General features: G+C 41.6%; 1 protein-coding gene across 1 annotated transcript; it reads right to left on the bottom strand.

The window, feature by feature from the left end:
* Positions 1-1,636: 1,636 nt before the first annotated feature.
* On the bottom strand, positions 1,637-46,519 carry LOC309569006 (sialic acid-binding Ig-like lectin 12; the record flags this gene model as incomplete). The annotated part of the gene is made up of 12 exons (XM_082274767.1): positions 46,468-46,519; positions 44,453-44,560; positions 41,248-41,610; positions 33,784-34,146; positions 30,957-31,310; positions 30,342-30,638; positions 25,311-25,571; positions 14,549-14,645; positions 11,126-11,177; positions 9,612-9,697; positions 5,818-5,875; positions 1,637-1,759 (listed from the first exon to the last, which is right to left on the bottom strand). Exons 2-12 carry the CDS (start codon positions 44,508-44,510, stop codon positions 1,637-1,639), a joined length of 2,112 nt encoding a protein of 703 aa, XP_082130893.1. The 5' UTR covers positions 44,511-44,560; positions 46,468-46,519.
* Positions 46,520-58,635: the final 12,116 nt, after the last annotated feature.

The following is a 58,635-nucleotide window of genomic DNA, read 5'->3' as shown; positions in this document are numbered from 1 at the left end:
CCTTCCCCTGTCACAGAACGGGGATCTGCCTTGTTTACCCATTCTGCCTGTGTTCCAAACGATCGGTGGGTCCCAGTGGGCATCGGGTCCACTGGAGTCGCTGATTGGCTCCCACTCTGTCCAATAACAGGGGGAGCAGTTGCCAGTGGAGCACGTGCGCACCCCAGACCTGGGAGTGCAGAATGACGTACAGGTATGGGATTCTGCCCAGATGACCGCCACCCCGCAGTAAATGTACGTGGGGTGGTCGGCAAGAGGTTAAAGTGTTTCTTGTTGGGATTTTCTGCTTCCTTGTAACGTCCTCCATGAGCAACCAAGCCGCTTCTTTTCCCCCTCACTTTAATTCTTTTGAAATGAGCAATACACGTTATCTGTGGCCATGTACACTGCTCTATGCACACTACACATCTCATAGTCCAGTGATGGCAAACCTTGGCGCCCCAGATGTTTTGGAACTACATTTCCCATGATGCTCACCTGCACTGCAGGGTGCATGAGCATCATGGGAAATGAAGTTCCAAAACATCGGGGTTATCAAGGTTCGCCATCAAATGCACATAGTCCATCTCAGAGAGACAACAGGAGAGGGTGGTTAGGTTCCTACATGCAGTGGGTCCATGTAGAATGAACATAACCACCCACCAACAGGAAGTCAGATCCCAGCAGCAAAAGAAAAGGAATTTGGAGATTTGGAGGAGTAGAAGGGACTTTTTTACATTAAGAATGCATACTTAAATTTAATTAGTTTTTTTTTTTTTTTAACCAGAGTTTAGTGTCACTGTAACCAAAACTACAGCTCACCGCCAGTAGCACTCGTCCCTTAACAGGGTTTTTAGGTCCCCACCTGTTCCAGGCAAGAGCCTAGCAGGGTCTCAGGAGATCAACAGCCTGCGGTCGTCTCACAATTTTGCTTTTCCACACCACACATCATAAACCCCTGCTGAATGCTTCCTGCCCTTTTTCAGCCCTCTCTAACAGGCTGGTTAACACTTTTAGGACCACAGTGACCACATTTAGGCCTAGTATACACAATGAGGTTATAAGGCAAATGATCTTCTTTTTTTTTTTTTTTTTTTTTTGCATGCTAGTCTCCGTATCGAAATGAAGAGGTTACTAAAGTTACAAAAATTCCCATACAACAAAATAAAAATTTGGAAGTGATGTAAATTTGTTGTATTTTCGGACGAGAAATGTACTAAATAAATGAAAATCATACGATCTGATATCGTACAAGCGATTGTCCCTTCGGATAATTTCGGACGAAAGCTGTAACATAGTAAAATGTTGAAAAAGTGAAGCGCTGTACATACTTTCCGGATGCACTGTACACAAGATCAGAACATTATATGAAAAATACCGCTTTCAAAGGCATCTTACGATAATGTGATCGCAAGATGCGTTTGAAAGCGGTATTTTTCATACAATTTTTCTGATCATATATATATATATATATATATATATATACATAATAAATACAAAACAAAAGTATGTGAGAAACAAATAAAAAATAAATATCACTATACTGATCTAATAATGCTTTAAAAAAAATATTGGCATCTAATAGTAAACAGGGTATCTGAAATGTACATTCGATCATTAGGTCTGCCACGTGTTTTCATCCAGATTTTAATAGTCCCTAAAATTTTACAGTTGCATATTCTGTTTCCAAAGATGCTCTTGGTTGTTGCTGGCCTTCTTCTGGAGCTGGTAACTCAAGTAAAGTGTATATAACACCATCAGAGTCCGCAGTCTGTCCTTCCTAAAATGAATATAACATCAGCAAATCAAACAAGTATGGATTTGGCATTCACTATAGGGAGATCGTTGCTTTACATGGAAGATACTTTTCAAACATATATATATATTTTTTTTTTGGGGGGGGGAGGGGAGATATTATTGTTGCTTGCTATATAGAACCACATAGAGAGTTGTAGGAGATTCGAACCCACAACGCCAGTGTTGTAAGGCAGAATTTCTAACCACTTAGCCACTTGTTGCTCATGACGGAAGATCATTTTCATAGGGTTCCCTAACTTTTTTTTTTCAGTCAAGACATCCCCTTTAAAAATATATTCAGTCTTGAGGTACCCCTTTCTATGAAAAGTAATCTAATCATTTTCATAATGCAGCAGCATCCACACGCCTAGGACACCCAACATTGAGGATGATCTTTTTTTATTTTGCAATGCAAATATACCACACTGCACACTGGTACTGACTAGTATTCCAGTATTTTTCTTCTCCTTCAGATTATCTCCGTCATTCAGTGCTGACAGAGAGGGGCAAACATGGATGCTTTTCACAGATGTAAAAACATAGCTCCTGTCTCCAGTTTGTCTTTTTGTCGGTTCTCCTCCCACAGTGGGTGCAAGCCCTTCTAGGAGCACATTCACATTGCAGAGGTCTATGACTAAGCCTAATCAAGGTGGAAAAACATCAGCGGGCTGTGCCCAAGATGCAGGGACTGTAGCTGACGCCTCTGTTGGCTTACCAGGGCATGCGGTTAATTTATGTGGTGTGCAGCCCCTAATTTTGCTATTGTGATGGATGCTATACAAGCACCCAACTGGTTCCTTATCATCCATATGATGACATCGGTTACTAGGATGCCAGCAGTTGGCCCACTGGTACCCAAGGTTGTAATGCGGCACAATAAAAACCTGTGGTTTATGTAACAAAAAAAGGCAGTCTTAATCCATCCACACGCTTCTTGTTAAATGTGGGGTAATTTTTAACTATTCTGCTAAGGAACACACAAAGAACACAGATGGAACCCAAGGGTGTTGTGGCACACTGGTTGAAAAAACCTGATCTAAGGCTTGCAGACTGTGGGAGAACAGTTACTGAACCATCTAATGACTGTCTATATTTGGGCATGTCTCATTTTCTTTGTAGAAAAGGGGGGAATGGGGAGAGAGATCATCCTACAAAATTTCTGCTAATTTACAATTTTTTTTATTTACCCTATTCACCAAGATTCAACATTTCTCTGTTATTTCCCCACCATATAAAATGGTAAGGTCTTTCTAAGCCTTACATTATGTAGACGGTTTTCAATTCACACATACATCCAATCAAAGTCAAAAATCTGTTGACAACCATGATAGATAGATAGATAGATAGATAGATAGATAGATAGATAGATAGATAGATAGATAGATAGATAGATAGATAGATAGATAGATAGATAGATAGATAGATAGATAGATAGATAGATAGATAGATAGATAGATAGATAGATAGATAGATAGATAGATAGATAGATAGATAGACAGGTGCATCTCATAAAATTAGAATATCACCAAAAAGTTAATTTATTTCAGTTATTCAATTCGAAAATTAAAACTTTAGCTGTATATAGATTTGAATTTCCTGGTAGAGGGCTGCGCTGACTTTGGATTTGATAAAACACAGTGGACCAACACCAGGAGATGACACGGCTCCCCAAATCATTACTGACTGTGGAAACTTCACACTGGACCTCATGCAACTTAAATTCTGTGCCTCTCCACTCTTCCTTAAGACTCTGTGACCTTGACTTCCAAATGAAATACAACATTTTCCACAGTCAGGGATGATTTGGGGAGCCATGTCATCTGCTGGTGTTGGTCAACTGTGTTTTATCAAGTCCAAAGTCAGTCCAGCCCTCTACCAGGGAATTCTAGAGCACTTCATGCTTCCCTCTGCTGACCAGCTTTATGGAGATGCTGATTTCATTTTCCAGCAGGACTTGGCACCGCCCACACTGCCAAAACTACCATTACCTGGTTTAAGGATCATGGTATCATTTTGCTTGATTGGCCAGCAAACTCACCTGACCTAAACCCTATAGAGAATCTGTAGGATATTGTGAAGAGGAAGATGAGAGACACCTGACCCAACAATGCAGATGAGCTGTATGCCACTATCAAAGCACCCTGGGCTTCCATAACACCTCAGCAGTGCCACAGGCTGATCGCCTCCATGCCACGCCGCATTGATGCAGTAATTTATGCAAAAGGAGCCCCGACCAAGTATTGAGTTCATAGTATACTCTACATGGACATACTTTTCAGTAAGCCAACATTTCTGTATTAAAAATCCTTTTTTTATTGGTCTTATATAATATTCTGATTTTCTGAGATACTGAATTTTGGGCTTTCACTAACTGTAAGCCATAATCATCGAAATAAAAGAAAGACATTCTTTAAATATATCACTCTGTGTGTAACGCATCTATATAAAATATATGAGTTTCACTTTTTCAATTGAATTACTGAAATAAATTAACTTTTTGATGATAACCTAGTTTTATGAGATGCACCTGTATATATATATATATATATATATATTAACCACATTGCCTTTTCATTTATGTTATTCATGAGTGTATAGGGCATGTATGTGAGCATCATTCAATATTATTTGTAAGGTGCTGTTTGTTTTATTTATGCACATTTTATTTTATATTTAATTATGTGCTAACATCCAGTACTCCTGACCAGTGATGGAAGTAACTGCGTTTAAGTAAACGGCGTTACTTAAAGCGGAGTTCCACCCTGAAATACTTTTTTTTAATAAAAATACCCCCGGGACAGTCAGGGCTAGTACATTCCACAATGGATAGCCTCTGATCTGTCCCGGGTTGCACTTACCTTTTAGGACAAATACTTACCTTGAAAAAGTATTGTCCAGCGCTGCCATCTCAGATGTGGGCAGCTTGAAGCCAGCGCGATCCTTTTCTGCGTCCTCTTCCGTCTTCTTCGGTCCCACGATGCACTGCACCGGCCCCGCCGTCACTTCCGGTGCGCGCGCGTCATCCCTCCACAGCTTCTGGGCATGCCCAGAAGCTGTTTAGAAGGGAATGACGCGCGCGCACCGGAACTGACGTCGGGGCCGGTGCAGGCGCAATGATTCCTGGGAGCGATGACGTTCAGCTCCCAGGAATCATCGCAGAGCCAGGAAGTGACGACGGGCCGTGGCCGCCGAGGGGAGGAAGAGGAAGTAAGGTAAGTATATTTTCTTCTCTACGAGGTAAGTAAAAAAAAAAAATGCGATTATCCATTTGTTTTTCAGGTGACCCGGAGCGAGAAGATGGAGGTAAGTATAATTTTAGGGTGGAACTCCACTTTAACGCAGTTACTTTAGAGGGTAACGAGTAATCTAACTGATTACTCGTCCCCTCATGGTAATGCCGTTGAAATTACATTCGGCCGCGTTACCACAATTACATCTAAGGCTCCATGTACACGGGACGCTGGAAATGGCCGTTTAGGAGCAGTTGGGCGTTTTTTTCAGAAGCCCCTGAACCCATCTACATTTTATCTTATCTGTCCATGTACACATGGTCGTTTACAGTCATTTGCAGGCAGTTGCGTTCAGGGACTTTTTTTAGAACGCAATTATTTGCGTTCGAACGTGTGTTTCCCGCGTCTGAACGCGATGACCCGCGTTTAGCGTTCGCGTTTTTCATTTTAAAGGGGAATAATTTTTTTGACCTCTAGGAACGCTTTTAAACGCAAACGCCCGCTAAACGCCCGCTAAACGCGGGTACAAACGCGACCGAACGGACGTTTCAAACGTCCTAAAAATTCCAGCATTCAAAGGGACTTTTAACAACGTCCCGTGTACATGGAGCCTAAAGTTCTCCAGTTTTAGTAAATGTCTTCCTATGTCCTTTAGGTAGCCCTGCACTGTAGTATAAAAATGTATCCAGGAAAACCTACCAAATTATAGCATATTAATAAAATGACAATCTAATAAATGTTACTGATAATTTTAATTCAAATAATAATAATGTGAAGTCATTGAGTTTGAAAGAAAGTTACAATAACTTACCTTTTTTCTAATTTTGCTTTGTTCTGAATCGGTATTATCGTATATATGGAAAGAATCCCTGAAATATAAAAACAAGAAAAATGTTCACTATAAAAGATAACAAAAGTGCTTGGTGCACTGTTAACCACTTAACCCCTTGCTACCCGCCCGCCGTCAAATGACGGCCGAGCAGTGTAGCTATTGTTCTGGGACGCTGTCATATAGGCACTGATGGGCACTGACTGGCAGCACTATGGGCACTGATTGTGGGCACTGATGGTGCTGCCCATCAGTGTCCATCAGTGCCGCCCGTCAGTGCTCATCAGTGCCACCCATCAGTGCCACCCGTCAGTGTCCATCAGTGCCACCTGTCAGTGCCCACCAGTGCCGCTGGTCAGTGCCGCCTCTCAGTGCCCATCAGTGCCACCTCTCAGTGCCCATCAGTGCCACCTATCAGTGCCCATCAGTGCGGCATATTAGTACCTCCTCATCAGTGCCACCTCATCAGTGCCCATAAGTCGCAGACATAACCACAACTCAAGAAGCGCAAATTTCCCTTATCACTAAAGTGCAACCGTGATACCATAAATAATATCAAAAAATATTAAAAATAAATATATATATATATTGTGCATGAAAAATGGAAAATTCATATAAAGCCACTAAAGTGCATATGTGCGAACATAAATTAATATAAATATTATTTCCTGTGCAATATATCACAAATCTTGTTAAAATAAAATAATATTTATATTAATTTATGTTAGCACATATGCACTTTAGTGGCTTTATATGAATTTTCCATTTTTCATGCACAATATATATATATATTTTTAATATTTTTTGATATTATTTATGGTATCATGGTTGTACTTTAGTGATACGGGAAATTTGCGCTGCTTGAGTTGTGGTTATGTCTGCGATTCTTAGTTCTTGATTTTCTCTCTTTGTGCAGCAATTTCCTCATATTGAAAAAATTTCTCCTTGACGCGAGTGTTTACACCTAATATAGTGTGTACTTGTCTCAATACAGAGCACTGAGTGCAATTTCTGTCTGCTGCCTCCTTCCCCTGCTATCAACATGATTCACTTCTGACAAGTTTTCCTGACACCAAGAGAAAAATAGAGACAGGTGACAGGGGGAGGGACCTGCAGCTGATTGGCAGCCTCAGCTCTCTTCCTGTGTGCTGTGTGAAGAGGGGGAGGGGTGTGTCCCTTCTCCTCCAGTCAGCTCTCAGAGCTCTCCTCACTGAGCCCTGCAGCGTGTAATTTCAGTTCTCCGCCCCGTTTTGTGAACTCTCAGACTAGCTTTATAACATCGGCTCTAAACAGAGACAGAGAAGACAAGACTGCAGATAAACAGGTACAATATATGTAGGAGGATTTGTTTAATTTCTGTGTATCACCTGAGGCCAGGTATTTCCCTGGGTATATGAAAGGGTTTAGAATCACTTTAAAGTGGAGTTTTAGTCATTTCTGTATTTATTAACCAGAAGATTTTCCCCCTTAATGACCAGGCCATATTTTGTGATTCGGCACTGCGTTATTTTAATGGACAATTGCGCGGTCGTACCCAAATAAAATTGATGGCCTTTTTTTCCCCACAAACAGAGCTTTCTTTTGGTGGTATTTGATCACCTGTGCGATTTTTATTTTTTGCGCTATAAACAAAAAACTTAGCGACAATTATGAAAAAAAAAAATATATATATATATTTTTCACATTCTGCTATATGACATTCTCAAAAAAAAAAATGAAAAAAATCGAAATTTTTTAACATTTTTGGCCAATTTGTTTTCTGTTACATATTTTTGGTTAAAAAAAAAATTGCAATAAGCGTATTTTGATTGGTTTGCGCAAAAGTTATCACGTCTACAAACTACGGGAAATATTTATGTTATTTTTATTGTTTTTTTTTTTCCCCCTACAGTAGTAATGACGGCAATCTGTGATTTTTAGCGGGACTGCGACAATGCGGCAGACAGATCGGATCCCTAACTGATATTTTTGACACTTTTGGGCGGGACCAGTGACATTACTACAGTAATCAGTGCTAAAATTATGCACTGTTACTGTAATAATGACACTGGCAGGGAAGGGGTTAACATTGTGGGTGATTAAGGGGTTAAATGTGAGCGTAGGGGAGTGATTCTAACTGTGGGGGGGGTGTGGCTTGTGAAATGACCATAGAGACCTGTGATCCTATATAGAAGGATCACAGGAGCTCTGTGATCATTCCAGGGAGAAGAACGGTCGGCTGTGTTTACAACAGCTGACCGTCCTTCTCTCTCAGTGGGGAGCAATCGCGGGTGGCTGGCGGCAATCGGAGCCGCCTGCCCCATGCATTGGGGTCCCCGCTGCAGAGTGGGGGCGGGAGCGCGTCGGTGGCAGCGCGCGCTCGCCCCCTAGCTGCAGGCATGGGACCGTATACCTACGGCAGTTTGGGCAGGAGGGCCAGCCTGCTGCAGTAAATAGGTGGCGGGCGGAAAGAAGTTAAAAGCCAGCAGCTACAGAAAGTAATTAATAATCACACACTCACCTGTCCCAGGATCCAGCGATGTGGCCCCCCGAAGCCTTGGTTCTCTCCCTTGGCTCTCCCCGGTGCCGGCATCTCTAGTGTGGGCACCTGGCTGTGACAGCTTGCAGCTTCACAGCCGGGTGGCCACTGCGCATGCGCAAGATGCACTGCGCGTTGTGAATGGCGGGCAATATTCTGGGACCTGTGACGTGTCCTAGAAGGTTGTAGGGAGGGACGGGGAGAGGAGAACTTCCACTTGAGCCACCTAGGCGTCCCGAGTAGAAGTGGGAGCGGGTACCCTTCAAAAATAGGTACCTGCCCCCAGTGGTGTATTTTGGTTTTGTGCTGCCCTAGGCAAGACTAAAATTGGGCGCCCCCTCCTATGTAAATTTGCCCCACTCCTTTTTTAACGGATTTGACTCCCTCAAAAATTGAAGGACTACAAGTCCCAGCATGTACCCCTGAAATCTCACGAGAGAGAGAGAGGGAGGGATGATAGAGAGGGGGGATGAGAGAGAGGATGAGAGAGAGAGAAAGAGAGGAGGGGGGGGTGAGAAAGAGGGGGATAAAAGAGAGAGAGAGGGGGATGAGAGAGAGAGAGGGTGGGGATGAGAGAGGGGGATGAGATAGATAGCGAGCGAGAGAGAGGGGGGATGAGAGAGAGAGGGGGATGACAGAGGGGGATGAGAGAGAGAGGGGGGAGAGAGGATGGGTGAGAGAGAGAGGGGTGATAAGGGGATGAGAGAGAGGGGGGTAAGAGAGAGTGAGAGAGTGGAGGATGAGAGAGAGGGGGGATGAGAGCGAGAGAGGGAATGATAGAGAGAGGGGGGATGAGAGAGAGAGAGAGAGGGAGAGAGAGGGGGGTGGGTGAGAGGCAGTGAGTGAGAGAGAGAGAGAGGGGGGGTGAGAGAGCAACCAGTGGCTAATAGAGTCTCAGGTGGAGGGGGGCAGCTTTTCTGCTGCCCCCCTGCATAGTGCCGCCCTAGGCCTGGGCCTTGTTGGCCTAGGCCAAAATACAGCACTGCCTGCCCCCCCCCCCCAAAAAAAAAATGACATGTCAGGGGGTTGGGAATCCTTAAAGCGGAACTTCCACTTTTGGGTGGAACTCCGCTTTGAGTCCCTCACAGAAGTAAAATATGTTATACCCAAATCTAGTCAAGGAGCTTAGATGGGGTAATTATTCTTTTGTATGGCCTCCTGAAGAGTCAGTTCAGCCTAACAGAAAACAATACCCTCTAAAGATCAATATTCACTTTTAGTTAGCATTTATATAGACATTATAATTAGAGGAACTCACTGTAATTCTGAAGAACCTTGTCTGGGTATAGCCGGCTGTTCCTGATCAATATTTCCATACAGATGATCATCCATTGGTATCGCCTCCTTTTATTAGGCAAAAACACGAAGGTTTAATAAATTCTACAATATAAACTTCACCCAAAAATAAATAAATAAACAAACACACACACATATATACAGTATATATGCATCTTTTTCTTTCCTATAACTTTCTAACTTGTAAAGTGGAGATATAGGGTATGGCAGATGTTGTGTGTACCACTGTACACTGTGGTTGCTCCTGCTATTTGCTGCATCACTGTGGGTACACAATAGGGACATCATAAGCAGTAGGTGAATCCATGGCACTTAGACGAGGACAAAGCATGCAACACACCCAGTAATGTTGTATAGCAGCGGTGACCATAGCTTGACAGGTATACACAACATCCTTTTTCTCTGTGTTTAGGGACAGGGTCACTAAACACACATATACAGTATCTCACAAAAGTATCTCACATTTTTGTAAATATTTTATTCTATCTTTTCATGTGACAGCACTGAAGAAATGACACTTTTGTACAATGTAAAGTAGTGAGTGTACAGCTTGTATAACAGTGTAAATTTGCTGTCCCCTCAAAGTAACTCAACACACAGCCATTAATGTCTAAACCGCTGGCAACAAAAGTAAGTACACCCCTAAGTGAAAATGTCAAAATTGGCAATTCATAGATTGCCAATTTTGAGATTTTCACTTAGGGGTGTACTTACTTTTGTTGCCAGCGGTTTAGACATTAATGGCTGTGTGTCGAGTTACTTTAAGGGGACAGCAAATTTACACTGTTATACAAGCTGTACACTCTCTACTTTACATTGTAGCAAAGTGTTATTTCTTCAGTGTTGTCACATGAAAAGATAGAATAAAATGTTTACAAAAATGTGAGGGGTGTACTCACTTTTGTGAGATACTACATATATCTATGTGTGGATATACTGTACATACAGTATATTTATTTTTTATAAATTGGATTATTAAATATGTACATGAGTTTTTTTTTTCTTTTTCTATGAAATTAAGTTTAACATTAATAAAAAATATTAATTAATTAATTAATTAATTAAAAAGAAGTATATTTATTTTTTAAACATATACAAATAAAACACTTCATTAAATTACACCAAAGCATTTATAGTTTCCCTTTCATGAATTAAATAAAAGAGTAAATAAGCAAACAGAAATACATTCTAATATATTTCAAGCAATATCGTCTAACACCACCAATTTTCCAAGGGATTTAACCACCGACAATTTACAGCAATAAACAGTATGTTTAAAATGTTTTAAACTTTTCCAACAAACTGTATTAAAATAGAAATCACAATCATTAAATTGATCTAGGTTTTGTCTTTTATTTGGTTTTGTAGGTAATCTAGGCTTTGTCACCTCTAAAAAAATACTACAGCCAACTAAGATTTGCTAAACAATAAAATAATTATACATTTAACATTTTTTAAATGGGAATCAAACGATACCTGTTGAGTCTTCTCTAAACTCTTCACTTTTAAAACAGAACTCTTTCTTTTTCTTTAAAAATAAAAGAACAAAATATTTTATTGCTTGTTATGTGTTATGGTTCAGCAAAAAAATAAATAAAAAAAAAAAAAAAAAAAATTGTATATATATATATATATATATATATATATATATATATATATATATATATATATACCATATTAATTGAAAAATAAAAAAAAATATATACAAATATAGATATTTGAAAGTTCCAGGTACAACAGTTTCGGGCTATAAAAAAATGTTCACGCCCTTCCTCAGGTAGGAACAATCATAAATGATCCACATCATTTCAAAAGCCTTCTATAATTATCTTACACCGGGAATGGGAATCAATCAGGTATTTAACACTTTCTACTACACAATGATTCTTTTCATTTGTTATGAAAAGGGATAGCGAATGAAAAGAATCATTGTGTAGTAGAAAATGTTAAATACCTGATTGATTCCCATTCCCGGTGTAAGATATATATATATACACATATATATATCTATATATATATATATATATATATATATATATGTGTGTGTATATATATATATATATATATATATATATATATATACATACATATATATATCTATATATATATATATAGATATATAGATAGATAGATAGATAGATAGATAGATAGATAGATAGATAGATAGATAGATAGATAGATAGATAGAGATAGATGTGTGTATATATATATATATGTAGATAGATACTTTTTTTTATTATTATTATTATTTCTAAATGCTATTTTTCAAAATGTTGCACTTTTTAACAAATACAAACTCTTGACAGTGCTTTTGCACACATCACAGGCTAGGGATGGTAGCTACAATCCAAAGTTCACTCACAGCACCATCTGTTGGTGAAGTTTTGTGTTGCAGTGAACCAAAAGAAACTAAGAAGATTGAGTGATAACTATGGGTACCACACCAAATATCAATTCAGGATCATAAAGTCTATTAACAATGGGACTTCTATATGTCGGATATATATCCCACATTAATATTTTCATTAAAAAATATACTTTTATTAACGCATTGACAAATATTTGGCTTTTACAAAATCCACATAGCATCAAAATGTATTTTGCTGAAAACAGAAAAAAAGGAAAAAATTCCAGCAATAACAGCTGATAGTGTGTCTCCTGGTACATAGCACAACGTTTTGTGTGTGCACATACAGGGTTATTTTTTAAATTATTTTGGATTTGCACAACTTTAGCCAATATTTGCCCATTTTTTTGGCCAGTATTTTATTTTCAATGTATTTGCTGTGGTTTTTGCTCAAGAAGCGACAGTTTATTAAGATTCACCCAATGAAAACTGCATAAGACAAGCTTTACCCATGTGAATATTTTATCAAAAAAACTTTGTCTAGGTGTGGGATCCATGGATCTCCAACTATTTGGGGGAGGGGGCGTGGGGGGATTTTGAAAACTGTATTAAATAAGCTTTGCCCATGTGATAATTTCATCAAAAAAAAAAAGATTTGTTTAGGTGTAGGATCCATGGATCTCCAACTATTTGGGGGTAAATTGTAAAAAATCTTAACGAACACAAACTTTCTGAAGCTAATTTGTGAGTGGGGGCCCAACCTGCCACATCCCTGACGTAACTTCTCCCTACCTCTGTCCTTAACTCCTCTATCTTTCTCAAAAATCTTTTTCTTTCTAATAGAATTCCAAGTTTTATCCGGTTGCCGACCGCCGCACGACTATATCCAGCCCCGGCCAGGCAGAGTGACGTAGGGGTACGTCACTCGCCTGTCACTGACTTGCGAGCCAATTGACCGGCTCGTTCACTGACAAGTCAGTGCGTGTGACTGGCGGACCCGATCGTCCGCCGGTCACTCACGATCGCTCCGGTGAAGGGTGAAAGGCGGAGCGGCTTATGTAAACAAGCCGTCTGTCATTCTCCCCGGTGTAAAAATGAAGATCAGACGGTTCTACTATGTAGGACCGTTGATCTTTGTTTTTACACCAATAGCCATGTCCCTTTACAGTTAGAAACACGCCCCTAGGGACACACTTAACTCCTCCCTCCCCAATACAGTTAACCCCTTCCCTGCCAGTGTCATTTTTGCAGTAACAGTGCATATGTATAGCACTGATTACTGCAGTAATGTCACTGGTAACCCCAAAAGTGTCAAAAATGTCAGTCAAGGGTCCGATCTGTCCGCCGCAATGTCGCAGTACCGCAAAAAAAATCCCAGATCGCTGCCATTACGCGTTAAAAAAAAAACAACACCAAAAATGACAAAAATCTTTCCCTTTGTTAGTAAACGCGATAACTTTTGCGCAAACCAATCAAAATACGCTTTTTGCGATTTTTTTTACCAAACATATGTAGCATAAAACAAATTGACCGAAAATGTTAAAAAATTTTGATTTTTACATTTTTTTGGGGGGGAATTTCATATAAAAAATGTGAAAAATATTGTTATTTTTGCAAAATTGACGCTCTTTTTTTGTTTATAGCGCATGATCAAAAAATCGCACAGATGATCAAATACCACCAAAAGAAAGCTCTGTTTGTGGGAAAAAAAGGACGTCAAATTAGTTTAGGTACAGCGTCGCACGACCGCGCAATTGTCCGTTAAAGTCACGCAGTAAAAAATCGCAAAAAAGAAACCCCTGGTCTTTTAGCAGCCAAATCCTCTGGGGCTTAAGTGGTTAATTGGTACTCCAATAGTATGGCTATTTTTTAATAGCACCTTGAAGGCAAAAAGGCGCTCACCCTCATGAAGAATTTTTTTTTTTTTTTTTTTGCACCACTTAACCATTCAGGATGAAAAAAAATCCTATGTGTTAAGGTCTGCCTATTGGGTACACATAATATCCCCTTGCACCACTTTGTAAGGAAGAATTTCATTATGTACACTCAAATGGGACACTCAGTTGATTGATCTTGGTCATTTCCCAATTAATACCCATATGCTTTTAATATATTATTGTTGCAAGTAAAGCTTGTGAAACCAAAATGATATAATACAGCTATAACAGTATTTTTATACAAATTGTTTAATAACAACTGTATTAAAACTGAACAAAAGATTTATCTAACACCTTCTTCTTCAATGGAAAAGTGCATTACTGAACTATTCACCCTATTTATCACTAATGCCCCGTACACACGTGCAGATTATCTGAAGACTTTTGTCTGCAGATTTACCTTTTCTATGTAGTGCAAGGGCCTGCCGGATTGCATACAAATTGAAAGTGTTTAGGTTTGACCTCATATTATATGGTTTTGGTAAGTCTACAGACAAAAGTCTTCAGATAATCTGCACGTGTGTACGGGGCATTAGTGAATGTATTTTCATTTTACATATGCTCTGGCACATACTATAAATATTATCTTCCAACAATTTTTCAGTAATTACATACCTTCTAAATATGCAGAAAATGACAATCAATACAATTATAAATACAAGTCCCGCTCCAGTTCCGATCCCGGCATACAGGATTCTTCTTTCCTGTTCCCCTGTGATTTAAAAACACATTTTTTGTACGTATTGCCAATGTAAAGTTAAAAATAGAGACACGGGGTGACAAAATCACTGCTGAGAAAATCCACAATTTCATGAAGGATCCGTTGAATTACCCAATCATGTTTTTGTAACTCTTGTAGGCTCCACAAGTGAGATATAAATATCTGAGTTCCCATCTCCACCCATGTGCCCTAATCGTTCTGATCTTTCTGCTGAATTTTATTTAAAGAACATTGATGGAGTCAATAAACCAACGCCCTACCAATAGTTATCATAAATGTGTGAAAAAAAAAATGTGAATAGCAATAGCAGCCAATTAATGTAGTGTCCCACATTTCTTTGCTATGGTAAGGACTAAAAAAAGAAAATATATAAAATAAACGAATAAGAGAAGTCTGGGCGCTTGACTCCTTTTCAAACATAGCATTTGTTTTTTAGTGAAATATCTTCTGTTTTCCCCCATGGCCAGTATAGAAGAACCCATGTGGCATTGTAGGATGACAGAGAGGGGTGTGCCTGAACTTGATTAATAATGGTAAAGTAACCTCTGGCACCAATGATCATTGTAGTTATCTGTAAGGAGAGGAGGAATCCTGCCACTGACCACAAATGGTAGGGGCATTTTTTCCAAAGACCATCACTCTAATGTGCTTTAACCTGTAGATATACTCATTTTTAGCAGGCGTTCCATGAGTCTGGGAAGTTATTTTAAGGGTTCTTCCATGTTAAAATGGAGACATGGCTGGTCCAAATCCTGGTATTCATAGGTAGGTAAAATCAAGCTTTGTATTCTTATATCTTTTTGGGGCTGCAGTGATAAGATCTAATCAACGGAGAATTCATTTTTAATCCATCATCATGTTTTAGTCTCAGTAGTAATGTTCTTTAAAGAGGTTGTAAACCCTCGAAAGTTTTTTTTTTTTTCTGCAACCTGAAAGAGAAACCCATAATGAGCTAGTATGCATCGCATACTGGCTCATTATGAAATACTTACCTAAGAACGAGCCTCCGCCGTGCTGCCCGCTCACCTGTATGATGGGCGACATGTCCAGTCGCCCGTCTTCCGGGATCGCGGCATCCGGCCATCTGATTGGCCGGAGCCGCGGTGACGTCACTCCCGCGCACGCGCGCCGGAGCCAACGGTCACGGCACGGGGCTCTGAAGAAACGGCACCAGCGGCCGTTCCTTCAGAGTGCATGTGCCAGTGACGTCACTGGCTGCATGTAAGGTAAATATCTCCTAAACGATACATGTTTAGGAGATATTTACAGTACCTATAGGTAAGCCTTAATATAGGCTTACCTATAGGTAAAAGTGTCAAAGGAGGGTTTACTTCCTCTTTAAATTGATAACAAAGAAGTCTAACCTCACAAACTATGTAACTATATTAGATGGGCACCTTAAGAGTCAGTTCACACTGATCCGACACGACTTTGGGCGACTAATGCAGTCCCCCGTGCACCGCGACTTCGGCGCGGCTTGCAACGACTTCACATAATGGAAGTCAATGCAAGTCGCTCCGACTTTGAAAAAAAAAGGTGCAGTAACCTTTTTCTAAGTCGGAGCGACTTGAGTCACTCCTATTAGAACGGTTCCCATTGCACAGCACGGTCCGCTACTTGTCAGGCGACCAAGTCGTCTGACAAGTCGGAACAGTGTGAACCGGCGGTAAAGACCACAACATAAAGGGGTATACAATGTACGGTTAACAGCAAACACACACACACATCATAGGTTGAACTGGATGGACTGATGTCTTTTTTCAACCTCACAAACTATGTAACTATGTAACTAAATCAGCGCTTAAGCAAGGTACAATAAGTGTTAAATAAATTATAATGATTGGTGTTGGCGCTACCTATAAAATTCTTAGAAAATGCCCAAAGCGGCGTGAAAGGGAATGTGGGGTGTGATGACCCAACTACTAGTGAAATTGTGCCGAAATAATATAAGTGAAAATAAAAAAATACAAGGTGTATATACACATAAATCAAAATAAATACCAAACAGTGGAAATGAATAAATATCGTGAGTGTAATCAACCCACTACCATAAGCATGTAAACCAAGTTGCTGATATGTGAAAATAAATGAATAAATAAACGTGCCACATAAACTGTGAAAAAATAATAATAAAAGGACGTTAGGGTGTAAAGTCCATAAGTGGCCACTAGGTGGCGTTTAGCTGATACGACCTGTATATCGGGTTGTAGGGGGTTCCTCTTCGTTGTGGGGAGCAGACGTGGGCCAGGTGGCAAATGGCCTAGATGCTCACATAGAAGGAAGAAAGCCCCATGGTGAATAAATGCAATATACAGATGATACACAAGGTGTATCATCTGTATGTCGGTTGTCGGCCGTGGAACGCGGAAGCATCCCGGCGCGCACTGTGGTTTCTGATCTCGATCATCTATACGAGTGAGTTATCTACACCTTGTGTATCATCTGTATATTGCATTTATTCACCATGGGGCTTTCTTCCTTCTATGTGAGCATCTAGGTATATAGGTAGCGCCAACACCAATCATTATAATTTATTTAACACTCTTTACCTTCACCTAAGGTCTGATTGGGGCAGCTTACACCTTTTCATCCCCCCCCCCACCATATATTATAGTCCGTAGCGCTGGTCACTTCTCTCTATCAAGGTACAATAAGGACATGAAAATGTATATGAAGTGCTTGAATCCACAAAAGTGCAATCAATAATAATGTGCAAAACATGCTGAGATTAATAATAGATATCTACACAGAGGTAGTATAAGAAAAATTTGTGTAAAAAGGTCCATAAAAATTCATGTGACCAATATAGTGAAAAATATATATTAAAAATCCATAAATATAAAGTAACAAAATTGCCATAATAAATGGTGACTTCTGTGCAGAGTCTCAAAACTTCATGCGACCAACAAAGCAAAAAATTTACAATTCCACGAATAAAAGTGTCAAAATTGCAGTAATAGTGGCTCCGGTGCAAAAATCCAAATGTGAACCAACACCAATCCAACCAGTGAGTGCAACGTCCGTTCACCTCAATAAGTATGTTATAAAATGCATTCACAAAGGCACTCTCAAAGATCCTTTGTATTAGAATTGCAGTAGAGCAGGGATAGGGCTTCGCTACTTTCACACCTGGCCGTTTTTGTTGCAGGCGTTTATTGGGCTTTTTTGTGGACGTCTTTGGAAGCAGGCATGACATCTGAACTTCTGTGTAGGGGTATATATACACACACACACATGTATGTATATATACACATACACATATATAGGTGTGAAAGTAGCAGAACCCTATGCCTGCACTAATGAAATAATTTGCAGGCATAGGGCTTCACTCCTATCACACCTATATGTGTGTATGTGTATAAATACATATATGTGTGTGTGTGTATATATACCCCTATACAGAAGTTCAGATGTTATGCCTGCCTCCAAAGACGCCCAAAAAATGCCCAAAAAAAAACGCCTGCAACAACACACCTGGGCGTTTTTGTTGCTGGCGTTTTTTTGGGCATTTTTTGGGCGTCTTTGGAGGCAGGCATAACATCTGAACTTCTGTGTAGGGGTATATATACACACAGATGTTATGCCTGCCTCCAAAGATGCCCAAAAAATGCCCAAAAAAACACCTGCAAAAAAAAAAAGATTCTTATTTTTTCCTTTACTTAGATTAAAATGTAAGTTTCCCTTTAAGTTCATCCCGCTCACATCCGGCTCTAATTTATCCCAAAGGTATTCTATCAGGTTGAGGTCAGGACTCTCTGCAGGTCAGTCAAGTTCATCCACCCAAAACCCACTCATCCATGTCTTTATGGACCTTGCTTTGTGCACTGGTGTGCAGTCAGAGGGTTGGGTTGGTGAAAGGAAGTTAAAGTGTGCTTCTGGGGAGGACATATTAAAGTGATTCCACAAGCATTCAGGTTTATAGTACACCTGTGTCCAGACCATGGACATTAACATTAATATTACTAACGGTAAAATAGCTTTAAAATAAGTCCTCGGTGACCTCTATAGCTGCATGTACTGTGAAGTAATTCATCTACAAAGATCACAATAGGGACTCTAAATTTGGGTTTAGTCAGTTTAGAACAGTCTTTTCCAACCTACCCTGGAGGAACCCCTTAAAATAAATTTCAGGTCTCAGAGAACCCTTACTAAAACCAATTCACTTGGGAAGTAAATAGAAAAATGTCCCTTACAATGGTGGTCGGTAGGAACATTTCAACCATCCCAGACAGTGAAAATGATCATTGGTGTCATGCTGATGATATTGCCAAGTGGTGTTTGGCCTAGAACTATCCAAGCACCACCAAATAGGTGGTCAACTTGCCACAGCTCAGGGAATGCCTAGCAACCTCTGGAGGCACCTTAGTTGAGGACAGCTGGTTTAAAAACACCTGATGTGTGTTTACAATAGAGGGCTGCCAAGATTATGCTACAATAGAAAATGTTAGGAAATTAACTAAGATTTCAGTGCCTCAGTTATGAAATATGAAGTTGAATTTCTCCACAATGCTTATGGCTTCAGAGGTGAATGGGTCTTATTTTAAAGTGTTTTTACTGCTTGTTCAGAATTCATACCTACTTTAGTGTGGATAGTCTGGGCACAGGTTCACTTTAACCACTTCTCGTCCCGAAAGATGGCTGCAGCATGGACCTTAATTGCCTGGAAGGCGTCCATGTACGTCCTCCCGTGCATTAGCTGCCAGCACGCTCCCTGCGGAGCGCACGCAGCTTGCTCTCTGATTAGCGAGTCCATGAGACTCAGCTGATCACAGATCGGAGTAGGGTACGGTCCCGACCCCTTACCACATAATCAGCTGTAAGCCAATGACAGCTGATCACGTGATGTAAACAGCAGCTGGCGATCAGCTTTTTTTTTCTCCTAGGCTGCCAGCTTGAGGAGAAAAAAAAGCCGATCGCCGGCTGCTGTTTACATCACGTGATCAGCTGTCATTGGCTTACAGCTGATTATGTGGTAAGGGGTCGGGAAATTGGTCCTGAAGAGGAGCATCTGTGCCTACCAGTGCACCCTACCAGTGCCCACCAGAGCCACCTACCAGTGCCCACCAGTGCCACCTACCAATGCCCACCAGTGCCACCTATCAGTGCCAATCAGTAACCCCATCATCAGTGCTGCCTATCAGTGTCACCTACCAGTGCCTATCATTGCACATCAATGCCACCCATCAGTGCCCATAAGTGCCACCTATCACTACCACCTATCAGTGCCAGCTATTTGTGCCCTTCAGTGCCACCTACCATTTCCCTTCAGTGCCTATCGGTGCCACCCATCAGTGCCATCTATCAGTGCACACCAGTGCTGCCTTATCAATGCTGCCTTATCAGTGCCCATCAGTGCCGCCGTATCAGTGCCCATCAGTGCAGCCTATTGGTGCCCATCAGTGCAGCCTATAAGTGCCAATCAGTGCAACCTATCAGTGCCCATCAGTGCAGCCTATCGGTGCCTTTCAGGGCCTCATCTGCACACATCAATGAAGGAGAAAAATTACCTGTTTGCAAAATGTTAAAACTATAAAATTATTATTTTTTTTTTCAAATTTTTGGTCTTTTTTTTTTGTTCAGCAAAAAATAAAAACCCCAGTAGTGATTAAATACCACCAAAAGAAAGTTATATTTGTTTGAAAAAACTGATACAAATGTAATTTGGGTACAGCACTGCATGACCGCGCAACTGTCATTCAGAGTGCGACAGCTCTGAAAGCTGAGAATTGGCCTGGGCAGGAAGGGGGTTTAAGTGCCCAGTAGGCAAGTGGTTAAAGGATACGTGGAAAGAGAAAATAGATGTGTTATTAAATTTAGTGGAAAGAGGACATAGGCAATGAGGAAGTATTGAAGCACATCCGGACTTACACTATCAGATATCTCTGGTATCTTGTGAAGAACTCATTGCTAGTTCCCTTTTTCACCCAATAAAACATTACCGTCCACTCTATACACTTCTTCTTCTTGCATTATTTATATCAGTTCATTAGCATAGGATCTAAAACTTCTACTTCTTTGTATGATGCCTTCATATATTAAGTGATCATCTCCTCTTGATAATTACATCAAGCCTTTAGAGTCTCCATGAAAGATACGTGTCCTAACATTAACAGCCGTACAATTAGAAGCCACACAGGAAGCAGCTCTTCATTCCTGATAACTTGGTGGTTTTTTGCAAGTTTCCTTGAGGTTTGAGCCATCAACTTTGTTTCTACTTTATCAACCCAAACCAAAGGGCGGAGGTATCTCTATTAACATTAATGTGCTGTGAAATTACCTTTAGGTAATCTACATTGTATCCTAAATGCCATGTACTGTACAGTATCAATAAAATTGATTAAGTATTTAATTGAATATAAGATTTAAGGAACTGTTTTATTCAAAAACGTATCTGCTCTGTGTAATGGTTTTGCACAGAGCAGCCCCAATCCACCTCTTCTCAGGTCCCCTGCCAGCACTCCTGGCCCCTCCCTCCTGCCAAGTGCCCCCAGAGCAAACAGCTGGCTGTGGGGGCACCCAAGCAGGCTTGCTCCTGAGCCTCTGCTCTGCATGTCAATTCAGACACAGAGCCATGGCTTGGCCCTGCCTCTTCTCTCTTCTTATTGGTTCGGTGGCTGTGATTGACAGCAGCAGGAGCCAATGACTCCCACTGCTGTCTCAGCCAATGAGGTGGGAGAGTCCCTGGAGAGCCGAGGCCCTTGTGCACATTGCCTGATCATGATAGAGTATTAGGGGGGCTGGGGGAGACGCTGCGCAAAGAAGGTTTTTTACCTTCATGCATAGCCCAGGGTTGTCGGGAAGAGGCCCTTGGGAGGGAGTGGGTGCCCCAAAGCACCCACTCCCCCCCATGTTGATGCATATGGTTCAGGAGGGGGGGTTTGCTCCCCTCCCCCCCTTTCCTGACCTGCCAGGCTGCCCTATTGCACATTGCTGGATCAAGATAGGGTATTAGGGGGGCTGGGGGAGATGCTGCGCAAAGAAGGTTTTTTACCTTCATGCATAGCCCAGGGTTGTCGGGAAGAGGCCCTTGGCCCTTGGGAGGGAGTGGGTGTCCCAAAGCACCCACCCCCCCCCCCCCATGTTGATGCATATGGTTCAGGAGGGGGGGGGGCTCCCCTCCCCCCCTTTCCTGACCTGCCAGGCTGCATGCTCGAATTAGGGTTCGATATAGATTTGGGGGGGGACCCCACGCAGGTTTTTTCTTTATTTTTTCAATAGCTGGGTGCCGGCAATTGTAACTGTGAGTCATTTTAAATGTGATTTGACTTGTTTTATTTATTGTCAGTTTTGCTGTAGCATGTTCTATATATGCCACAGATGCTCCACTTTACAGGCAGACTAAGGGGGTCCCTCAGGCACAAGTGACAAGCTGCTTCTGGTGCCAGGTGACGTAGCAAGTGACAGGCTCAGGGCTTCCACTGATTCTGTTTTATGGTGAGTTTAAATATTTTATTCTATATTACAATGTAATAATAGGAATAATGCTCTTCAATCATCCTTACAGCATATCAACCATGGTGCCGTAATGATTGAAGCGCCAACACCAGCCATTTCCCCGACAAATTGCCTGCAAAAAACTGCAGTGCCCCTCCCAAGACTAGACTCTGGATCCGCCCCTGGTCCAGCGAGGCGATGACTTTAGTGCCAGGGTTATCATATGGCAGAGAGAGATTCAGAAAAAGGCGCCATACATTCAATGGCATAACTACAGGGGTTGCAGGGGTCGCAAATGCAACCTGGCCCCATGCTCCAGGGGGCCTGTGCAGCACCCCTGTACACTGGGATAGGAGGGTGGCGGGGGTAGTATGTAGAGAAATCTCTGTCCTCCTTTTTTCTCCTGTAGCTGCAGGAGGAAAATGGCGGAGATCGGTTCCTCTGTATGCTGCCCCCGCCACTCCTCCTATCCAGTTCACTTGTGTTCTGCTGTCCCTGGGCCTCTGTGTGCTCCCCTGATCCCCCCTACTGTGCTGCCAGCTTCCTCCCTCCCCTCTCCTGCTGGCTGCTGCAGGGGATGTGTCAGAATAGAAAACCAGGAAGGGGTCGGTAAATATGTAATTTACCAGCTCCTTCCTTTTCTGAATGGTCAGAGTCATAGTCAGTGACATTGGAAAAAAATAAAATAAAATGATAAAAAATAATACAATTAAAATACCAAAAAATAAAAACTACTGACACCAATGGGTGAACTTCCAGGATCACAAAGGTCACACTTGTGACCGGGCCCTGGCATTCCACCACCGTGGGGAGGCCCCAAGAGGGCAGGGAGGGGGCCCACTGCAGAACTTGTGAAAAGGTGGGACCGTAATAAAGGGCCCCGCAACGAGAGGAAAGGGCCCCGGGATCAGTGGGAAGAGCCCCAGGCTTTAAGGGAAGAGGTCGGGGGGGGGGGGGCCTTTATGGTTCCTGGCACTGGGGCCCTGAAGGTTCTAGTTACTCCTGTTTGGTCGACATGGATCAATCCCTACAACCACTTCAAACCTAAATCCCAGGCAGATATAAAAGACAGGATTGAATTAATTTTGTATTAAATAGTACGTCATTGTATTATATTTTTATTTGAGTGGTCATTCAACATGGAAAATTGAGGAAATCTAGTGATGGAAAAAAAAAAATACTCCAGGGGACAGCTGTGGTTTGAAGGTAAGTATTACAGCAAACACTTTTTTTTAATCTATCATTTTACAGTTTCTTTTTTTTTTTTACTTTTTTTTTGGCTTTGCTTTAACTACTACAGATATATAGACGTGAAATAGAAATAAATACACATAGTATACATGTATTTGTAGTACTCCCATTGCTTACTAAACTACAGAAATAGGAAGAGAGAGCGGATGGAAAGAGAGATTAACTTGTCACAGTGCTGCTTCTCTTTGACTGTCCAATCACAGACTGGGGGTGGGCCCATGACAGCCTGGGCTCAGATGAATAAGGTTGAACGATGCTGGCTGTCATTTAACATACTAAAATATATACAGTACCTAGTAACACTAAAGGAGCATTGAGGGGGCAGCTGAGGTTGTAAGGTGAGTATAACAGCAAAAGCTGTATTTTTTTAATTTTAGCTTTTAATGGGCCATTTTTTTACTTTTATTTTTGCCTGTGCTTTAGTTGTGCTTTAATAGGTAGAATTATATAAAAGTAAAACAGGATTAAATACAACTTTTTTGCCTGTGCCTGTGGAGTTGTGCTTTAACAGATAGAATTATATAGAAGTAAAACAGTATTAAACACAAATAGTATACATGCTTTGTGTAGTATTCAATAGTAAACTAATAGGAAGAGAGAGCAGATGGCAAGAGAGATTATCTGGTCACTGTGCTGGCTGCTTCTCTTTCACTGTCCAATCACAAACTGGGGGGTGGGCCCATGATAGCCTGGGCTCAGATAAATAAGGATGAACGATGCTGGCCGTCATTCAAAATGAAAAACCGAGGACATCTAGTGGTGGAAAAGAATTACTGTAAGGGACAGCTGTGGTTTGGAGGTGAGTAGAAAAATCAGTTTATTTAGTTCCATCTTTTAATAAGCTATATATATATATATATTTTGTACTTTTCTGTTTGACTGGAGTTCTCTTTTAACCACTTGCCGACCGGTCACGTTGACTGTACTGCGGCAAAGTGGTTAGTTATCGTCCAGCGACGTAGACCTATGTCGCTGGACTCCTCGCCTTGTGGGCGGCGCGCGCGCAGCCGGAGGCTCGCTCCCGCTGTATTCAGTCACAGCGGGAGTCGGGCCAGGGGAGGAGCGTCGGTGATCACCAATTGTCGGGGAATCGAGTGTGGAGACCTCCTAAGTGACAGGCAGGGTCAGATTGCAGGGTTCAGCATAGCTGAACCTGCGATCTTTCCCTGTGTCACTCAGTCACCTCCCCCCACACACGTTAGTAAGCACCAGGCATACATTAACCCCTTGATCACCAATAAAAATTAACCCCTTCCCTGCCAGTGTCATTTTTACAGTAACAGGGCATATGTATAGAGTGCCAAAAGTGTCAAAAATGTCAGTCAAGGGTCCGATCTGTCCGCCGCAATGTCGCAGTCCCGCAAAAAAAATCGCAGATCGCTGCCATTACTCGTTAAAAAAAAAACCACCAAAAATGACAGAAATCTTTCCCGTAGTTAGTAAACGCAATAACTTTTGCGCAAACCAATCAAAATACGCTTATTGCGATTTTTTTTTACCAAAAATATGTAGCAGAAAACAAATTGGCCTAAAATGATAAAAAAAATTTACATTTTTACATTTTTTTGGGGGGGAATTTCATATAAAAAAAATGTGAAAAATATTATTTTTTCAAAATTGATACGTTTTTTTGTTTATAGCGCAAAAAGTAAAAGTTGCAGAGGTGATCAAATACCACCAAAAGAAAGCTCTGTTTGTGGGAAAAAAAGGACGTAAATTTTGTTTGGGTACGGCGTTGCAAGACCGCGCAATTGTCAGTTAAAGTCCCACAGTGCCGAATCGCAAAAAGTGGCCAGGACGTAAGACAGCAAAATCCTCCGGTGGTAAAGTGGTTAATGAATAAAAATATATGGAAGTGAAATAAAGATAAATGCAATATTAGTATACATTATTTTATATAATAGTATATATATATATATATATATATATATATATATATATATATATAATAGTATATTTTGTAGTACTCACGTTTCTTAGTAAACTTGAACATAGAGGACTCGTCTGTTCCCATTTCATTAGTTGCAGCACAGATATATTTTTCTGTTGTTGTATTCTTCACAGATATTATATCCCCGTGTCCATGTAATAATTTCCCACCTTCACCAATCCGGTACCAGGTGTAATTATTTACCGGAGGATTGGCTTGACTTGAACAAATCAGTGTGACATCATCGTCTTCTTGTGTGTTCTTCTTATCATCAACTGAAATGGTGACGTTCCTAGGATGATCTGCGCAGTAATAAATAATATATGGCATGATTTATAAAGTATTCTATAAATAAAATAGTATAAGATTAATTGCTGAAATAACATTTGTACAACATGTTTGATGGCTGGTGGGAGGGGTCGGCGGCTTCCTGAAAACATCACAGCACCCCGCCCCAGTACTTCTCCAAAAACCCCTAAGAACCTGGTGCAAGCAGTCAGCTGCCTCTTGGGAGGAGTTATGCGTATATCAAAATGCCTTGATGGATGGATGTCAGCCTTTAAGATTGGGTAGACTGCATTTGCATGCATACCAACCTAGGTAATGCCCACATGCAATGCTGAGTCCCCATGACTGCTAATAATTAAAACCATGGAATGAAAGGGGTAGGCCAGAGACAGTCTGGGGAGGAAAGGGCTAACTTTTGTTTGGCGTCCTCCAGCCAGTAAAAACGAGGCTTGCTCTATCTGACTTGCTGCAGCTTCTAATGCACATTGTGAGAAGCTCACAGTGTGCAGTGAAATCAGAGTACGCAAGTTCAGCCCAGGAGAGAATCTGGTACAGCTGTGTAAGACTAAAGGGAAGACTGGAATAAACATGTTAGGTACTTACAGGGGTGTTATGTAAAAATAAAATTCACTTTTTTTTTCTTCATTGTAGATAATGTGAACCATGATAAATTCCTATATTACTGTGCTTTGTAAAAGAATGTGTAGTGAGTCAGTAAGTTGCCCAAGGGTACCTCTGCCCACTCCCAGGTATTTATGATTCTGCCCTCTCTTGGTGAACCATAAATACCAGGGGAGGGCTCGGGGTCTCATTCTCTTCCACATGGGAATTAGTGATTGACCGATCTTGTTTTTTTATTGCCGATACCAATACCAATATTTTGGTGTCGCATATCGGTGTCGGCTGATATTGGTCGATATTTTCGTACATTCAGTTTTTTTTTTTTTTTACAGGTACTCTTGTGTAGGGATCTGGGGGTCTAAAATACCCCAAACCCCTCCTCTGCCATTAAAAGCATTCAAAACGCCAAGTTTGGCTGTTTTGAATGCTGTAAATGTTTTTGAATTTGGTGCCGAATACCCGGAAGTGATGTCATGACATCACTTCCAGGTTTTTACACGGAGACCCGATCAGAGCCGAAGGCGGCTTTCATCGGGTCTTCTATTTGGCGGCCGTGCAGGATGGTTGCCCGGGTCTCCCATCCCACCGAGACCGCGGAAGGCGGCGGGAGGGGGGGACGTCCCTTCCCGCTCCTTGTAATGACAGCCGAGCGGCTTCTCAGCCACATCGGTTGTCATTACAAGACAGCCGACCGTCGGCTATGGACGCCGGTACCGGGGTGATGCCTCTAGCTGCAGGCATCACTCTGGTACAGCACTTTCCGAAATATCGGCAATATCGGTAACCTCCGGGGCCGATTCCGATATATCGGGGAAAGTGAAGATTAGCCCTCGATATATCGGCTTTGCCGATATTTGGTCGATCTCTAATGGGAATACAGAGGTAGGACTGCTGCACTGTGTAGACCTGCTGGAGCATGTGACCCCCCTAGTGGCATTTTGGGATTCACCGAGAAAGGATTCTACAAATAATGGACGTATGCTAAATAGACTGAAGGGCTTATTTAGAAGGTATGACATGGGCAGCCTTAGTTAGCTCGTGTTAGGACTGTGTAAGAAGAACTGTGAGAGAAGGTGCTGTATTAACCACTTAACCCCCGGAAGATTTTACCCCCTTCCTGACCAGGGGGTTTTTTGCGATTTTTTATTGCGTGACTTTAACGGACAATTGCGCGGTCGTGCGACGCTGTACCTAAACGAATTTCATGTCCTTTTTTTCCCACAAACAGAGCTTTCTTTTGGTGGTATTTGATCACCTGTGCGATTTTTTGATCATGCGCTATAAACAAAAAAAGAGCGTAAATTTTGCAAAAATAACAATATTTTTCACTTTTTTTATATGAAATTCCCCCCCCAAAAAAAGTAAAAATCAAAATTTTTTAACATTTTCGGCCAATTTGTTTTATGCTACATATGTTTGGTAAAAAAAAATCGCAAAAAGCGTATTTTGATTGGTTTGCGCAAAAGTTATCGCGTTTACTAACAAAGGGAAAGATTTTTGTCATTTTTGGTGTTTTTTTTTTTAACGAGTAATGGCGGCGATCTGCGATTTTTTTTGCGGTACTGCGACATTGCGGCGGACAGATCGGACCCTTGACTGACATTTTGACACTTTTGGGGGTACCAGTGACATTACTGCAGTAATCAGTGCTATATATATGCACTGTTACTGCAAAAATGACACTGGCAGGGAAGGGGTTAACTATATTGGACAGGGGGGGGTTAAGTGTGTCCTAGGGGCGTGCTTCTAACTGTGCAGGGACAGGTCTCCTAGTGTAAAAACAGAGATCAACGGTTCTACATAGCAGAACCGTCTGATCTGCATGTTTACACAGGGAGAATGACAGGCGGCTTGTTTACATAAGCCGCCCGCCTTTCTCCCTCTCTACCGACGATCGTAGTGTGACCGGCGGACATCGGGTCCGCCGGTCACACTCCCGCACTCCTCCGTGAACGAGCCGAGGCGGGCACGCGCCTCAGCGGGCGTGCGCTCGCCCGCTATTGGCTCTAAAGCGGATGACAGGCGAGTGACGTAGATCTACGTCACTCTGCCTGGCCGGGGCTGACTGCCGCAGTAAATATACTGTGCGCAGTCGGCAAGCGGTTAAAGTATAACTAAAGACAATTTTTTTTTTTTTTTAGTTTTGGATAATTTCAAGAGGGTCATTAGACACCCTTTCAGGTTTTATTGCTGTCTGTGCCCCCGATAGGGAGATTCACCCTCTTTATGTGTCCTGTTTACCATTACCATTAAAAGTGAAAGTAAAGCAAAATCTCACATTTTGGATTGACCCCAGAAAGTAAGAGAGGGGAAATCTTCCAATAAGAACACCAGTTCTGGTGACTTGGGGGAGCCCAAGGAATTCTCCTAACTTGCAGAGATTTCCTCTCACTTCCTGTTTGGCTATGGGACAGGAAGTGAAGGGAAATCTCTGCACTGGGACACAGATGGTGAAACAAAATCTGACAGGGGTTATAACCCTCCCTTACTCTATCCAACATTAAAAAAAAAAGGTTTTGCTATAGTTGTCGAGGTTGAAAAAAGACACCAGTCCACCCAGTTCAACCTATGATGTGTGAATGTATGTGTTTAAATTAATAGTACATTGTATACCCCGGTATGTTGTGGTCATTAAGGTGCCCATCTGGTAGTTTATTTAAACTATCGATGCTCCTTGCTGATACCACTGCTTGTGGAAGAGAATTCCACATCCTTACCACTCTGACAGTAAAGAACCCTTTACACAGTTTAAGGTTAAACCGCTTCTCTTCCAATTTTAGTGAATGGCCGCATGTCTTTTTAACTTCCCTTTCACTTAAATGTTTTTTCCCTATGCTAGGGTCACCAGTACAATATTTGTACATTGATATCATATCTCCCCTCAATCGTCTCTTCTCCAGAGAGAATAAGTTCAATGCTTGCAGTCTTTCCTCATAGCTGAGATACTCCAGTCCCTTTATTAGCTTTGTTGCCCTTCTCTGGACTCTCTCCAGTTCTAGCACATCCCTCCGGAGCACTGGTTCCCAGAACTGGACAGCATACTCCAGATGAGGCCGGACCAGAGTCTTGTAGAGTGGGAGAATAATCTCCTTATCTATGGAGTGAATCCCCTTTTTAATGCATGCCAATATTCTGTTGGCTTTGCTTGCAGCAGCTTGGCATTGCATGCCATTGCTGAGCCTGACATCTAGTAGGACCCCCAGGTCCTTCTCCATCCTAGATTCCCTCAGAGGTTCTCCCCTCAGTGAGTAACTTGCGTTCGTATTTCTGGCACTCAAATGCATTACCTTACATTTTTCAACATTAAACCTCATTTGCTGTGTAGTTGCCCACCCCATTATTTTGTTTAGGTCTACTTTAACTTGTACTGGCATAGAAGCTTCAGTAAAGTTCTGGTAACCATTAATTGCCTGGTCTGAAGTCTTTTCAAAGGAATGCATGGAGGTACATGGCATATCTAAAGAACTGGTTTTGTAACAAACAAGGGGATGAAGAGGAGGAGAAAAAGTGCCACCATTGAAGGATTAACCATACAGAGGAGCTGGCAGGAAGTCATGTCTAACATGCTATGGGTAACCAGGACTGGTGGGAATGCAACAACAGCCAACAAGTGTGAGAATGGTACCGGCATGGGTGACGGTGTCCTCTGGTTAGCAATGGGGTTGGTGTACTGACTCCCTCCCTAACTGTCGGTGCCCATAGAGTATCCAGGACCGAACCAGTGGCACAGAGAACCTATGGACCTAGCTGGAGGTATGGGAGAGTTAAAGAGTTAACGTGGTCTACAAGCAGAGGTCCATGCATTGTGCATGATAGGACTGCCACATCGTCACTGGGAGTGAGGGGATAATTAAAGTTGAGCTGGTGGAGCGGGACACAGGCTCTGTGGTGTCCTCCTCAAATTGCTGCATTCAGCAAGAGAAGGTGTACAGTGTCACGGGAAGAGTGTCTCACAGTAAGGAGCCAAAAGTTTAATGTGTATCTGTGCAAGGTGAATGGCTGACTTCTAAGTACAGAGTGCCCGCCTCAATGCTGATTAATGCATGACCTACGGCCCATCTAGTCCCAGGCATTGGTGACGGTGAGCGCATTCACAGTAGAGTCCTCATCTACAGGGTGAGTAGGTACTGCCCACACACAAATGTAAATTTAGTTTTACTTACATTTAATATTAAGTGTCATTTGTGTAACAGATGTTTGATTATTAGGAAAAGTAGCTGCACATTGTAGAACTGTTTTGTCATCTGTATAGGAAGCAGTGTAGGTCATTATGGACTCCATCTTCCACTTTCCTAGAAAATTAAAACGTTCATGATTCTCCAGTATGGGGTGACCAGTGATGGTCCATGTAAGAGTTGGGGGATGGGAGGGACAGGAGTGATTTACAGCACAAGAAATGATCACCGTCTTCTTGTCTTCCAGATTTTCAGTTCCTGATATTGATGGTTCTGGTGGTCTGTCTGAAATCAGAAATAGAAACATTTTATCTGAGAAATAAATCACTGAGATTACCTTTTATAGGTTCCTTCTACCAAATTCTATGTCACCCCCATGTCCTGCTATCACATAGAGGCTGGTGGAAGGGAGCGCAGAGTGCAGAAGGGGAATAATAAACCCACACAGCCAGGATTTCCTAATTTTATGACAGGTTCATTTTAACAATACATGAGATCCCTTTCTTCTATCCTTACACTGTCACTTTAAGAATGGCTTTGTGAACGGGAATCCTAAATTCATCTTTTACATTTACTGTCTGTAGAATACTATTAAATATTTACCTTTCACATACACTAAAACATCGTTTGTTTTTAGTGTATAGGAATTGATATCAATATTTATTCCTGGATAATATGTTTCTGATTTTTCCACATTGATGATCTTTATGGAGCAATCATTTTCTGTATTCCCAGTAAGAAATGTCCGTCCTTTATATTCATCGGCCACATCACTCGGGGTTTTATTGTTGAAGATTTTGGCTTGATTTTGTTTTAAGTACCAGAAGAAATTAAAATCTTTAGCATCTTCAGGATGGGTGAATGTGCAGGGGATTTCCACACAGGAACCTTTTAAAGCATCGATCAAGTATGGGATTGTAAACTTCCAGTCCTTACATGATCCGTCTTGAGAGCAGCCTGAGAGAATAAAAAATGTTGAGAAAATGTTGAAAATTGATGTGCTGGAACTGGAGAGATTTCAGAGAAGAGCAACAAAGATAATAAAGGGAATGGAGGACATCGACTATGAGGAATGACTACAAGCCCTGAACGTATTCTCTCTGGAGAAGAGATGATTGATATGATATCAATGTACAAATATTGTACTGGTGACCCTAGCATAAGGAAACAAACTTTTCATTGAAAGGCAATATAAAAAGACACGCGTCCATTCACTAAAATTAGTAGAGAAGCGGTTTAACCTTAAACTGTGTAAAGGGTTCTTTACCATCAGAGCAGTAAGGATGTGGAATTCTCCTCCACAAGCAGTGGTATCAGTAGGGAGCATCAATAGCTTAACAAAATGATTACATGGGCACCTTAACGACCACAACATTTAGGGGTATACAATGTACTTTTGACATAGCATACACACACACACACTCATCATTGGTTTAACTGGATGGACTGGTATCTTTTTTCAACCTCGCTAACTATGTTACTATATATACAGTATCTCACAAAAGTGAGTACACCCCTCACATTTTGGTAAATATTTTATTATATCTTTTCATGTGACAACACGGAAGAAATTACACTTTGCTACAATGTAAAGTAGTGAGTGTACAGCTTGTATAACAGTGTAAATTTGCTGTCCCCTCAAAATAGCTCAACAAATAGCCATTAATGTCTAAACCGCTGGCAACAAAAGTCAGTACACCCCTAAGTGAAAATGTCTAAATTAGGCCCAAAGTGTCAATAGTTCGTGTGGCCACCAATATTTTCCAGCGCTGCCTTAACCCTCTTGGGCATGGAGTTCACCAGAGCTTCACAGGTTGCCCCTGAAGTCCTCTTCCCCTCCTCCATGATGACATCACTGAGCTGGTGGATGTTAGAGACCTTGCGCTCCTCCACCTTCCATTTGAGGATGCCCCACAGATACTCAATAGGGTTTAGCTCTGGAGACATGCTTGGGCAGTCCATTACCTTTACGCTCAGTTAAAGATATAATAAAATATTTACAAAAATGTGAGGGAGATACTGTATATATATATATATATATATATATATATATATATATATCCCAGTAAAACGTATCCAATTCATCTACTGTAAGTGGTAGAAGTGAGCAAACTTCCAATCTCAATCTACTACAAATGGCCTGATTATAAATGGAAGGCCATGGGGATATTAGAATCTGATAATGCTGGTAATACCGCTCATTGTATAAAAGAAGAATTTGTCATTGTATAATGAACTTTTGGGGTGCTGAAGGAACATGTAGTCAAAAATTATAATAAAAGAGATTTACCCAATCTTTTTTATTGATATACAGTTAAAAATTTACTGTACAAATTTCCACACATATGTCTAATTTTTAACTGTAAATAAATAAAAATTATTGGTTAAATCCCTTTTAATATAACTTTTGACTACATGTTCCTTCAGCACCATGAAAGTCTACCATACAATAACAAATACTTATCTGTAATAATGCAGGATGTTGGTGCTATTGTATAAGTCCAATGCAATCCCTTCATTTTCATTGGATAAAGGGTTCCTGCGCATGATGTCCTGTATTTCTAAAATAAAAATATATGTAGAAGGAGGTAAATAGAACATTAATGAAGAAAAACTGAATCAATTGGGGAAACTGATTTAGGGGATAAGCCCCATAGCTCCCAACTGTCCTCCAATTCCCGTACTTATTTAAAAATGAAATTCAACCACAGAACTGTCAGAGAACCTAGAATTCAATTTTTAAAAGATAAATAATAAAAACAGAAAATCCTGCTCTAAAATTGGTTCATAAATATCCCAATATGATCAAAACAGCTGCACTCACTGTTACCCACACAAAAATAATATACAGTATAAGTCCCGGTTCACACTACCGCGACTAGTCAGGCGACTGGTCAGCCTGACATGTCACGGTCCATTCTGTGCTACGGGTACCGTTCTAATAGGAGCAACTAAAGTCGCTCCGACTTAGAAAATAGTTCCTGTACTACTTCGGGGCGACCTCGGAGCGACTTGCATTAACCTTAATTATGTGAAGTCCGTGCAAGTCGCGCCGAAGTCGCGGTGCACACGACTGCACAGGTCGCCCCCGAAGTCGTGCCGCGGTAGTGTGAATGCACACTAACACAAAAACACCTAGAAAGATTTTACACTGCGATGAAAATTATCAATACAAACAATATTGACTTGAAGGGTCAACAATCCAGATCCCAATTCAAACATTGGAATCATATGTGGATATAAAGTTCAGGTAACTATGTCACCAAATTCTTTGAATAAAAGAAGAAAGAAAGAAGTGCATCCAGAGAAAGGACAGTGTCTCAAAATCGTGAGATAAAATTCCTCTTCACAGTCACTACCGTGCACCAGCTGGTCACAAAAAAACATTTGCCTTCAGTTATACTTTAACTATTTTTTTTTAAATCTTTACCTGTGACTTTGACTTGGACCCACTGTTTGTCATTAATGATGTAGGAATTTATCTCTTTACTTATTCCCGGATAAAACCATTCTGTCTCAGTCACATCCTTTATTCTCAGTGTACAGCTGTTTGTTCCGTTAGCAACAAGAGTTGTACGTCCTCTGTACTCTTCCATAACCTGAGAGGGGTCTTTACTATTGAAGATTTGGGGGTATCCTGAAAATTTATACTTATACCAAATCAGATTGACCTCACTGTGGCTTATCGGAGCAGTGAATGTGCAGGGAATGGTCACATCAGAATTCTTCAGTGCTTTAATGGAGTTTGGAAATGAAAACTTCCATTGACTTTTGAGAACATCGGATGACTCCACTATGAAAAACAAAAACAGAGATAATTCTGTGTAAAATATATCATAGATAATAGAGGATAAATAATGGAAGGTGACTATAGTCATGGTACATATAAGGTACATGGGGCTTTTATTTATTTTATTATTTATTTTATTTATTTTTTTCATAAAAGAGGATCATCTTGGGGAATTGGAAAAAAAAGGGAAGTGCACTTGTTTAATATGCAAAATTGAAAAAATCAGCGCAACTGATAAGAATAAATAAAATGTAAGTCAGCAGCTATACCAAAACTTTCTCACTCGCACTTGTTTAATAGCCATATTGTAAACAGATAATTAAAAGTATTAAGGATTAGTTTGTTATCACTCTACTCTATGTCTGGAGGCTCCATATCATCCATGACTAATTTATTTATTTATTTTTTTAATGTCCTGAAAAACTGCCCTAACAATAGTACATATTAAATTTAATATTATTAATTGTCCTTGGTTTTCACCAAAAGAAGAGTGGACCATTGAAATAATGTTAACATTTGGAATGATAGATTTATATAGGCATCTGTAAAAGGTGGACTTTAAGGGCACATTCATCAGACAAATACTAAACACAAAAGTTAAAAAAAAACACATTTTATTAATTACATGATGAAAACAATACAATTAAAATAGAAAAGGATTGACCCAACCACATCGGATTCAGCCTAATCGTAGAAAAAAGGCACACATAACAAAATGTAAAGTACAAGTCACATATGCAATGACGGAATCAAAACCACACCCAAATTACATAGATGAAAAGGTTACGTCTGTATCAAGGGTTGACATTCGCAGTATGCTTCATCAAGACCTTGTAAATACACAGATATAAGTACTCTTAATGTAAACAAAATCAATATTAATAAATCATAATAACACCAAAGTGTATTTACAACTATTACATATATTATCATACAAATAGAGTATGCTTACCGGTGGACGACCTTTTTCAAAAGACTCAAAGAATTGCCTAGCTTGGGGAACCATAGGACCAGGGGGCAAGTCAAAGCAAAAAAAGCCTACCTTTGTTTTGCTTTGATGGGGCGCAGCAAGTTAAATTATTCTGTTTACAATTGTGAGCTGTTATTCCAATGGCTGCAATTCTATTACTCAGGAGGCTCTAGTAAGATCACTGATTTTGCCAGAATATGGGGCATTCTGCCCATTGGCCATTTTAATTATCCAGGACTATCGCTCTTGGTAAACTTTGAGAGAGGATACATCCACCTGACAGTGATATAGGGTGAATATTATTTATTTATTTATATGTCCTTTATACCATTACTTGGTATAATAGTAGTGCTTTGTTTAGATGGGATTTATTCCTATATTTTTTCACTATACACATTGTATTTAACCACTTGCCGACTGCTCACTGGAGCACTACTGCGGCAAAGTGGCTCGATAACGTCTGACGACGTAGTACTAAGTCGGCAGACATTCCCCTTTCTCGCTCCCGCTGCTCTTCCCCGATCATCGGGGAATCGAGTGTGGAGATCCACCCGCTTGTGTAAACAAAGCGGGTGGATCTCCTAAGTGACAGGCAGGGTCAGATTGCAGGGTTCAGCATAGCTGAACATGCGATCTGTCCCTGTGTCACTCAGTCACCTCCCCCCACACACGTCAGTAAGCACCAGGCATACATTAACCCCTCCCTCTCCAATAAAATTAACCCCTTCCCTGCCAGTGTCATTTTTACAGTAACAGTGCATATATATAGCACTGATTACAGCAGTAATGTCACTGGTACCCCCAAAAGTGTCAAAAATGTCAGTCAAGGGTCCGATCTGTCCGTCACAATGTCGCAGTACCGCAAAAAAAATCGCAGATCGCCGCCATTACTCGTTAAAAAAAAAAACACCAAAAATGACAGAAATCTTTTCCTTAGTAAACGCAATAACTTTTGCGCAAACCAATCAAAATACGCTTATTGTGATTTTTTTTTACCAAACACAGGTAGCAGAAAACAAATTGGCCAAAAAATATTTTGGGGGGGAATTTCATATAAAAAAATGTGAAAAATATTGTTATTTTTTCAAAATTTACGCTCTTTTTTGCTTATAGCGAAAAAAGTAAAAATCGCACAGGTGATCAAATACCACCAAAAGAAAGCTCTGTTTGTGGGAAAAAAAGGACATACATTTTGTTTGGGTACGGCATCGCACGACCGCGCAATCATCAGTTAAAGTCACACAGTGCCGAATCGCAAAAAGTGGCCTGGACTTAAGACAGCAAAATCCTCCGGTGGTAAAGTGGTTAAACATATTCATTTTCACTTATGTAGATTTTGACTTGCCCCCTGGTCCTATAGTTCCCCTGTGTCCGTCCCAAGCTAGGCAATTGTTTGAGTGTTTTGAAAAAGGTCGTCCACCGGTAAGCATACTCTATTTGTATGATAATATATGTAATAGTTGTAAATACACTTTGGTGTTATTATGATTTATTAATATTGATTTTGTTTACTTTAAGAATACTTGTATCTGTGTATCTACAAAGTCTTGATGAAGCATACTGCGAAAAGCGTTGACCTTTGATACAGACTAGCCTTTTCATCTATGTAATTTGGGTGTGGTTTTGATTCCGTCATTGCATATGTGACTTGTACTTTACATTTGGTTATGTGTGCCTTTTTTTCTACGATTAGGCTGAATCCGATGTGGTTGGGTCAATCCTTTTCTATTTTAATTGTATTGTTTTTATCATGTAATTAATAAAATGTGTTTTTTTTAAACTTTTGTGTTTAGTATCTGTCTCATGAATGTGCCCTTAAAATCCACCTTTTACAGATGCCTATATACATCTGTCATTCCAATTTTTGCAATTTAGGATTATGGCACGCTCTTGATAGCTCCCATTTCTCTATTGAAATAATGTTTCGGCGCTGAGTAAAGACAAGTGGGTTAATGCACTATAGGTAAATAGTCTGTTCATTTTGCAAGTGAGCTTTCCTCAAGGCTTAGTTTATGATATAAAGCTCTGTTGATTTCCTTCATCCGATCAATCTTTGCAAGTTAATTTTCACCCTATTCACTAAGCTCTGGAGAAAATCTCCTTGCAATGTGAACTGACAATTTGCATTTAGTAAATCATCTCCATTAGCAGTCTCCTTATTAGGCCAAGCAAAGCTGTTACTTCAACTCCATGAACATGGTCTCAGTCAATGGCTAGGTGGTACAACACTTTGGCTCGAGTAATTTGCTTTAGGGAAAATGTGGCTGACAGGACACTGCTATGTCCAAATACAAAGAGAAATTCATAAGAGTTTCCTAAAGACAAACCTGCTTCAAGAAGTGACTTAGCCACAATAAATAAAAATAAATAATTAGAATGGTAGCTAAACTATTGATAAAAAATATTAGTAATGCAATATTATTTTATACAGTTCTGTTCAAAATAATAGCAGTCCAACATCACTACAACATCACTAACCAGATCAGTCACTGTTTTTGGTATAAATTATATTTTTACATGGCAAATAATTTACTAATAGGTGTAGTAGTAGAGTAATAGAAAACCAACAGGCCCAAAAGTCATGACATGAATGCTGCTGATTCTGTGTAATTGAACCATTAATTCAAAGGGGCGTGTTCAAATAAAAACAGTGTGGAATTGAATTAACAATATCATTCAGTCTATGAAATAACAGGTGTCACAGAGGTGGCCCTTATTTAAGGCAGCAAATGTTGTACACACTGGATATAGTGCTTTTTTCTCTGAAAACCTGAGTAAAATAGGTCGTTCCAGGCATTGTTCAGAGAAACCGCGCACTTTGATTAAAAAGTTGATTGGAGAGGGGAAAACATATAAAGAAGTGTAGAAACTGATCGGCTGCTCAGCTAAAATGATCTCAAATGCTTTACAATGGCAACCAAAACCAGAAAGACGTGGAAGAAACGGAAAACCACCTTTCAAATGGATGGAAGAATAACAAAAATGGCAAAGACTCAGCCAATGATCAGCTCCAGGGTGATCAAAGAAGGTTTAAAGTTACCTGTGAGAACTTTAACAAATAGAAGATGTCTATGTGAAGCCAAGCTATCAGCAAGAAGCCCCTGCAAAGTACCATAGTTGAAAAAACGATGTGCGGAAGAGGTTACAATTTGCCAAAGAACACATTGACTGGCCTAAAGAGAAATGGCACAACATTTTGTAGACTGATGAAAGCAAGATTGTTCTTTTTGGGTCTAGGGACCTCAGACAGTTTGTCAGATGACTCCCAAACACTGAAGTCAAGCCACAGTACACTGTGAAGACAGTGAAGCATGGTGGTGCAAGCATCATGATATAGGGATGTTTCTCATACTATGGTGTTGGGCCTATTTATCCGATACCAAGGATTATGGATCCGTTTAAACACATAAAACTACTTGAAGAGGTCATGTTGCCTTATCCTGAAGAGGAAATGCCCTTGAAATGGGTGTTTTCAACAAGACAATGACCCCAAATACACCAGTAAGCAAGCAGCATCTTCGTTCCAGACCAACAAGATTAACGTTATGGGGTGGCCAGCCCAATCCCTGGGCTCTAATCTCATAGAAAGCTTGTGGGGTGACATCAAAGATGCTGTTTATGAGATAAAACCAAGAAATGCAGAGGAATTGTGGAATATAGTGCAATCATCCTGGGCTGGATTACCTGTTCATAGGTGCCAGAAGTTGGTGGACTCCATGCAACACAGATGTGAAGCAGTTCTCAGAAACAGTGCTTATACAACTAAATATTAGATTAGTGATTCACAGGAAAGTGAAATCTTCAAGCATTGTTCAGTTTATACAGTAATAGTTTGAGTTTGTAAAGAAAAATGTAGACACTGCTATTTTTTTTTGGAAAAGCCTAATAGCTGGATTTTTGACTTACCGTAAAATCCTTTTCTCTGAAGTTCATTGACAGACGCAGCTCAATATTCTTCTTAACTATGGGGTTATGCTGCCCCCTAAAAGAGTAGGACACTAGACAGGAAAAATCTTTACCACGCCTATGGGGCAGGTATACACCCACTCACTCTGCTATAGGCATTCAGTTTTGTTGCAAGCAGTGTCAGAAAAAAATAACCCCAACCCAACTCATATATAGAGGGGCAGGCGCTGTGTCTGTCAATGAACTTCAGAGAAAAGGATTTTACGGTAATTGAAAATACCAGTTTTCTCTATCGTTCATTGACAGATGCAGCTCCATATTCTTCTTCACCATTAGGATGTCCGAAAGCAGTATTAATATGAGGGGTGGGAAAACAACGCAGAAAAGAACATAATTCCCAAAGGTGCAAAACCTTGTGGCCAAAAGAAGCATCTGAAGATGCCAACACATCTACCTTGTAGAAATTTGGGAATGTGTGCACAGACATCCAAGTTGCCGCCTTGCAAACTTGTATCACTGATGCCTGATGGCGAAAAGTCCAAGAGGCACTCAGCGCCCATGTAGAATGCGCCTTCACAGGGAAAGGTGGAACCTGACCCTTAATTGAATAAGCTTGTACCACCGTCTGCCTGATCCATCTGGATATGGTCACAGGAGGTGCAACCAATCCTTTCCAAGGTCTGTCCGTGAGGACAAAAGTGAGTCTGATTTTCCGAAGGGCTCAGTAGTCACCAGGTAACCCCCTAACCACATCCAAGGAATGCAAAGAAAATTCTTTAGGATACTTGGGTTTAGGACATAATGAAGGCAACACAAAGTCTTCATTTAAATGGAATCCACCTAAGGAAGAAATTACTAATTAGGTTGAAATACCAACTTGCATCTGTGGACCACCAGATAAGGTGAGCGGCAGGAAAGCGCTGCCAATTCTGACACTCTGCATGCAGAGGTAATAGCCACTAAAAAGGTTACCTTCTTTGACAATGTAAGCAGAGGAATCTCCCGAATGTTTTCAAAAGGAGATTTCTGAAGAACTAACAGTATCAGGTTTAGATCCCACGGAGATAACGGGGACGGTATCGGGGGAGTCATGTGGCGAACACCCTGAATAAAAGCACAAATCAAAGAATACAAGCATTGAAAAAAACACCGCTAGAGCCGACACCTGGCCTTTGATACTACCCAAGGCCAACTGCTGCTCTACCCCTCTGTGGAGGAAAGTCAATATCCGAGCCACTTAAAATAAGCGCGGATGCACCTTAATGGATTAACACCATGCAATGTACAATTTCCATGTATGAGGATAAATCTTCAGAGAGGTAGATTTTCTGTCCTTCAACAGTGTGGGAATCACAGAGTCAGAAAGACCCCTATCCTTCAATATCTGGCTTTCAACAGCCACGCCGTTAAGGCCAGCGACTGTACTGTAAAGCAGGATGGAAGATCGGCCCTTGAGACAGCAGATCCTCCGTGAGAAAAAGTCTCCAAGGAGTATCAGCGACCAATATTACCAGATCAGCGTACCAAGAGCAGCGAGGCCAGTCTGTAGCCACCAGAATTACTGGAGTCTGTATTCTGCGCAGAATCCCCAGCAGAAATTTTAGTGGGGGAAATGCATAGATCAGCTGATACTGTCCCCAAAGAGCCACTAGTATGTCTGTGGTGCCAGCCAGAGGATCCTGAGAACAAGCTACAAACCTCTGTACCTTCCTGTTGAGCCGAGAGGCCCATGATTACATGATTTGTACAGCATATATAGCTTGTGCAGTGCAAGTAGTGTAAGACAAGACAGATACAATAGAATTCAAGATAAGAGTGTTGAGAGAGCCCTGCTAGTGAGTAATTACCATTTAAAAGTAAAGAGCAAGTGGTACAAAAGTAATAAATGTATGCGTTAAACTAATGGAGAATGTTAAAGTTCAGTTGTTGGGTGGAGGGGAGATAGGCTTCTCTGAAGACATGAGTTTTCAGGGATTGTCTAAATATGGACAGAGCAGGAGAATAGGGAACAGGATGGGGTAAGGAGTTGCAGAGAATGGGAGAGGCTCTTGAGAAGTTCTGGAAGTGGTCATGGAAGGAGGTTTCTTATTAATACATTCTACTTGTACAGAGAAGGTTTTCTACACCATGAGATGGATGGAATGAGTTATCTTACTAACTCTCACTTTGTTGACATTCTTTATCATTAATGTATTTCAAATAATGGAATATTGTTTTAACAACATTACCTGTGACTTTGACCAGGACACTCTTGCTGTTATTAAGGCTGTAGGAATTGATGTCTTTACTTATTCCTGGATAAAACATTTCTGTCTCTCTCACATTCTTTATTCTCAGTGTGCAGCTGTTTGTTCCATCAGAAACAAGATTTGTACGTCCTCTGTACTCTTCTATAACTTTAGAGGAGTTCTTACTATTGAAAATCCGGGTTCTTCCTGAAACATCGTACTTATACCAAATCAGATTGACCTCACTGTGGTTGATAGGAGCAGTGAAGGTACAGGGAATGGTCACATCAGAATTCTTCATTGCTATAATGGAATCTGGAAATGAGAAGGACCATCCTTTGCTGTCCTCATCTGATGACACCGCTATGAAAAACAAAAACAGAGATAATTCCATATCAGTGTAAAACGTATCATACATAATATAGGCAAGGAATTTAAGCCAAGCCTAATAACAATGCCTACAGGTCATGTTTTTTTTTTTCCTTCACGAAACAGGTTAATCCTGGGAAAGTGGCGGTGTACTTGTTTTATATCCATGTTGTAACAAGATTATTAAAAAGATTTTTTGGTTGCCACTGCCATTGTCTGGAGATGCCATACCATCCTGTACTAACTTTTTTGATTTAACCAACTCAATACCGGGCACTTTCACCCCCTTCCTGCTCAGGCCAATTTTCAAGTTTTAGCACTGTCACACTTTGAATGACAATTGCACGGTCATGCAGCATCTAAAATAAAATAAAAAGAAAAAATACCCACAAATAGAGCTTTCTATTGGTGGTATTTGATACCCACTGTTTTATTATTTTTTTTGCTAAACAAATAAAAAAAGAATGAAAATTTAAAAAAAAGAAAGTAAATAAGTAAGTTTTCTTCTTCACTGACAGGCACTGATGAGGCGGCACTAATATGCAGCACTGATAGATGGCAATGAAAGGTTGCATTGATATGCAGCACTGATGAGCAATGATAGGCAATGATAGGCAGCACTAATGGGCTCTGAGAGGTGGCACTGATGGACACTGATTTAGGGCACTGATGGGCAAAAGATAGGTGGCACTAATGGGCACTGAGAAGTGGCACTGAGAGGTGGCACTGATGGGCACTGAAAGGTGGCACTGATAGGTGGCAATGACGGGCACTGATAGGCGGCACTGATGCATGGCACTGATGGGCAGCACTGATGAGGAGGCACTGACAGGCATTACTGATGGGCATTGATTGGCATTCCTTATGGGCACTAATTGGCACCCCAGGTGTGCATGGATTGGCATTCCAGATGGGCACAAATTGGCATTCCAGATGGGCACAAATTGGCATTCCAGGTGTTCACTGTTTGTAATCCCAGGTGGGCACAAATTGGCATTCCAGGTGGGCACTTCTGGGTATCTTGCTGGCCACTGAGGATGGGGCTGCACTGGTAATAAATGCACTGATTATCAGCGCAGACCCCTTTGTCAGTGCGAATAGAGGAAAGCCAATAACCATCAGTTTTTGGTAACGCTGTGATTGGACACAGCTGATGACATGATAAAGAACCAACGTCATAGGCTCTTTACCAAGACTGAAGATGCAGTGTGTCAGAGTGTCACCACGCACTAATGATTGCAGCGCTGCATGCCCCCGGGAGCACGCACGAGCAGCTTATCCTGCTGGACGTCATATGAAACCCAGTCAGGATAATGGAACCACCGCCCGGCCTTCTTTCTGCTATAGGCCTACTTAAAGTAGTTGCATTCTATGCATTAAGATAAAAAAACCTTCTGTGTGTAGCAGCCTCTCCAGCACCCCCTAATACTCACCTGAGTCCCATCTCTATCCAGCAATGTCCACAAGTCAACCTTCTGTGTGTAGCAGCCTCCCCAGCAACCCCTAAAACTCACCTGAACCCAATCTCTGTCCAGCAATTTCCACGAGTCCCTCAGCCGTCTTGGACTCTCCCTCATGATTGACTGAGACACAGCAGCGGCGCCTTTGGCTCCTGCGGCTGTCAATCAAAGTCAGTCAGCCAATTGGAAGGGGGGGGGCAGGGCCGAACGTCAGCTCCGTGTCTGAATGGACAGACAGAGCTGCTTGCTTTGAGGCACTCAATAGGAGGGAGGGGCCAGGAGCTGCAAAGAGGGACCCAAGAAGAGAAGGATCCAGGCTGCTCTGGGAAAATCCACTGCTACAGAGCAGGTAAGTATAACATGTTTGTTTGTTTTTTTTTTTTTTTTTTTTTTTTTAAACGAGACTTTACAATAATTTTAAGACCCCGTTCACACTGGGGCGACCCGACTTGCCGGGGCGACCTGTGAAGTCGCGGTGCGCAGCTCGCACCGCGACCTCGGAGCGGCCGGCACGGACTTCATAACATTGAAGTCTATGCAGGTCGCTCCAGGTCGCCCCAAAGAAGCTCCGGACCCTTTTTCTAAGTCGGAGCGACTTGTGTCGCTCCTATTAGAACGGGTCCTGTGCTGCTCTATGGCAGGCGACCCACGGTGACTTGTCAGGCGACCAGGTCGCCTGACAGGTCGCCCCAGTTTGAATGGGGTCTTAGACAGAAAATGTCAATCTTGGTTTATTATATTTATGTTATTTTATTTTCCTTGGTATATATACTGAAAAAAACATTTACTACTATGAGCAAAGTTATATCTTTTGAGCAAATAAGATGTCTTCTCATCCATGCTTCCACCATGATTATAATTTTTTTCTTTGGTTATTAACGCCTGATTCACACCTATACAGGTTGCATGTGATGCACATTCGTTTTCAAACCATTGAAGTCTATGGAACCAAAAACACAACCTGCTGGTCCCTGGCCCTTTCCATAAAATGCACCGATGTGAACGTGACCCATAGGAAACCATTTCATATGGACTGTAGAGTGTTTCTGCAAAACTAAAAATTGGTGTGAACCAGGCCTTTGTTTTGAGTCATCATAATATACCAATGCATAAGGTCTTTGACTGTTTGCCAGAAGCTCAGAAAACCAATTAAGTGCCAACATGGCTAGTTATTGTCCAATTAACATTACAAACTCTAGTCTTATAATGTTTTCTTTATTTATGTTGTTTATAATTTTTTTTATTACTATTTTGTTTTTACATTTTGCTGTTCAATGTGAAAATTCAATAAAAATTTGAAAATAAAAAATAAATAATAGCCATAAAATATGCTGGAAATGGATTAGAAACCCTTCATTCTATTATATTTATTTTACCTTGAAGAAGAAATATGAAAATGTATCCTAACAAGTAACAGGATGCCGGTTTCATCATTCAAAGTTCTGTTCCTCTTTCTTTTCTTGTGTTCTCTTATATTTACATCTCTACAGAAAGAGAAAAGCGTAATTAGTCACTAGTTGATTACAATAAATGGGGAATGTCCTTCCAGATTGGCAAAACTCTTCAAAAAGTAGAATGTAGTTGTAAGTTATTTACTGACTTCATCATGTCTGCCTGTGTTGCGGTTGGAGAGTTCCCATAATTTCCTTTTTGACTGGAAGTGAGGGGAAATCTCTGTAAATGAGTCACAGACAGCAGCAAAAATCTGATAGGAGGTCCAACCCTTCCTCACTCTATCCTAACCTACAAATAAAAGTTTTGGCTGGACATCCCCTTTAACTGACCCAGGTGCAGCAATCTATACTGTAATCCATCCAACCATCCTTTACATTTTTAGAGGATCTTTTTTTTTTTATTTAGCACATTAAAAAAAATAATCAGCCAGCACAGAACCACTAAGGCTACGTTCACATGTGGGCGCAGTGGATCACAGGCAGAATCACCGCAATTCTGCCCATGATCCGGAAATCATTGCAAATCGCGGGATGCCTGTGCATTGCCCGAGATTTGCAATGGCACCCCAAACGCTGTGCGATGTTGCCGCGATTTCCACCTGCCGAATCGCGGTAACATCGCGCAAACAAAATCGCGGGCCGCATTACGCACAAAAAAGGTGCAAGAGCTTCTTAGGGGCGTCATGCGTCCCGCGATTTTGTTTGCGCGATGTTACCGCGATTTGGCAGGCGTAAATCGCAGCAACATCGCACAGTGTTTGGGGTGCTATTGCAAATCATGGGCAACGCACAGGCGTCCCGCGATTTGCAATGATTTCCGGATCGCGGGCAGAATCACCGTGATTCTGCCCGCGATCCACTACGCCCACATGTGAACGTAGCCTTACAGCTATATTGTCAACAATATTATCAAGTTCACCAATCAAATGCATGTACAGTGCCTTGCAAAAGCATTCACACCCCTTTGAAATTTTACACATTTTTCCATGTTACAACCAAAAACATAAAAGTATTTTATTGTGATTTTATGTAATAGACCAACACAAAGTGGCACATAATTGTGAAGTGGAATGCCACTTTGTGTTGGTCTATCACATAAAATCCAAATAAAATACATTTATGTTTTTGGTTGTAACATGGGAAAGTGTGGAAAATTTCAAGGGGTATGAATACTTTTTCAAGGCACTGTATGTAAAGGTAGTCTTGATCCTAAACATATCATCCGTAATACATCCATGCTTTCATTCTTTTCTCCTCCCTTTCTATAGCCATAAATACTTAGTAAAGTATTTGTTCTTATTTTTGCATTGGCCATCAAAGGTACCTGTGGTAGGTCAGACCATGTTTGTAAATCTGTCCTCTCTTCTATGGCTACATTAACTGTACCAGTTAAAAATAATTATTCTACTGGTTTCTGCTTTGTGGTTGCACAAGGAGGTGCAGAAAGCAATAATAGTCCACTATTTATAGACACGCAACCCAAAATTTCATTAAAAACAAATGTTTTGTGCTATTGCTTCCACCACGCCTAATATTCTTTCTGCTAATGCTTGGTGAATGAAGAAGATGCTATCGTTTTTTTGCTGGAGTTTTTGGAAACTTTACTTTAGCTTCACACCTTATACCATGAAAAGATATGTTCAAGACAATGTGTAGCTTATCCAAGCCACTTCTTCAGTACTTCAAATGAACTGAAGAAGTGGCTTGTGGAAGCTTCTTAAGGTCTTCAACAAGTCCAGCTGAATGTGACTAATTTCTACTAGATATACCTTGACCTGGATAAATGAGAACCTTCACAGATATACACCCTAAATGTATGTTTTTATGGTATAATATAGTGTAAAGCTAGAGTACGGGGAAAAAAAACAATAGCACTTTCTACATTCACCTAGCATTAATAGAAAGAATATTAAATAAAATAATAAACTGGTACTCACAGAGATCCAGCAGTCAAACTCGGAGAAGGAAGAGAATATGAAAATGTTAGAGAAGGAACTTCACTGTTATAAGAAATAACTACTGTGTGCCATTGCGGTCAGTCTGTAACTTCCTCAGGAAAACAACTTCTCATTTCAACATTCTGAACTACACAAATGGCCAAAAATTCCAAGCTATTGATCAGCTCTTTGAAATCCTGTTCACTATCAACCTCGAAAGCTTTGTCAGGGGGAAAAGGCTCAGAATGAATGGATGCCATGGATGTTGGGTGCTTTAAATCTTCAACAATTCCCAAATCTAACTGGGCTGCTTGCTCTGTCCAATAATAGTCTGGTAATAACAGTAAGTTCAGGAAGAGACGGAAGGCTCAAATCCCTAATGTTCAACTTTTTCACCTGTATTTTTGTGGATTCACCAGTTAGTTTTACCCTTTCATGGTACTTCATTTTGCGTTGTACTTCTCACATGATGCTGGTGATTGGCCTTTAACCTCCCTGGCGGTATGATTGTTTCCGATTTTAGGTGCTGATAGCGATACAATTATTTTGCATGTAATTCTTAAGAATGAGCAGCCCAAACCAACTATTTACATATGATTGTATTTACTGTGCGTTCTTCTTTATAACATAAATATATAATAAAGTATAATAAAGTTTAAAACACAAAATCATAAATTATAATATAATAAAAAACTATAAATAAGTTAAAGTATGTATGTATATATATATATATATATATATATATATATATATACTTAAAAAGTACAGTAAAACTGCAGGAAAGGGCACTGGGGGGCAAACTAATGTGAATTTATTTTATTTTGCAATGTATCAGTGTGTTTGGTGTGTTTTACATTTGAATTTGCCGCCGGTTCCACCCCCCTACGAACGTCACGTTGCAGGAGACAGAAGCCGGGCACACAGAGGACCGGGAGGAAGATCCGCCGCCACACACCACCGGATACATCGCTGGATCCCGGTGACAAGGTAAGTAACCCCTCTACCAGGATCCAGCGATCTTCCTAGCGGTACCCCGAGTGTGGATCGGGGTTAGCGCTTTTGGCACTGAAATTTAACCCCGAGCCACACTCGGGAATACCGCTAGGAAGGTTAAGGGATAGTAGTGACTTAAATGGTCTCATGTGCTCAATATGTTATCACCACTATTTGCTGAAATAAATAATAGCGTAACTTTATCATGCTTTAATGTAAACTTTGGTACTTTGTTTATATCCATGCTTCCTGGCTCAATGTAAGGTAAAAAAGCTGAAACTCATCTACCTGCTTAGCAAAGATGTTGGCTTCTGATATTATTGATCTTCAGCATCCTATACCTTAGGGGTCTTCAAACTATGGCCCTCCATTTGTTCAGGAGCTACAATTCCCATCATGCCTAGTCATGTCTGTGAATGTCAGAGTTTTACAATGCCTCATGGGATGTGTAGTTCCACAACAGCCGGAGGGCCGTAGTTTGAGGATCCCTGCTATAGGGAATATACTTTTTTACATTCATTCTCCTTACTTATGTAATGAATGTAAAAATAAAAAAACAATTCCATACTCATTTTTTTTTAACCGCATCCTGCCTGGCCAATAGCAAAATGGCAGCCAGGCGGTGGTTTAATTGTTGTAACTGGATGTCATATGATGTCTTTCACAATATGCCACTCGTGCGTGTCCCTGGGGGGGGGGGGGGTGGTTGGAGCGTGGCGATCAGTGGTGTGATGTGTCGCAGCCTCTTTTCCATGTGATAAGCTGTGTCCAATCACAGCTGATAACACTGTAAATAGGAAGCGCCGGTTATTGGCATTCCTCTATTCACGCGTTAGTAGAGGAGAGCCGTTAAGCGGCTCCCCTGATGGGGGGGTGGGGGGGTTGGGGGGGTCTGTGCTAATAATCAGTGCAATGATTATCAGTGCAGCCCCATCAGCGATGCTTGGCAATGCCCACCAGTGATGCCGCCAGTGCTTTCTCATCAGTGCTGTCTATCAGTGCCCATCAGTGCTGCTTATCAGTGCCACCTATCAGTGCCCATCAGTGCTTCGTATCAGTGCCACCTATCAGTGCCCATCAGTGCGGCATATTAGTGCCACCTATCAGTGCCCTTCAGTGCTGCATATCAGTGCCACCTATCAGTGCCCATCGGTGCTGCTTATCAGTGCAACCTATCTGTGACCATCAGTGCTGCATATTAGTGCCCCCTCATCAGTGTCCATCAGTGCTGCATATTTGTGCCCCTTCATCAGTGCCCATCAGTGCTGCTTATCAGTGCCACCTATCAGTGCCCATCAGTGCTGCATATTAGTGCCCCCTCATCAGTGCCCATCAGTGCCACTTCATCAGTGCCCATAAGTGCAGTCTATCAGTACCTGTCAGTGCAGCCTCATCAGCGCACATCAGTGAAGGAGAAAAAATACTTTTTTACAAAATGTTATAACAGAAAAACTTTTTTTTTCTCCAAATTGTCAATCTTTTTTTATTTGTTTAGTGAAAAGTAAAAAAAACTCAGTGGTGATTAAATACCACAGAAAAAAAAAAAAGCTCTGTTTCAAAAAAAAAAAAAAGATAAAACTTTTGAGGTAAAGGGTTGCATTACTGCACTATTGTCATTCAAAATGCAACAGAGCTCAAACCTGAAAATTGGCCTGGGCAGGAAGGAGGTAAAGTGCCCGGTATTGAAGTTAAATAATCTAGTCAAGAAAATAGGAAATACTGCATATATATATATATCTACAATAAATGCCCCATAATGATAATGTGAAAGAAGTTTGTTTGAAATCCTTGCAAATTTATTAAAAATAAAAAACGAAAAAATCCCATGTACAGTATTCACAACCTTTGCCATGAAACTCAAATTTGGGCTCAGGTACATCCTATTTCCACTGATCATCTTTGAGATGTTTCTACAGCTGGATTGGAGTCCACCTGTGGTAAATTCAGTTGACTGGACATGATTTGGAAAGGCACACACCTGTCTATATAAGGTCCCATAGTTAACAGTGTATGTCAGAGACCAAACCAAGGAATTGTCTGTAGACCTCTGAAACAGGATTGTATGGAGGCACAAATCTGGGGAAGGGTATAGAACAATTTCTGCAGCATTGAAGGTCCCAATGAGCACAGTGGCCTCCATCATCCATAAATAGAAGAAGTTTGGAACCAACAAGACTCTTCCTAGAGTGGGCTGTCTGGCCAAACTGAGTGATCGGGGGAGAAGGGCTTTAGTCAGGGAGTTGACTAAGAACATGTTTCTCTGGAGAGAGGAGAACCTTCCAGAAGAACAACCATCTCTGCAGCACTCCCCCCAATCAGGCCTGTATAGTAGAGTGACCAGACGGAAGCCACTAATCAGTAAAAGGCACAGGACAGCCTGCCTGGAGTTTGCCAAAAGGTACCTGAAGGACTCTCAGACTATGAGAAACAAGTCTCTGGTCTGATTAAACAAAAATTAAACTCTTTGGCATGAATTGCAAGCGTCATGTCTGGAGTAAACCAGGCACCATTCATTACCTGGCCAATATCATCCCTACATTGAAGCATGGTGGTGACAGCATCATGCTGTGGGAATGTTTTTCAGTGGCAGGAATTGGGAGACTAGTCAGGATCGAGGGAAAGATGAATGCAGCAGCGTACAGAGACCTCCTTGATGAAAACCTACTCCAGAGTGCTCTAGCCCTCAGACTGGGGCAAAGGTTCGTCTTCCAACAGGACAAGGACCCTAAGTACAAATCCAAGATAACAAAGGAGTGACTACAGGACAACTCTGTGAATGTCCTTGAGTGGCCGAGCCAGAATCCAGACTTGAACCCAATTGAACATCTCTGGAGAGATCTGAACATGGCTGTACACTGATGCTCCTCATCCAACCTGATGGAGCTTGAGAGGTCCTGCAAAGAAGAATGGGAGAAACTGCCCAAAAATAGGAGTGCCAAACTTGTAGCATCATACTCAATAAGACTTGAGGCTTTAATTGGTGCCAAAGGTGCTTCCACAAAGTATTGAGCAAAGGCTGTGATACTTATGTGCATGGGATTTTTTTTCGGTTTTTATTTTAAATAAATTTGCAAAGATTTCAAACAAACTTCTTTCACGTTGTCATTATGGGGTATTGTTTGTAGATTTTTGAAGAAAATAATTAATTTAATCCATTTTAGAAACAGGCTGTAACATAACAAAATGTGGAAAACAGTGAAGCGATGTGAATACTTTCCGAATGCACTGTATATATATATATACACACACATATACACACACACGCTATTGGGATGCCTGCCTTTACACGCACATGAACTTTAATGGCATTCCAGTCTTAGTCTGTAGGGTTCAATATTGAGTTGGCCCACCCTATGCAGCTATAACAGCTTCAACTCTTCTGGGAAGGCTGTCCACAAGGTTTAGGGGTGTGTCTATGGGAATGTTTGACCATTTTTTGTTGTTAGGTCAGGCACTGATGTGGACGAGAAGGCCTGGCTCGCAGTCTCCGCTCTAATTCACCCCATAACTATTCTATCGGTTTGAGGTCGGGACTCTGTGCAGGCCAGTCAAGTTCCTCCACCCCAAACTCGCTCATCCATGCCTTTATGGACCTTGCTTTGTGCATTGGTGTGCAGTCATGTTGGAACAGGAAGGGACCATCCCCAAACTATTACCACAAAGTTGGGAGCATGAAATTATCCAAAATGTTTGGTATGCTGTCTTAAGATTTCCCTCCATTGGAACTAAGTGGCAGAGCCCAACCCCTGCAAAACAACCCCATAACATAATCCCCCCCTCTCCTACCTGGGAGGATGCTAGATAGATAGATAGATAGATAGATAGATAGATAGATAGATAGATAGATAGATAGATAGATAGATAGATAGATAGATAGATAGATAGATAGATAGATAGATAGATAGATATACAACATATATAGCAAGATTTGTGATTTCCGGACATCTTCAGTTTTCAGATATATTTTCGTTTGGTTTGTGGCAGTGGCGGCTGGTTCATTGGCATCCATGCTCAGGGGAGGGCTGGCAGCCTTAGGCCTGGAGGGCAAGTCTACTCAAGTGGCCCGTTGAACCACTGAATCAGCTCTCCATCCATGCCCACCTGGTTTTATATTGGGTATTGATGTTATGAAGCAAGACATATATGACATGGCATGACCCCGATCTGTTGAAGAGCCAATGCAGCAACTCATTATGTGTCCAATCACAGCCGATCACGTGTAAATGTGGAGAGCCAGATTAGCAGCATCCTCGCAGGGGAGACCTGTACAGGTAATCAGAGCACAGCATTACAGTGCAGCCTCAGCATTGCACAGCAGGTGACGCCAGTCTGTGTCTATCAGTGACACCAATCAGTGCTGCCTTTCAGTGCCCATCAGTGCCTGCTCATCAGTGCTGCCCATCATTGCATCAGTGCAAAACAGTACTGCTTATCATGTGGAAGAAATGGACTGGATGGCGGCACTCCAATCATGCTATGACTAAGCACCAGCTTGGGTGTGAAATGCGTTAGCTGGCAGTGTCATCATCTCCGCTATGGTATGATCATCCTTCATGTATTTTTGTATCTTTTTTTTCTTCAATAAATGGTTCATTTTTTTGGAGTGCCACTATCCAGTCCATTTCTTCCATATGCTTCTGTTGAAACCAGGGCGTGCACCTGAATTTCCTTTCTGAGGCTGAACTTTGAACGGAGGCTTTTTGTCCTGGAGCAACACAATGTCTTGCTAGTACTGCTTATCAGTGCCGCCCATCAGTGCGGCATATTAATGCCTCCACATCAGTGCTACCTATCAGTGCCCATCAGTGCGGCATATTAGTGCCTCCACATCAGTCCCGATAAGTGAGGCATATTAGTGCCTCCACATCAGTGCTACCTAGAAAAACATTTTATCCACTTCTGGACAGGAAGGTTTTGCCCCCTTAAGGACCAGGCCATTTTTTGCAATTAACTGTGTTACTTTAACTGACGATTGCGCGGTAGTGCAATGCTGTACCCAAATACATGTTTTTGTGCTATAAACAAAAAAAGAGCAACAATTCTGCAAAAAAAAATAAAAATGTATATTTTTCACTTTCTGCTATATAACATTCCCAATTAAAAAAAAAATTAAAATCAAAATTTTTCATAATTTTAGGCCAATTTCTATTCTGCTACATATTTTTGGTAAAAAAAAATCCCAATTAGCGTATTTTGATTGATTTATGCAAAAGTTATCATGTCTACAAACTAGGGGAAATATTTATGTCATTTTTATTTGTTTTAATTTTTTTTACTATTCATGGCGGCAATCAGCAATTTTTAGCGGGACTGTGACATTGCGGCGGACAGATCGGACTCCTAACTGACATTTTTGACACTTTTGAGGGGACCAGTGACATTACTACAGTAATCAGTGCTAAAAATATGCACTGTTACTGTAATAATGACACTGGCAGGGAAGGAGTTAACCCTGGGGCGATCAAAGGGTTTAGTGTGAGCCTAAGGGGTGTTTTCTAACTGTTAGAGGGGATGGTATTGTGAAATGAGCACAGAGACCTGTGTTCCTAAAAAGGGGGATAATAGGAGCTCTGTATTGATTTCTGAGAGAACAACGGTCTGCCGTGTTACAACAGCAGACCGCCGTTCTCTCTCCAAGGGGAGTGATTGCGGGCGCCTGGTGGCAATTGTGGCTGCTGGCCCCCATGGATTGGCTACCCTGCTGGCGAGTGGGCACACGTCCCCAGGATCGCTCCTGTGGACCGCCGTACATGGTAACCTGCTGACCTGCCACTGTATAAATGTGGCGGCTGGTTGGCAAGTGGTTAAAAAATTTTTTTTTTTTTTTTTTTTTAAGCAAACATCACCAACAGAAAGCTTGAATTGTGTGTGGGGGGAAAAAAATGATAAAACTGTCATATAGGTACAGTGTAGCATGACCGCACAATTTTCATTCCAAGAGGGACAGCGCTGAAAGCTGAAAATTGGCCTGGGCAAGAAGGGGGTGACAGTGTCCAGTAGGCAAGTGGTTAAACAAGGCTGGGGGAGAGGTATTCTGTAGAGATGGAGTGGGAAGGAAGAGTAAAGAGGGGAGAGTGTGGTCACAGCTCACTCACTTGTACAGTCCCAGCAGCAGCCTCACTGGCTCAGTCAGCAGATTCATGTTTAGGATGGGACTGTCGGATGCCTCATGTTTAGGATCTGAAGTTTCCAGCGTGCACAGGGAGAGAGGGGCGGGAGAAGACAGAGCAGATCTGTTCTCCTATTTGTGTAGAGGAGGGGGGAAGGGCTGTGCTCTGCAGGGATACAACACTCTCAGCCCTGTCACAGGACGATCGGCTCGTAGCTGCAGTGAGTGAGAGAGGCGTTCTGTCACTGCTCCTCCACTCTGTTAACCCCGCGCTGGAGCCGCCCGAGCAGTAGCACACCACCAGTACCGGACATGTGCAGCTCTGCGCTGCCAGCACAGCGGCCCATTTACAGTGAATCCAGGCGGCCCAGGGGGAAATTGCCACCTTTCCCCCCAGGCCAGTCCGCCCCTGTCCATGCTATCCGTGCGTCCGGCCCCCTAATCTACATGCAGGGCACCGGACGCATGGATTCCAATAGGTGGGTTTTTTTTTTTTTGAAAGAGGCTCTAATAGGCTTCAAAAAAGGGAGGGCCCCAAGCTCACAAAGTTGTGTGACAAAAGCAAATGAATATTCGCTATTGCCACACTGATTCTCCTCCTGGCCAATCAGGAAGCGGGTCCTGAGACCCGTTTCCCGATTGGCCGAAAGGAAAAGCCATGCTATTGGCCAAGGAGCGGAGGAGGAGGGAGGAGACTGAAGGGGAAGCCACCGCCGCTGCCTGCCCAGGGTGGGGGGTGGGGTATGGTGTGGTCCGTCTGCCGCCCCCCCCCCGGCCATGGAGCACCAGCCGCCACTGGTTTGTGGTAATGTCTCTCAAACACATGGCATTGTTAAATCTAACAGTATTGCACACGACTGGTTTTGCCGTCCTTTAATATATCTACAGTACCTATTTAGATACTACTGTCCTATACAGTATGGTTTTATTTACTAGAGCCTCAGGGTGCAAAAATCAGGCTCACTTCTGTATAGAAACCAAGCTAATTGCAGTAGTGAGCCTGATTTTGCACTCTCCGGCTTTAGTAAATAAACCCCTATGTGTCCAATGTAAACTTTTGGCTGAGGAAAATACACATTTTTAGCTCTTCCTGTTGATTTAAAAGATCTCTTGTCAAAAACTTGACCCAAGCCTATTGTAAATACGAACTGACAATAGCCTGATCTTCTGACATATTTCCCATGTATGGTACTATCCTGCCATCTACAGTATGTAAACAGAAGTGTGTCTCTCATTAAAACTGATGTAGAAGCCCAATTTGAAAGGGCTTCAACCTTGTAAAAATGGCTCCTAAATTTCCCAAGATAAAAAGTCAGCAGCATAAGCTGAAACAAAGACTCTGCCAAGGGACAAAACTCCAAAATCCACAAAGACTGCCAAGGCTAAGAACCCATTCTCTTGCATTTGCTGGAAATGCCTTGAGTCCTATTTGATACAGAAACCAATGACAAGCTAAGTGGCTTTAGGTAATCCCTTCTGCATACAGACTAATGCATTTGTTGGGTAAGGATGGGTAGCATGTGCATTGGCAGTGGTGTTATCTACCAAGAGGCAAACACAGAGTTTGCCTTGGGCAGCATTTTTAGGGGGGGGGGGGGGGCAGCACCGCCCCAGGCAGAAGGGACACTACAAGGACAGCAGAGAAGAAGTGGCATCGCTATGGGGGGTGCAGGGGTGTGGACCGCACCCAGGTGACTCCAGCCAGACTGACTGTTCAATGGCAGGAGAGTGAAGGGGAAGCAAGAAGCGTCTGTGGCTGTAGCCTCCAATTTCGGAAGCAGCTCAATTGGCAGAGCAGGTCGGAGTCTGGGGCTGTGATTGTGTTCTCAGTAGCCTTTCTACACACAGCAGGTAAAAATGAGCCGGCGGACTGCGGGAAGGTGAGAGTCGGGTGTATTTTTTTTTTTTTTGGCGGGGAATGGGAGAGTCTCCTGGTGTATCATGGGAGAATAGGGGAGCCCCCCTCTCTCCACCCCCTACCATCTCTCTCACCCTCCTCCCCCCTCTCTCACTCCACCTCTTTCCCCCTCCCTCTCTCTCTCACCACCTCTCTCTCACCTCCCCTCTCATTTTTAACTCCACCTCTTTCCCTCCCCCCCTCTCTTTCTCAGCCCGCTTCTTTCTCTCTCAATCCCCCTCTCTCTCTCTCAACCCCCCTCTTTCTCTCTTTTTTTTTGGTGGTATTTGATCACCTCTGCCATTTTTTTTTTTGAGCTATAAACAAAAAAAGACTGACAATTTTGAAAAAAAAAAAACATATTTTTTTTATTTTCTACTATAAAACATATCTAATAAAAGAAAATTGGAAAACATTCAATTTATTCATCAATTTAGGGCAATATGTATTCTGCTACATGTTTTTAGTAAAAAAAAATCCCAATAAGCGTATATAAATTGGTTTGTGCAAAAGTTATAGCGTACAAACTATGGGATAGATTTATGGAATTTTTTTGTGGTTAGCAGCTTATAGTGGACTGCCACATTGCAGCGCACAAACCTGACACTTATTGGGGACCAGTAACACTAATACAGTGATCAGTGCTAAAAATATGCACGGTCAGTGTATTAATGACACTTTCTGGGAAGGGGTTAACATCAAGGGTGATCAAAGGGTTAAATGTGTGCCTAGGGAGTGCTTACTAACTGTGTGGGAGGTGCTTGTACTAGGGGAAACCAGAGTTCCATGTTCCTGCACAGGATCACAGCCTTCCCTTCTCACAGAATGGTGATCTGCCTTGTTTACATAGGCAGACTGCCGTTTTACTTATGTCCCGAATGATCAGTGGGTCCTGGCAGACATCGCGTCCGCTGGACCCACTAATTGGCTCACGCTGTGTCCAATCACAGAGGAAGCAGATCACCTGTGCCCCAGACATGGAAGCGCCAAATCCATACAGGTATGCGATTCTGCACAGGAGATCCGCTTTGCCTCCGTATATATAGAGAGTATACAGCGGTTAAAAAATAATTCCAGGCATGGTGTACTTTACACAGTTACATTGGTCCAGCTTGGATCAATGTAGCTATGTATATGATGTCACCTCCCCGCCTCTCCACCTCGTCCAATCAGAGGTCACTTTGCATTCATTCATAAAGTACAAAGCATTCTATGAATGGCACCTGTGATTAGTGGCGGACCTCCTATGTTCACAATGCGTTAGGCCAGCCGCTCGCTCAGCACAGTGCCGTTTTTTCAGAGCCCTGTGCCGTGACACGGCAGCCAGTCATACAGCCGGAGTCCGCAGAACCGGAAGGAAGACGGGGGAAGATGGATGCAGCCGGCAGCAGGGACAAGGCGGGCTTCGTTGCAGGTAAGTGTCACATAATGTGTTAGTATGCGATGCATACTAGCACATTATGCATTTATATTGCAGGGGGAGAAAAGAGCAAAAAAAAAAAAAAAAAAAGGAAGAGTTTACTTCCTCTTTAAAGTTTTGCAGTACGATTTCTATTCATATCACGTTATTTTTAAACACAAACATGTCTTATTAATGGACTCTTGAATATATACATCAAATGATATACCATGGATCTGTCAGTTATGTCTTGAAAATATCCTCTCCATCCATCTCAATAACCCTTTCATACTCTGTAAAAAATGCTTCAAGTATAACTGAGGACAACTGTTGATGAGGATAAGGGCCTCTTTCCAACAACCCTGGCCGGTGGTTGTGGGGGTCTGCAGGTGGGGAGCTTGTTTATAACTGGTTTTACTCTCCAGGAGAGTTTAGAGATGTAAATTGAGAGTTTAGATTTCCCCAAAATTTGAGTCAATTCTAAAGATTTCAGTAAGACCCCTTTCACACTGAGGCGGTTGAAAACTGTCTATAAAACTCTTTTGCGGCACCTTTCAGGAGTTAGCAGTGCAATTTTTGTTATAGACACGTAACTCAAAAACTGCTTCAAGAACCATTTTGAGGCGCTTTTGAAGCGCTTTTCGGGTGCTTTTGAGGCCCTTCCTATTCATTTCAATGGAGAGGGGTGTTTTTGAGGCGCTTTTGTTAGCGCTTCAAAGATGCTGCTTGCAGGATTTTTTCACTGCCCCGTCAGCGCACCACCCCAGTGTGAAGCCCTAGTTGATTTCAATGGGTAGAGGATTTTGTGAGCTTTTCAGGTGCTTTTTTAACATCAAAGCGCTTGAAAAGCTCCTCGGGGTGAAAGGGCTCTAACATTTATGCCATTTTGGCAAAATGCTCTGTAGTCATTTGGAAGGTCAAAACTAGTGGTTATTAGGAGCGCAATGGGCTTTAATGTAGAATCCATAATCAATTGAGCAAGGGAGAGCTTTACCCCCCTGTCACTCTTTTTTATTGCCATTTGTGTCCCCATTGGGGAGATTTCCTTTCACTTCTTGTCCCCTTAGTGTCCATTCACACTAGTACGACTTGTCAGGCGACTTGGTCAGCCTGACAAGTCGCGCACCGTCGGGTCCATTGTGTAGTACAGGACCAGTTCTAATAGGAGCGACACAAGTCGCTCCGACTTAGAAAAAGGGTCCTGTACTACTTAGGGGCGACCTGGAGCGACTTGCATAGACATTCATTTTATGAAGTCCGTGCAAGTCGCGCCGAAGTCGCGGTGCACTCGACTTCACGGGTCGCCCCGAAAGTCGTGCCGCTTCAGTGTGAACCGGCACTTAGCCAAAACAGGAAGTGAGAGGAAATACCTCCAAAGTCTCCATTGGCAGATTTCCCCTCTATTTTTGTTCTGGTGAATCTATCTTATGGGGGCACAGACAGAAAAAAAAAAAAAAAAACCTCTCTATCCAAAACTGGAAACAAAAAAAAAAAAAAGTTTTGCTTTGATTTATACTTTAAATCGCACCCAAGTGTTACAGAACCTTCTTAAAACTATCCTGGACCAGCCACCCATCTTTAGGTCACAAAAATAAAAACTAGGCAGAGGAAAATGTAAAATAACAAAAACATTTTAAAATGACAAATAATAAATAAATATGAACACAATAAAACGAAGGAAACATTTTAATTTATGAAAGAAACTCAATAACGTAAAGCACACAAAATACATAGAAATAGAAAAATAAACTTTAAAAAACACATCTGTTT

This window comes from Pelophylax lessonae, assembly GCF_965119305.1.
Source record: "Pelophylax lessonae genome assembly, chromosome: 12".
In the NCBI taxonomy this organism is placed as follows: Eukaryota; Metazoa; Chordata; class Amphibia; order Anura; family Ranidae; genus Pelophylax; species Pelophylax lessonae.
Note: the sequence above shows the minus strand (reverse complement) of the source record. Positions and strands in the feature narration are given on the sequence as shown.